A 60,948-nucleotide genomic window follows, 5' to 3' on the forward strand; every position below is an offset into this window, starting at 1 on the left:
ATTTAAATATATTTTTATTATTCAAATAAATTAGATAATAAAAATTCAAATTAATTTTCACACTTATTTACATTACAATTATATTAATAATAGTATATTTCAAATCCTAATATTATAGTCATTTCAAATCTATTGTGATTTGTATAATGATAATCTAAATAAATAGAAGACAAATTTGGTTTTCTTTTATCTATTTAACAATGAAAATAAATATGTTCTTAGTTAGAACAAACATTTTTTTTACTCAGACGTCAATTTATCACATATATGTACATTATCGACTCATCGTTCTTAGTTCAGAATATACATCAACAAATCTTAAGACTCAAAACATCACGCCACACAAAAAAAAATCATAAAAAACATATCTGTGCTTCTTCCACCAACCGAGACAAAAAGGAGCAGCATATCATCATCAACTTCAAGAAAGACCATCTTCTCCAAGTCCTGTCATTAATCCATTAATTATGGAGTTAACTTTGTAAGTACTCCTAACACTTGTTTGAAGTCTTCGAGTTGGCCGACAACTCCATGTTAATTGTGAAAATAACCTCTCAAAAGGTAATTTTAGGTATTGGCCGAAGAGATATTGAACTTCGATTTTCAACGACCACTTCCCATTCCATTATAATTATCACCAAATTCCGCGTGACGATGAGATTACACCCAAATTCCGTCATATTTACTTACAGGAGGCGTTTGGTGAATCATAATATGTACATGTTGTCACATTCCAGGAACATATTATTACGAGTATGTTTTGGAATTTATTTAATGAAATCTGAAATTATTTTACAACTATTATTTAATGTTACAATCATTATTGTATTTGTAGGGATTTCTGTTTAATATAAACTGTAAAAAAATTTGTATATCAGGAATAAATGTTATCCCAGATATTGTAAGACCTAGTGACGACACGTAGCAGAGTAACATAAACAAAAAATAACTCAAGAATAATTATGCACAATTATAAATACTTGCGTGATGTTTTATGAAAAAATAATCACTAGAAAAACAACTTTGAGTTGTAGAATTTGCAAGCTAGCAATAAATTGTGTGAACGATAGTTCTAAAGTCATAATGATGTAGTTTTGCCTTAGTTGCATTTGAGTTGGAGAATGAGACTTTTCTGACTAATGGAGATTAGCCTGATGGATGACTTCAGGATTAGCATGTAACGTGCTAATTAATAAAAGCTTTAAATTAATTAGTTAATTAAATTTTTTTTCCCAATAATTTTCTTTGAGAGTTATGAGGGTCGGGAGCGGGGCAGTCAAGGCAACTACGCAAGGTAAATGGAAAATTGGATAATTAACTTGTTTTTCAATTATTTCACAAGGAAAAACAAGGATAAATTTATGTATTTATTTATTTATTATTATTATTATAGACAAGAGTCTCATATAAAAAAGTGTTCAATTAATATATACAGACTTAGTTTTCTAATGGTGTGTCGTGTATTTCAAAATTTCAATATTTTGGGGTATGTCAGAATATAAATACAACTAGAATATTTTTAATGTGTTATGACAATAAAAATTAAAATCAATGGTCATGTCGAGAATTTTTAAACTATGATAAAATTATTTTTGGGATAACCTTGCTACATTTAATCACGGCAAATTCTCTTTTCTTGTTTAAATCACGACAAATACCGTTTTATTTACTTTAAAATAAGATGATTTGAGGGAACGAGTTCAATTTTGGTATCAATCTTTTCTGGTCATATAAAAACGATGAATCCAAATCCATGTATCCAAGAGGGACATACAAAACAAAGCTTTTAACAAGAATAACCAGTCTCCTGTTAAGAAAATGTTGTCTACCGTCGGTAGATCCTCTTTGCTTAACTAGCTTTTTTTTTTTTTACTTTTTGGTTTTTCAATTCGGGGATTTTGTTCCACTAAGTTTTCAAAGTTTGATTTTGGTACACTTCGTTAAATTTTTAGCTATTTAATTTCAATTGTTGACATGACATTAGACAAGTCATAAATTTCTGAAGCAACGTCAGCATCTTTCAATTTCATGTCAGCATTTTTTGATGTCACGTCAGTGTTCCGATTAAATAAGACTGAAAGCCAAAAATATTAAAGTTACTACATTAAAATAAAATTTTGAAAACTCAGGTGTATAAAAAAAATTGTTTTTCTGCCTAACTACGATAAATTGTCATCACCTCTTTATATATTTTGTAACTTATTGTTGGAAACTTATAGTTAACTTGATTGAAGAGTGATCAACAAATGATATGTGAACTATTATATGATTTAAAATATTTGAATTGTTTGATAAAACGTCAAATTATCGATTCTACAATTGATATCAGAGTCAATATCAAGGGTTCAGTTCACATGGATTACAAGATATACAATTACTATGATAAATATTGTTGGTACGCAATAATAACACTATTAAGAGAACGATAGCGATTGACATGTAATATTTAAGCTATACGATTTGAAAATTTTGAATTTCATACATAATTACCACAATCTAATCTATAATTTTCATTAAACTTCTCGCATTTCATCTTATAGGTTACACCTGTGATTTTTATTATTTTAATATTATTATTATTATTATATAGTCGCTTGATATCTTTAATACGTTATTTCTATTGATTTGTCAAACCTACGCTTTATTACACGTCAGGAAATTATTTCTTCCACCAAATCCATCTTTCTTTAACCACAATCAAATTTTTTTTATTGATGTTAATCTGTTTCTTATTATTTTATTGTCTAAACTATGCTTTACGACAAATTATACCGAACTTTAACAAATGCATACGTCGATTCAATTCAGTGACACTGCTGTATTTAGCAACGCAATATTCCTGCCTGTAACTAATATATACTTCAGAATTTAATATTAAAATAATCAAGTTCTATTTTGTATACAAGAAAACAGTACTGATCGGAAAATATATAAAAAAAAAACTTTATGAAATAGTTGTCGAGTTTGAGTACTTCGCATGAAAAATAATCATATATTATTTTTTTTAAAAAAAGTGAACCCGGTTAGTTGCTCAAAGTCAAAGACCAAATTGTTGAAATTATTAGCTGCCATCATTTTAAGGATCCGATAACATAATTTATTGCAATTTGTGTCCAAATCACAAATGAAAAAACAATGTAATGTCCATAATTTGTTCAATCCGACTAAAATAAATCTTCTACATAAGACACGTACCACAAAATACAGGTTAACAATCTTAACAGTATGTTATTCAAATAACTTGTACAGATTTCATTAACAAAGCATACAAAGTTTTCCAGGGACACACGGCCTGGCCGGTTCTCTAAATAATTTAGCAACCTCAATAATTGATTGAAATTGATAGAAAAATCTCGAAATTTGTTTTAATCGGGAGACAAGATTTCATGCCGATTATGATTCGCAACGTGAACAAATTTAATATTAGAATATTAATCATTGAACTAATCAGAAAAAAACCGGATGAGAGCTGGCAAAAACTTTTCTTATTTTTTTAAAAATTAATTTTTTTTTTTGGTTTCACTGCATTGATTTTTATTATTTATTTTTAAAGCAAATTTCACTCCGTTTTATTTATGTAAGTAAAGTTGAAGGTTTGTCTATTCAAATATAGATAAAATCATGGTCGCGCGTCAGAAGCCCAACTCGTAGTACTTGAATATAATGTCGTTCATATTATCTAGTTTCAATATTTTTTTAGAAATCGAATGGGTTTCGCAACAAAACTGTTTTTTGATCCGTTTTGAGGAATGTTGATGATATGATGACCTAATTTCTTTAATATGTGGAAAACTCGCAAATTTTAACGTTCCAACCCTAAAGATGTTAAATCTGGGTCGTCCAACTATCTTATAGATATTATTCAGATGGTAACATCGAACTAACCATTTTGAAAATTTGGATCCATAAAATATATGTGTTCTCGAATTGTCCTAATGGTTGATTTGACGACTCAAATTCTTTCAAATACGAAGAACTCACATGTTTTATTAATCAAACCTCAAATGATGTTAAATCTGGCCGTCCAAATACCGTATGGATTCTATCCCACATGGTAACATCAAACTAAGGCCATCTCCAACCCATAAATCTATTTTGGTGCAATTTCTGCACCAAATATAACATTCATCTCCAACACATTTACTTCAAATCTTACACTAAAAAGTATATTCCTAGAATATTCCATTTGTTTACTATTTATTTATAAATTTAACAATATAATTATAATTAATGTTAATATTAGTTATTAAATGTATAATTATTAAATTTAGTGATATAATTATAATTACATTTTATAATTATTGATGATTTAGTTTGTTTATCCTTTATTATAATTACATATTCTTGGATCCGATTTTTCAAATTATTGATGATTTAGTTTGTTTATCTTTTATTATATTTGCATTTAAATTATCTGAATTTGAATTTTTATTTTTATTTTAACTGTGTACTTGAATGTTTAAATATTATTCAATAAATTTGTGTGTTAGATGTTTAATTATAAAATTATTTTAAAATATATTTATAAATTTATATAATTAAATATTTTAATTTTTATTATTATATATCTAATTATTAAAATAATAAAAAAATATTATTTAAATATATCTAATTATTAAATTAATATAATAATAATATCATAATATTAGATAAATAATATTTATAATTCTTAAATATTTATAATTAAAAAAAATAGCGCAGAGGGAATGGGAGGTCCATTTTGACGCAGGGTTGAAGATGCCCTAGCGTATTGAAAAATTCAATCCAAAAAACACGTGAGTTCCCCAGATTGATGTCCCAAGGGTTGATCTTATAACCCAAATTCTTTCAAATGTGGAGAACCATCATGTTTAGTGGGAAAAATACAATTCGAATGTATAACATGACAATTTTTTTATTTTTAGTCAGGTAAGTTTTCAAGTTATAGTATTAGTCGTGTAAGTTCGTATTTATTATCACTTTCAATCTTTTTTTTTTAATCAGATTGTGAACATGATATAAGTACATCAACAATGTTTAATGTAACATCGATAATTTATGATGCCACCTTATCAATTTTTGTTATCACTTCATCAATTTCTGGCGCCACGTTAACACTTTAGTGAAAATTGACTACATGTGATAATAAGCACCAACCTACATGAATAAAACCGTAAATTGAAAACTTACACAACTAAAAATGAAAATTAATGAAGTTTTCAGTTTTCCTGTTTTAACACTCAGATCTTAAATGATGTTAAATCTGGGCCATCCAACTACCCTGTGAATATAACTCACAAGATAGCATCAAACTAACCATGTGATTTTGTCTCAAGGAAGCTCATTGCAAAAAAATAATAATAATAAATAAAATAAAATTTGAAGCAGATATGCTTCATAGAATTTAAAAGTTCTTTATACTCTTTTATACATTAGTGATCGACATATTGCATTATTATACTGTTTAAAAGATTTGAGCTGTATTGTTTTGTAAATCAGTAGTTTCATATCTGCCAAGATTTTACACCTATATATAATGCACAGGTACTGATGCCCAGGGATGAACCCATCAAGATCCGGCCCAAATTCCCGGCCCATCATTAAGGCCCACAGGTGAATGGCCCATGACAAACCCAGGTATTCTCCTATAAATACCAGGTTGGAGCGTATGATTATTGGATTCACTATATTATTTTCAGCAGCACCCTTAGCTGCTCCCCCTATATATCCTCAGTCACTGACTTGAGCGTCGGAGGGGCTACGCTAGGACACCCTCCTGGCCCCCTTTAACGGTCTTTTTCGTGATTTCAGGCTCAGGACAATTTCAAAACCCTGCGTCTGCACTAGTGACAATTGCTGGGAGCGGACCCTAAATTTCCCGTGAGTATCAGGTACAATTGCAAATAAAAATATATTTGTTAATTTGCACAGAAAATATGTTATAATTTAAACAAAATATTATTATTTATACATGGTTTTTTAATTCATGATATAATATGAGTTAAGCATCAAATAGATTTAGTGGGGACACCAGGCGATCCATAGATGTGGTTTTTTATGCAACCTTATTTTTGCTTCAATTTTATTTATTGTTGCTCGAGAATTTTTTTTAAAAGATCGGATTTCTCTTTGGAATAATATCAATCATTTACAATGTCATGAAAGAAAGATATATGTTAAGATTGAAATTTGGACCTAACTCAATCCCAAAAGCTAGCTCAAGGGGAGAGGATTGTCCAAGACCATATATACAACTCTCGGGTATTTTAACCAATCGATGTGGGACAACTAACACACACCCTCACGTCCAGGAATGAACATCTGCAGCGTGAAGTTTACAAATTACTCAATTATGGGCAGAACAGGTGACCCAACTATGGGCAATCGATCGGGTACCCGACCCGATCGAGTGTATTTTTCGGGTAACTTGGGTCTGATCGGATTCGGATACAAAATCCATTCCTTAAGTACCGGTCGGATATCCGAAAACCTGATTTTTAAATTTTTTAAAAGATGAGATATGGGTTTGGTCTTGGATGGAATGGTCCAAATTTATGGTATTATCTTGATTGTATTTTAATTGGTATTCTTGTTATTAGAAAGTTCGGAACTTTTTCAAATTTTGGATGCTAATAATAATAAATTGAGTTTGGGGTAGTGAAACTCACTGATTAGTTTTTTCTATTTTATGATTTTTAGGTATTCAATATTAAAAAAAAAATTAAGTTCAAAAAGATGTTGGGAATAGGAAGTAGAAGATTATTTGGTTAGCATTTCATTATATATATATATAGACATTAAAAAATATGAGACCTGAATCTAACCATACCCGAACTCAAACCAAACGGGTATCCGACAAGTCGGGTAGTCACTAGAGTTTGGTCGGATTCGAGGAGAAAAACACTAACCAAATCGGGTACCCGACCCGAACTACCCGAAATCTGAAAAATCCAACCAATATCCACCCGTAGTCTGTATTGTAGGATTTTTACACCTTATAAACGTGTCAAACTTTAAAGTTTATTTTAATATGAAAGAGTACGTAGTAAACGAAAACAAAGAAATTACATAAATATTTACTTCCCTAAAACATGTACTCGGCAATATATTATAAAGTATTTAGTCGATAAATACAACCTTACACATACATAGTTATAAAATTTATTTTCAACTAAATTGAAAACTCGATTATTTTCTTTTTTCTCCAATTTTTAGTTTATTTGAATTTTGGTGATCCATCCTGTGAGCAGACAGAAGGAAATGCCATGCTCCCCATAAAACGGATCCAAGCAAACGGGTGGTGACGTTAGTGATGACGAAGTCCTTGAGTCACGCAGCAATCACAAAGGTGATCCTTGCGTATTTGGTTTTGAGCCAAATATTTTCGGGATCTTTAAAAAAAATTCAGAATTTCCTTTATTTGTGAGTTCGACTTAGAATTTGAGTATGTCTTTTGTGAGACGGTCTCACGAATCTTTATCTGTGAGACTGGTCAATCCTACCGATATTCACAATAAAGAGTAATACTCTTAGCATAAAAAGTAATATTTTTTCAGGATAAACCAAATAATAGATATGTCTCACAAAATACGACCCGTGAGACCATCTCAAACAAGTTTTTGCTCTTAGAATTTGTACACTGATTTTTAAATTTGATATATTTCTTACAACTTCGTCGTATTCTCACATTTAAAATTATAATGTTTCTAAATCACAAATTTTTTTTTTAAAAAAATTAATATTCTCCATTTCAAGAATTATTTAAAAAAACAAAAACAAAAGATTGTAATATAAATTTTTGGGTCCGAAAGCTCACATTAAAAGGCAGTGCTTGAAATTCATTGTAGCTTTGTCTTTGGGTTACCCATGTGGAGTTGCTCCAATAATAACATCTAAAACCATGCTTGCAGTTCATCAGTGCCTTTCGGTGGGCCATATGTATATAATAACACATTCACACAAATTTTTTTATTTTTATTTTTTTGAAATTAAAGAAGAAAGTAATGGATACGTTTTATGCCTTAGCTTGAGGGTATATAAAGGTGGGTAAAGGGGACTTTTGAGTTCTACCAAAGTTTATAAATATATTTACATTTTTATTTATTTATTTGTGGTGGTGGAGATGGGAAGACAACCTTGTTGCGACAAAGCTGGGGTGAAGAAAGGGCCGTGGACGGCGGAGGAAGATAATAAACTTATTAATTTTATCCTGACAAAAGGCCAATGCTGCTGGCGGGCAGTCCCCAAACTGGCGGGCCTCCGCCGCTGTGGAAAGAGTTGCCGCCTCCGTTGGACGAATTATCTCCGCCCTGACTTGAAGAGAGGCCTTCTCACTCCGGCAGAGGAGCAGTTGGTCATTGATCTTCACGCACGGCTCGGCAACAGGTATGTATATTCAGAACATTGCTCTCTCTTTGATTTTTGGTGTGTCAAGCCTTGTACGTACATGTTTTTCCTAATACATTCAAAGTCCTTATGTAGGAAGGGACCAAATGCGGTCAACTTTAGTGTAACTTTGATATATATATATATATTTAATATTGATCAAAAATCAAAAAATTAATAAATATTGAATGTTTTTATCGATTTAATAAACTATGTATGATAGTAAATATTAGGATAATTATAAGTTAATTATCTATCATTATACGTACATCGAAAGCGAATTAAATTTTTTTTTTTTTGAAAAGAAGTATTTTATTCAAATAAACAATGATGTTGAATAAAGAAGTCATCATAAAAAAGAGTATATACGAATTTATTAAATTTAAAATTCATTAATCTTGTATTCAAACATCAAAATTATATCTATTTTTTCCTAAAATAAAATAAAAATAAGGCGTCTATAGATTTTATAATCAAAGTATCCCCGAAAGCGTTGCACATTGTAGGTGGCACCTCAATATCCATTCAAGGGGAGGAAACGTCACCCACACTCTATATATAAGTTGAATTTCTTTAGCTCTTAAAAATGCTAAGATAAAATAATGGTTTCCCGAACAATTTGTTTTTTGGTTTTTTGATATGGTCGTGTCTGATTTTGACAGATAGGTGTGTGGTATCAAACCCAAAAAATCTAATGCCCCCCTTGGGAATAAAGGTACCACGCCGATGCCAAGAGGCTTTAGACATTAAAATCATTCTTTACATTGTTGAGAATTTTTGGGAACATTCAAGTACAATTGTTAGTTGTCTCAGACCGGTTGGATAAAATACCTAGAAGTTGTATATATGGTCTTGGACAATTCTCCCCCCTTGAGCTAGCTTTTGGAGTTGAGTTAGGTCTAAATATCATCTTAACATGGTGTCAGAGCTCATGTTCCACCGTTATGTGTTGAACTGCCCATAGTTGGGTCACCCGTTCTGGCCATAATTGGGTCATTTGTAAACTTCACGCTCCAGATGTTCATTCCTGAGCGTGAGGGGTGTGTTAGTTTTCTCACATCGGTTGGATAAAATACATGAGAGTTGTATATACGGTCTTGGACAATCTTCCCCCCTTGAGCTAGCTTTTGGGGTTGAGTTAGGTTCAAGTTTCAATCTTAACAACAGTGAATGACATAATTAAAAATAAAGTCTTGCCACATATACAATGAGATTTATATAATAATTTGTACGCACAAAAAATTCAATTTATTAAAACTTCATGAAATAATAGTAAAATCTCAATGTTCGTTTTTTTTTTTTTTGGGTTCATGTCTTGTGCAATAGTTGTTTTTGCAGATCAAATATTAAACTTAAAATTTTTTTTATGTCAGTATAATTTGTTTAGACTATTTTCACCAGCCCGTATTGCTTTCTGGCACGTTACAATTATGAATATTGTCACGCACTAACGCTAACCTAAAATTTCTAAATCAGGTGGTCCAAAATTGCAGCAAGATTGCCAGGTAGGACTGATAATGAGATTAAAAACCATTGGAACACCCATATCAAGAAAAAGTTGCTGAAAATGGGAATTGATCCTGTCACACACGAACCCCTAGTCCAACAGCCAAACACCAACGAAACTACAAATTCACCGTCCAATGAATCAGAGAACTTCCCGAAACCAGCCAAAAATAAATCCCCAGAATGCACCGGAAGCTTAGAAGAAAACCCGTTTTCGCCACATGAAAATTGTTCGTCCGATGAATCGATTTTACACGAAAAATGTTTGTACGAAAACGACCCTCTGATCGCTTGCCTGTTTGAGGGTGAGAAATGCTCGTCCGATGAATCGATCTTACACGAAGACAGTTTGTACGAAAACGACCCTTTGATCGCTTGCCTGTTTGGAGATGAACCGCCTCAAGTCGAGGTTCCACCGGAGTTCCCGTGTTTGGACGAAGAGGTGAACAACTTTTGCTTGCAAACTTGGGACGACACATGCTCGTGGCTATTGGAATGTCAAGATTTCGGGGTTCATGATTTTGGATTCGACTGTTTCAGTGGTATGGAAACTGAAAAGGCCTTAGGTATGGGGGAAATAAGGGGAAATCAATGATATTATACAAAATAAAATATTAAATTTAGGCGTACATATATATGTTTTGGATTCGAGTGATGCATAGGTGTGAATTTTTTTTTATTATTTACAAAAACAATGTTGTACATAGATACTAATGCACCTCGCGTGTTGCATGCTACGCAATATATATTCCAGTTAAACTTATTTTTACAAGATTCAATTGTATATTTGTACGACTATATATGATGCCTGTAAAATTCCACGGTGGATTTGGTTTATCCTTCTTATAACAAATACTATGGTAGATAGCATATATAAACAAATGTTTCAACAATCTTTTTAATACAGACGATTATATCATATATAAAGAAATGTTTCAACCAATGTTTTTATGATCGGACAGATGATCTAATCGGCATAGGTCTGTATTAAAAAAATGGTTCAATCGATCAGATTGACAAATTGTTATATCAAATAAAATAATAATATAATATAGTACATAAATATTTTAAATTCTAAAATCTTAAATATATATAAAAATGATAATATAATTCTAATTTCGATTGGATTAATTGTGCCATCGTGGCTAGCAAACATTGTAAACTATGACCTTGGCTGTTTCTTTATTGGATTTACAATTAAAAAATAATAATGAAAAATATGTATATCAAATTTAAAATATAAACAACATATATATAATCAAATATAATTATATTTATATTTTTTAGATAAAAAGATAATCAAAATAAACTCTAATACTACTAAATAATTTTTTTTAGCAAAATTCAAAACTCAAATAATCATATATATTTAACTACAAATAAAAATATAAAATATAATAAATATTTTTTTGAAGGTATATAAAAAAATATTCAAATTCTAAACAAAAAAAGAAAAGAAAAGGGTGAACCGTTTTTTAACCGGTTCACGATCGGTCCGATCGATTCTGACCGATTTGATTATAAACACACTTATTAGAGTTGGTTAGGATCGGACTCGTGATCGGTTCTTGGTAAAACACTGGTTTCAACTAACCCACGTAGAAGCTTTTATCCGGTGTTCTAAATCTATATATGTTATTTTATGTCAATGTATGAATGTCCTTAAATTTTTTAAAACAACATTGAACAAATTATTTCGAATTCGGCTCACTTATAAAAAAAAGATATAATTTTAATGGGTATAATATATGTTTTATTTCAATCCCTTTATTTTTGCTTAAATAAAATATAATGTCTATGATATATGTTTTATTCTTGTTATATGAGTTATGTAGTAGAGTATTGCTTTTAAATAAGCATTATTAGATAAATTGAGTAGTTTCGAGCGAATATAGACTAAAACAAAAAAATCCAAGTTATTTGGTGAAAATTAAACATTGACGACTTTTAAAATAAAGTCCAAAATATATCAATTTATATGACTAATTTTTTTTTAAAAAAAATCAAATATAAGTTATTACGGAAACCTATTTAATCCATTGGTAGTGGTAGAGGCAATTTCTGATACAACACAATAGCAGGCACTCTCAAAATAACATTAGGCGTCGGCACAAGTCATTCAATGTTGTAAGATAAATCTTGATGACTCGTTTTATGTTTCCTGATATGGGTTGGGTGAATTTATGATATCGTATTCAAAAATCTAAAAATTTGTACTCTTCGTGGGAATGAAAGACAGGCGAATAGTAATTCCATTTAAAAAAAACAGAGCCAATAGCAGCATCAACTGCAGTACAGGCCGGTAGCGGGCCAAAGCTTGGATTCGGACTAAACAGGACGATTGAGCGAAGTGAGCTGCAAGAGCTGAGACGGGCTAATACCATTATCCAACAATAAAGACATAAACACAGGCCATTTCGTTTCTGCCCATACATTTTCGTTGCTAATCAGTAAGGTCAAACAAGTGGTGTGGCTAGAAGAATTCACCAAAGTGTGCACCGTCTGAATTTGAAATTAATGGATTTTTATTATAATTTCATGGTTATCAATGAAACTTATTTTACTTATTTATATAATAGTTACGAAAACTATAATGAGTTTCACATTACATGATTATTAGATGAATTTGAAATTCATCTTAATTAAAATGAATATGTAATTTAATATGTCAGATAAATTTGAAGTTCAAAGTCTGATTTATTTAAAACAACAAAAATATATTTAAACTTTATCGACCCAAATACAAGATTACATGGAGTGTAGCTTACGAAACAGTAAATTAACATACAAAATGCATCGAATTACATACATATCTAAATCATTGAACCTTGGAGAAGGAATAGCCAAGCAACGGCGTCCTCTTCCTCATAACAATCCCAAATTTTTCAGACAAATCAAGCTTTTCTCCCTCAGGCAACTTCCAATCAAACAAATGGAAAAGGGTGGCCAAAAAGTGTATCACCATCCTCTCAGCGAGGAGAATTCCAGGGCAAACCCTTCTCCCGGATCCAAAAGGGAGAAAATGGAAATTGTTCCCATTGAAATCGAATTTTCCAGGGTTGTTCAAAAATCTATCAGGCTTAAATTCAGATGGGTTCTCCCAAATAAGAGGATCCATGTGAATGGACCACGTATTCAAGAAAACTCTAGAACCCTTTGGGATTGTGTATCCTCCAATTATGCTGGATTGGCTGGGAAGCTTGGGGACTAGCAGAGGAAGCGGTGGATGGAGCCGAAAAGTTTCTTTTATAACGGCATCCAAATAGTGTGGTCTTGGCATGTGGGATTCTTCCACCGTATTGTTTAGACCTACTACTTCAGTTAGCTCGTCTTGCACTTTTTTCTTCACTTGTGGATCGTTCAAAACCTCAGCCATCACCCACTCAATGATAGTTGCCGTCGTATCCGTGCCACCGACGATAATATCCTATTGCAGAAATTTTTTCCAGACAAAGATTTTCCGTTCAATTTTACAAGTTTTCATGTTGAACATGTATACTAACATGCATCATATATTAAATGTATTCTAATCTCCCTCTTGTTTTTTATCGAAGCAAATATTATATTGACGCACCAATGGTCGACAACTGATGGCCATTAGAATCAGCTCAAGTTTCTCAAGTATAAGGAAATTAAGTTCATGTTGCAGCCAGCACATGGGCAAATCATTCCATAATATTGATCAAACAATTGAGCTGTAAACTGAGATAGAGAAGGGGCAACTAATATAGCCCTTATTTTTTCCTGAGGGGCTTTTTTTAAATTGATCTCTCAAAGTAAAATTAAAAGCGAAGAAACTCTAGGAAATTACCAGTAATATAGCCCTTATTTGAGGCAGATCGATTGATATATCTAGTTCATTTTTCTCCTTGAGATCCAAAAGAATTTGCAAAAAATCCTTTGTTCTTTCGTCCTTCCTTTTTCCACTCACCATCGTCTTCATACGTTCATTTATTACAGAATCAAGAATTTCTTCGACAGATGGCTTTACACTCTTTGCTTCTTTCTCTATTCCTTGAACATCAAACTTAGCCAAAACTGGGAAAAAATCAGAAATATTAGGCTTGCCGAGCAAATCGACAAGTTTCGATATTGCCTCCCGAAACTCACTTCCAATCCTGTCGAATATTTTCTTATCCATCGTATCACCCCAAATCATACTGAACACGACATTCAGTTCAGTACCGAATATCAATTCACTAAGTTCAACCGAACTACCGGCATTCGTATACAAGCTTTTAACAACCTTTCTAACCTCGTCTTTTCGATGAACGTAGGAAGCTTCAAGATTGTTGTTACGTACTTAGCATCTCTCGTACGAATAGTTTACGCATCTCCCGCCAGTACCGTCCATACGGAGACCAGACTATGTCTAACCCGCCAGTGAGAACTATGGCTGCAACAGGGGGATCCCGGTTGGCGAAAATCGTGTCTTGGTCTCTCACAACTTCTTTTATCAAGGACGGTGAGCTGATTACCACGCATAATTTGGTTCCAAGCCAGAGCTTGTAGACTGGGCCGTATTTTTTAGCCAATTCCGTGAATTGTTTGTGCAGGTTGAGCTGAAGGAACGGCAGGTATCCAATAATTGGGAGGCCCTGAGGACCTGGTGGAATCGGATGTGTTTCTTTTTTAGTTGTTTTGGAAATCCAAAAATAGCAGAAGATGGATACTGTGATGATGGAGGCAGTGATGAATTGGAAGGATGAAATCTTCCATTTTTGCAGCGGATAATTAGCTATAGCAATAATTGAAAAATCATCCCCTTATAAATAGGACGGAAATATTTATATATAAAAATGCATATTAAAAAAAAAAAATTCCGCCAATTAAGTTATACAAAAGAGATAATTCACCAAATAAACTCGAAGTTGACGATTTAAAATCTAAATTAATGTAATTTAGATATATTGTTTCAATAATTTCAGAGGTTTTAAATAATGTGTATATATTAATTTAGTTTCCAATTTCTGGAATGATGGTGGGAAGGAAGTTATACCAACCATATTTTTCATAATAATTAGTAGTCGAATTATATACGATGTATATGCAAAAATTAATGATAAATATGAGAAATAGAAATTTGATGTGGTGATTATTTTTATTTGATATGAAAATTTTAAAAGAGATGTAATATTTTAATTAAATAAAAAATTAAACAAGAAGAGGATTAAAGTTTTAATTAAATTTGTAATATATATTGTCTTAAGAAAGTATGAAAACTTTTTTGATTTTTAGAAAAGGCAGCACCAACACATCAAAACAAACTTAACGAGTTTAATTTTAATTATCAGTTAATTAATATTAATTATTTTAATATTTAAATGTATTCGGCGGTCGAATGCAAAATAATAATTATGTCGAAAACATGAAAACGGGTGGAAATGTGATGCCTCCAATATTCAACCGTGCTCGAGTCCTATTTCTTCCCGAGGACCTTAAACGTAACCCATCGAGCACGACTCGTCCGAATACGGTATCATTTCTAGACGAGCTCGCCGGTCCTTCTTGATCACCTCAGCCGAGCTTGGTGCTCGGCCGGACCCCTGATGGCCGAGCCCTGGGCAAGAGCTCGACCGAGCCCTGGTGCTCGGCCGAGTCACCGATGGCCAAGCCCGGGGCAGGGCTCGACAGAGCCCTGGTGGCCGAGCCCCCTAGACAGAACTCAGCCGAGCCACAGGTAGCCGAACCCAACCAGCGCCTGAAGCAGGGTTCTGTCAAGCACATGTGCTTGTGACATGAATCTCAGACTCAACTGCCCTGTTTCTATCCTAAGGGCTTTGTCAAATGTCAAAAGCGTAGATGATCTTTAAATATGCTGGAATCTCGCCGTATGATTAGATATGACAAGAAATCCGGCCTGAACTTGCAGTGATTGGAGAAGAGTTTAATTTCATAAGAAAATTTACCTAAAATAGATTTCGGCACAGTAAAGTAAGAAGTCTTCTCAACCACTATAAATACCCATGTATATTTCATGATGAAGGGCATTGAGACGTGAACTTTCTTCAGCATTACTCCACATATTTCATCTTCCCGTTTCTTTACTCCAAAATACAAAATCCGATCAAAACCTCAGAGTGGTCACGCCGGAAAAATTCTCGGCACCTTCCAATATATATTAGTTTGTATAGACCGATAGTGTTCCATCTGCTCCAGCTCAAACATTGTGGATCTGAAGCTCAAGCTCACCAGACCGAACCCAAGGAAAATTTGGTATCATCAATTGGCGCCGTCTGTGGGAAATATTTGAAAGAGAGATAAGATGGCGAGTACTAGGAGTCGATTGGGAGAGGACAATCAACCAACGTCCAACATGGCAGAGCTCGTCCGGCTGATCACTACGATTGTAGAACAAGTCTTAGCACATAGACCAGACAACAATCTTCCTCCGGGAGAGGATCGTGAAGCTCAGAGGCGAGAGATACAAAGTTTAAGGGAGGAGATGGAACGTCTTAGAGAAGAGAGGAATACACCCCCTCCTCCACCCCTTCTGGCTTGGGGAATCCCTTTCTCGGCCGAGATATTGGCTGCCGAACTGCCTCAAAATTTCAGATTCCTTAACGTTGGAGAATACGACGGCTCGGGGGATCCAGAAGAGCATCTATCCCGGTTTGAGAACGCGACATTACTGCACCAATACTCAGACCCGATCAAGTGCAGGGTCTTCTTAACCACTTTGGTCAGGTCATCCCAGCAGTGGTTCAATTTTCTTAGGCCGGGGACCACCAAAACTTTTCAAGACTTCGGAAGAGCTTTTCTCCACCAATTTGCAAGCAGCAAGAAACATCCATTGACAGCTCTGAGTTTATTCAATGTTAAACAACAAGAACAGGAGAGGCTACAAGATTTTGTTAAGAGGTTCAACAAAATGGTCATCGATGTTCCCTCGGCTACTCCGGATATACTGATAAGTGTCTTTACTCAAGGGCTAAGAGGTGGTGATTTTTTCAAGTCGTTGGTAATAAAGCCCCCAGCTACTTTTGAAGAACTGTTGGCTAGGGCAGAGAAGTATATGAACGTGGAAGCAGTAGAGATGGCTAGGAAAGGTGAACCGAAGGCTTCGGCCAAGGCTACACGAGACGTTCGACCCACTAACATTGTGTCAAGGGTTGAGCGTTTCGAACCACCTACGTTGCTTGGAAAATTTGCCGCTTACACACCTTTGAAAGTCAACAAAGCCCGAGTCCTGGAGCTATGTGATGAGCGACAACTCATTCGGAGACCTCGGAGTAGTGATAGAGGACCTCGTAATCCCAGGTCAGAAAGGTATTGTGGATTTCACAAGGATTATGGTCATACTACAGATGAATGTCATCATTTAAATCAAGAAATAGAACAGATTATCCAGACTGACCCAGAAATGAAAGCAATTCTAGCCAGTCCAGGTGGTGGACACCGACCCCCTAAGAGAACTCGGGAGGAAAGGGATCCTGAAAGGAGAAGGGCTCCAAATCAAAGGGAAAATTCTCAAAATGCTAACACGAATATGCGGAGGGCGGAACCTCGGAACAACCACCCCCTCGAGGGGTAATTAATATGATATCGGGTGGGCCTACAGACGGAGACTCCAATCGGGCTAGGGAAAGCTAGCAGCAGAAGATTGGAGAACATGGAGATTAGTAACACTAGAACATGCTCAGGACCAATGATTTCTTTTGGACCCGAGGACGTGAAGGGAGTGGCCGACCCGCATAATGATGCTTTGTTTATCCGAGCTATGATCGCCAATTATGAGGTCGCTCGTATCTTTGTGGACTCCGGAAGTTCTGTCAATGTTCTGTTTAAAGAGGCAATGGATCAGATGGACTTGGGCGAATACACGGTAGAGCCTATCTCCACGGCTTTGTTTGGATTCACAGGGCATGAGATACTAGAAAGACCCGGATTATCAACTTTGTGATAGTTGATGCCCCCTCATCGTATAATGCTATTATGGGGAGACCAGCCATGGCCGCTTTCATGGTAATTGCCTCGGCTCTGCACCAGAAGATCAAGTTTCCTGTCGGAGAAGCTGTAGGAGAGGTTAAAGGAGATCAGAAGATTTCTCGAAAATTTTATGTGGAAGAAGTAAGGGTTGAGTAGAAGTCGGCTAAAATTGAATATCCAAATCGACCTGAATCCAGGGGATTCAATCAACTACATCTAATCGAAGAAGCAGGGGAGGTTACTTCAGAAGACGTATGTGAGGAGCTTATCCTAAATCCCCTATCCGGAGTCGTGAGGATAGCCCGAACTTTGGAAGAACCCTTGAAGGAACATTTGGTCCAGTGTTTGGAGAAAAATAAGGATGTATTCGCTTGGTGTCCGTCCGAACTCCAAGGGGTTAGGAGGGAGGTGATGGAGCATAAGTTGAATGTCTTGGATGAATGCCGACCTGTGATTCAGAAGAAGAGGCACTTCGGCCCCGAAAAAGACGCTATCATCAAGGAGCAGGTGCAAGATTTGTTAAGAGCAAGACACATTCAAGAAATCTATTTCTCGACATGGTTATCTGATGTGGTCTTGGTTCCGAAGTCAGCGGGGAAATGGCGGATGTGTGTGGACTTCCGCGACTTAAACCGGGCCTGCCCCAAAGACTGTTATCCTCTCCCGAGGATAGATCAATTGGTCGATTCCACGGCCGGACACGAGCTCTTTTGTTTTCTCGATGCCTATCAAGGATATCACCAAATTCCCTTGGCGGAAAAGGACAGAAGCAAAGTCAGTTTCATCACATCCGAGGGGACATTCTGTTATGTAGTAATGCCTTTTGGATTAAAGAATGCTGGCGCTACCTATCAAATGCTTATGGATAAGGTCTTCAAAAAGCAGATTGGGAAGAACGTTGAGGTTTATGTGGATGATATATTGATCAAGTCCAATGCAGTCGATCAGTTTGTGACGGATCTGGAGGAAACCTTTCAGACTTTGCGGGAGTACAGGTTGAAGCTGAACCCTAGCAAGTGTGTGTTCGGGGTTCAGACATGGAAGTTTTTGGTGTACATGGTGACTCGCAGAGGAATTGAGGCTAATCCAGAAAAGGTGCAAGCATTATCATCTATGGGTTCTCCTCGAAACATCCAAAAAGTGCAGCGATTGACAAGGAGGATCACCGCTCTAGCCCGATTCATATCTCGATCCGCAGATCGTAGTTTCCCATTCTTTAAGGTACTTCGAAAAGCTAAAAATTTCGAGTGGAATGATCATAGTGAGAAAGCACTGCAGGAGCTGAAAACTTATCTTAGGGAACTCCCTATCTTGAACAAACCCGTCCTTGGAGAGGAGCTCTTTGTATACTTAGCAGTCACTCCTCATGCTGCAAGTTCGGTTCTAGTCAGAAGAGATGATGCAGTTCATCAGCCGGTCTATTTTGTGAGTCACGCTTTAAAGGGAGCAGAGCTCAATTATACTACTCAGGAAAAGTTGGCATTGGCCCTCGTCATCATGGCCAGAAAATTGAGGCCTTATTTCTTATCACATCCTATCACTGTCCTTACTAACAGCATCCTGGGGAAGACTGTCTCACATCCGGATACCTCAGGAAGATTGATTAAGTGGGTGACCGAGCTCAGTGAATACGATATCAAGTTCGAACCCAGAACCGCTATTAAAGCCCAAGCTTTAGCCGACTTTCTGGCGGAGACTGTTCAAGTATCGGAGGAAGAACAATGGAAGATCTTTGTATATGGTTCGTCTTGTCGAACAGGAAGTGGGGTTGGAATCGTGATGATATCTCCTTGGGGGGAAGAGACCAAAGTGGCGGTGAGGCTAAACTTCCGGGCCTCCAATAACGAGGCCGAATACGAAGTACTTTTGGTCGGGCTAAGAGCTGCCCGAAGCATGGGTGTTACGCGGGCCGTCCTCTATTCTGATTCTCAACTAGTAATACAGCAAAGTAATGGTAAGTTTGAAGTGAAAAATGAGAAAATGGTCAGATACGCCCAAGCTATTGAAAAAGCTAAGGAGGACTTCTCAGAGTTAATCATGAAACAAATATCTCGAACTGAGAACGAAACGGCAGATAGGTTGGCCAAGATGGCCAGTTCTCTTGATCAGCCCACGGAACCAGAGCTAGTCTGACAAGAGCTTGTCTCGCAAATTGATCATCTTCAAGCCGGGAAAGTAGATATGTTGGAAGAAGATTGGAGATATGAGGTTCAGCAGTACTTATGTCATGGGAAAGTCCCGGCTGAACCAAAAAGAGCTCGAGAAGTCAAGAGAAGAGCACTCCGCTTCTCCTTCTTGGATAGGGTACTGTATAAGAGGTCTTTTTCTAGACCTCTCTTTAAATGCTTGGGTCCAGAAGAAGATGACTATGTCCTTCGAGAAATCCATGAAGGATGTTGTGGTAATCACCTAGGGATTATAGCTTTGACTCGGAAGGCTTTGGTGGCAGGCTTCTTCTGGCCAACCATGAAAAAAGATGCATTAATAATGGTGAGGTCCTGTTATAGTTGTCAAAAGCACGCTAATTTGCAGAGGCAACCAGCCGAACTTATGAAGTCAGTTGTTTTCCCTTGCCCTTTCGATCAATGGGGCATAGATATTGTGGGACCATTTCCCAGGTCAAAGGAAATTCTTATTAGTAGCAGTAGATTATTTCTCTAAATGAACGGAAGCCGAACCGTTGGCCAAAATCACTGAAGGAGAGATCTTAAAATTTTTATGGAAGAACCTGGTATGTCGGATTGGGATACCAAGGAGGCTTATATATGACAACGGGAGAAAGTTTTGTGGCTCTAAAATTCGGGAATGGTGTAAAGAGATGAAGATAGAGCAGATATTTACTTCGATGGCTTATCCCAAAAGCAATGGACAGGTCGAGGTCACTAATAGATCCATTGTGCACGCTCTTAAAACACGTCTAGACTCTGCCAAAGGGAAATGGGTAGAGGAATTACCTAGTGTATTATGGGCCTACCGAACAACGGCTCGGATCGGAACTGGAGAAACACCGTATAACTTAGTGTATGGTACTAAAGCTGTCCTGCCAGCAGAAATCGGACAAGAAAGTGCTCGGGTGATAGGATATGGACCAAATAATGATGAATAGAGGGCCATGGATCTGGACCTAGTCGAGGAAAAAAGAAATCGATCAGCTGTTCAGATGGCTATTTACCAGAAGAGGATGGCTAGAGCGTATAACAAAAGGGTGCGGCCTCGGTCGTTCGAAACAGGGGATCTGGTCATGAAGAAAATCCAGTTTCAAGGAGAGAGAGGGAAATTAAACCCGAAATACGAGGGACCCTACAAAGTTATTGGGAAAGCAGGAATTGCAGCTTACTATTTAGAAGATGCCGAGGGAAAGAAAACCAAGCGCCCGTGGAACGTCCAACACTTGAAGAAATATTATGCTTGGTCATAGTCTCAACCCATCATGTTAGTTTTGTCATTAATTTATGAAATTATGTCTTTATTTTCAAAACTATGAATATGATTGGGCGTTGATATATCATCTTTCTTAATCGAAATAAACCTAGCAAAGTCCGACCTCGCGCTGGGCACGATTAAAAGTCCGACCTCGGGCTCGGCACGATTAAAAGTCCGACCTCGCGTTCGGCACGATTAAAAGTCCGACCTCGCGCTCGGCAATAAAAAAAAGTCCGACCTCGCGCTCGGCAATAAAAAGAAAGTCCGACCTCGCGCTCGGCAATAAAAAAAAGTCCCACCTCGCGTTCGGCACGATTAAAAGTCCGACCTCACATCTTGGCAATAAAAAAAAGTCCGACCTGGCTGTTCGGCACGATTAAAAATCCGACCTCGTGCTCGGTAATAAACGCAAAGTCTGACCTCGCACTCGAGGCGATTTAAAGCCCGGAGAAAAATTCGATATCGCATTCAGATATAAAGGAAACCAAAACACTCACTTAGTCACTTAAAATTAAAAGAAATAGTTTCAAATGTTGGGAAAACGGGAGAAAAGGACATAGAATAGAAACACGATAAATACAAATAGAACTTGAAAAATAAAAGGCGTTGTTCGGCTAGCCCCTCACTTTCTCCCAGATGTATGGGCCTTCATTCTCTGTCGCCCATCTCTTCATCCTCTGGCATGTCTTTTAAAGCCTTAAACACATCGAGGAAGGAAAAAGGGTGTTCGGATTCGGAATACCCGTTGGCCCGAACTTGAGCAATAAATCCATTAAATCCATGCTCAAAGTATGAAATGGCTTTGTCCGAGCACAACGAATCAAATTCCGAAGAGTGGATGAACTCTTCTTCTTCTGAAGCCACATGGCCTCAGCTTCATGGTCCTTTTTCCGCAGTTGTTACTCGAGCTGAAATGCCTTCTGCTCAGCCCAAGCGGCCTTGTCCTCAAAGACATGTGCGTGAGCTCGGGCAGTTTCGAGCTCGGCTAGGAAAGACACCATCTCTGCCTCATTTTTCGCATGGATATCCTCCATCTGCTTCATGAGTTCCCCATGTCGACTGAGGACGTCACTCATTGATTTTTGGGAGGAACTAGCCATCTCCCGAGCCCCACATATCCGATCAGTGACTTCACCTCCTCAAACCAGAGCCTGCGAAGCGAATGCATATGTTCGTCAAAATATATATATGATAAAATAGTGATACAAAAGAAACAAAACTAGTTACCTGCATAAAGTTAAGGGACATAGCATCTATGGCTTGAAGGTCGGTGGCAGTCTTCACGATAGCAAGATCTTCAAAAGATATCAAATTTTAGGGCTTCCGGTCCGGAAGGACGGGCTAGGAATGAGGTCCCATGGTCGAGGGGCGCCTCTAGCCCAAACTCTTCGAAATGGCAGTTGTTAGGGATGGTGGAAGAACTGTGAATCCCCTTCCCAGAGCCCTGGGGGAGTCGGGGACGAAGCAGCGGTCTTGAGAGTCTTCTTCATAGATTGTCCATCAGACTCCATGGACACTTTCTTTTGCTTCCCTTTGGCTTCGGACAGTGGAGGATTTTGAAGAGGCTCCGATCTCAGCTTTCCTCCTCTTCATGTTCTGGAACATTTCCGACTTCATTATTTTTTCGTCTAAAAAAAAAATGGGGAAAGGGAGACAGAAGAAGTAAAAGAAACATTCAGTCAGCATAATATTAATTTTCAGTAGCGAACTGGAAAGTCTTGGGAAAAGTATACCTATGTCCCCCTTCACTTCGATTCTTTTTTTGCAGAACCTAAATGTACAAAGGAGATCATCTTGTATCAAGCTCTTGATGTCGAAACACTTTTCCGAGATACTAGCAAAAAAGCGGGTCAGATCTATGGCACGCCTAGGCGCGGGTGGATTTCTATGAGTTAACTGGTCGGCCCAAGTCATATCGCAATGCCAAGGAAGCGGCTCGGACTCCACATAAAAATAACGGTTCATCCAACCTTTGTGAGAGGAAGGATTCCCACCCAGAAAGTCACACTCAGGCCGAGGTGATAAATAAAATCGACCTATTTCCTTTCTTTTGATTTGCACAAAGCGATCTAAGAAGGCTACTGAGAGGGGTATCTCGAAATACTTAAGTAAGACCCCTAAGGCCAAAAACGTGCTAAAGGAGTTATGAGCTAATTGACTGGGACATATAAGATAATGCTCACAAAGACACTGAACTATTTTGGGGATAGGAAACCGAAGACCCATTTCAAGTTGGTCCAAGTAAAAGGTGCAATATCCGTTAGGTGGGAGATGAGCCCTATCTGTAATCTCAGGGATCTGAATATCGATCTCCGAAGACAATACCGATAACTCTCTAATCCTAGAGACATCATCATACCCTAGGACCGAAGCCTTAATTTCGTACCAGGGAAGCTCCGCCGAAGTCTTCGAAGGGGAGGGGGAAGAAGTACCTATAGCTTCATCCATTCCTTAACCGAAGTATTGCAATTAACGCAGGAAGAAGAACTTACCAAAGTGATCAAGAAGAACAGAGTTGGGAGCGAGAGGTTACCGAACTCAGGATAGTTGGCCGAACCGAGAACGTCAGAAGGGTGGGAGATGCTTTGTAACTTGGGAGAGAAATGGAGAGAATTGTGAGATTTGAGAATGAAGGGAATGCCATATTTAAAAGAAGGTCAGGCGAAGGAGAGTCGTCCGATTAAATCAAGAATAGACGACTAGGATCGCGCATGTTCAAAGGCCTCGGGATCCGTACCATCGTTTGATCCTAGCCGACCAAAATATTACAAACAACTTGAACGGCCTAGATCTTCTCACAACCAATGTTGAACTCGAAGGTTTAAGGCTCAATTATAGCGATTCTCTAGTCTAAAATTCAATACTTCTTTTAGGCCACAGAGGGGGGTTACTACATTGATGCCCCCAATATTCAACCGTGCTCCAGTCCTATTTCTTCCCGAGGACCTTAAACGTAACACATCGAGCACGACTCGTCCAAATACGGTATCATTTCTAGACGAGCTCGCCAGTTCTTCTTGATCGCCTCAGCCGAGCTTGCTGCTCGGCCAGACCCCTGATGGCCGAGCTCTGGGCAAGAGCTCGGCCGAGCCCTGGTGCTCGGCCGAGTCACCAATGGCCAAGCTCGGGGCAGGGCTCGACAGAGCCCTGGTGGCCGAGCCTTGGTGCTCGGCCAAGCCCTAGACAGAACTTAGCCGAGCCACAAGTAGCTGAACCCAACCAGCGCCCGGAGCAGGGTTCTGTCAAGCACAGGTGCTTGTGACATGAATCTCCGACTCAAGTGCCCTGTTTCTATCCTAAGGGCTTTGTCAAATGTCAAAAGTGTGGATGATCTTTAAATATGCTAGAATCTCGCTGTATGATTAGATATGACAAGAAATCCGATCCGAACTTGCGGTGATTGGAGAATAGTTTAATTTCATAGGAAAATTTACCTAAAATAGATTTCGGCACAGTAAAGTAAGAAGTCCTCTCAACCACTATAAATACCCATGTATATTTCATGATGAAGGGCATTGAGACGTGAACTTTCTCCAGCATTACTCCACATATTTCATCTTCCCGTTTCTTTACTCCAAAATACAAAATCCGATCAAAATCTCAGAGTGGTCACGCCGGAAAACTTCTCGGCACCTTCCAATATCTTTTAGTTTGTATAGACCGATAGTGTTCCATCTGCTCCGGTTCAATCATTGTGAATCTGAAGCTCAAGCTCACCTAGACCGAACCCAGGGAAAATTTGGTATCATCAAAATGATTTTCAGATTTTCTTTAAAAAAATAAATAATAATATTTGATTTGTTTGGGGGAAAGAAAATTAGACATTGTGAAAATATATATACGCTTACTTACCACGAACATGCAGGTAATTTTTAATTTTTTTTATATAGTGGAATAGGTTAAATGTATTGCTATGATTCTTCAACAACATGAAATGCAAACCAGATCTAGATAAAGTGGCGTCCTCGACTCAATGAAATGAAAAACTAGTTAAGTTGTTCCGATATTTTGAAACAAGTCTTGTTGTGAAAATTCACTCCTAAACTAATATAATTTAAAACAAATAATCACGGATAAACAATTGAATTTCAAGTGAACTTTCAAATAACTCGTCTTTGACAATCCGCGTGAAAACAATCGACAAACGCCACAAAAATTGAATATTCGATAAGTTTGAATTTTTTTTAAGAACAAAAGCAAAAGTTTTTTTTTTGTTTGAGATAAAAACTCACAAAAATTTGAATAAACTTCAATAATTTGTACAATAATGTCAAAAATTAGTCCATATATGTTTACAAAACCAAAAGATAACAATCTTGATGTTTCCTAAATAATTTGAACTTTAATATAAGAAATAAATCTTTTTCTACTCGTCAATGTGTGCGAGTGCACGCCGGATTCGCTCGGGTGTGCGCAGGCTACTATAATTCTTCATGTTGTACAGTAGGGAGACGCGCGGGTGATGCTCAGTAGGTGCTACTTTTGTACGTTGTGTGCGCGATTATTACTGTATTCTTGATAATTTAACATTTTATTGATGTTACAATAATCTCCAACTTGGTTGTCATGCTCCCCAAGCCCTTCCAAGCTTGACGCCACGTTTGTAGGTCCTTCTTGATAGCTCAACATGAGCCCTTGAAGTGCTTTCTTAAACTATTAGTAAATCACATGCTTTCTTTAGAGCTTGATTATCCATAATCGCATAATCTTAGCACATAAACTAATAAATTGGTAGTTGGTTCATTACTATTGGAAAAGGATTAACAGGAATGTAGTTGCTTAAACTGAAATTTCCTGAATTAGTACATAGATTATTGATAATTAAGAATAGCACGAGTCATTGAATTAATTGACTAAATCGATAAATTATTTAATAAGTGTGATGATGAATGAGCTGATGATAAATTGAAAGATAACGATAAAAAATTTATATATTAATTTCAATTATTATAAAACTTTATCCAACGATGAGATGATATTTATAAATTTTAAATCGATAACTATCGTTTACCTTCAATGAGAATAGGAACATTAGCTTCTATCAATTAAAATTTGTCGGTTTTTTTTTACCAAATCTTTGTGTTTTAAGTTTTATATAAATTCATTCATACTTAATATCACTTGATCACCGCTTAATCTTGCTTTATAAATTTAAATACTTGGTGAGGAAGTCCGATGTAACTAAAAGTAACATTAATTACATACGTAATTTTTTGAAATATATAAATGACACTTTCTAAAATTATTTAAATAACCTTACACAGTGCTAACCACTCCCTTGACTCAATTCTGGGATGTTCACGCACACAGGTTTAATTTATTCTCCTCGGAGACTATACAAGTTGTTTAATTTTATATATTTATTTAATTTGCCCCAATTTATATCTACCATGCAGAGTACATTGCATTTTATACTATAATTTATAGAACGTAAAATTATTTTATAAAACTTAAGAATTATTGACGCCTCCTTTGTTATGTTTTCCAACGTTTTGGTGAAAGAGTTTTCACAAATTGAAATTTTGGTAGCTGTGTGAAAAATATAATTGATATAAATATCAGATGACGTCATGTTTTTTTAAAATTATAAAATTTATAATATTATATTTTTTAGTTAAAAATACGATATAGTTAAAATAGATAAGTAATGTGCTGCACTAAGTCGAAATTTTTTGGCACCAAGTCATTATTTTCTGCTGTCAAATTATCATTTTTCGACGTCATATCAATACTTTGTTGAAAAAAATCTAAAACAAATAATGGATTAAGACTTTGAATTAATTGATAGTAGGACAAAAAATAGAAAACGTGCAATTACAAAACAACAAATATAATTTTCCCATATATTTATAAGCTGAAAACTCTTTAGAAGTTTATGTGTAATATTTTTAGCTAACCCTAAAAATAAATAAACAATATGTGGGTTTCTATAAATTGAAAGCCAAATATTGTACAATGAAAACGAGGTGAGGTAGACAAAATCTTTTTTATTCAAAAGTCAAAACACGAAATACTTATCTGCCAAGTTTATGTACATGACATAATTTTCGGTGCATCTTCCCAAAAGCATATAGATGACTTTTGTAATGACCATAAAGTATGTAAGGACCGTGTATCGTATTATCGTAAATCCTGTATGATTATCGATAATTTATGAAATTGTCATGTGATTATGTATTTGATGTATATCATGACAATGAAAATGAGAAAATAAGTATTGGATATGAATTGACGTTGTAAGAGCTCGAGTGGAGAAGCCGGACGTCAATAAGTACAAAACCAATATTTTGGACAGAACATGTGGCGCCCGAGCGGTAGAAGATTACAGCCCGAGCGCCAGTGTAGGATATGTGAGTACTCGGACAGAACATGCCGCGCCCGAGCGGTAATTTGTGACCGCCCGAACGCGGTACAAAAATAACCCGGGGGCAGAACATCTCGCGCTCGGGCGCGAGAAGTCTACCGCCTGAGCGCCGAAGCGGTGGGGATAAGAATCCCTTCTTTCTTTCTTTTCTTTCGTCAGTTCATTTCAGCAACTTCGAGGGAAAGTTAGAGAATTCGATTTCTTCCGTCCGAATCGACATCGAAACGCTGTCTAAACGCGAAACAAATTATATATTTGGGATCTTCGCGTCGAGAGATTCTGACTGAGGTAATTTTCTTCTGGTTCCAGCAGCTCTAAATATCAAAGTGCTGGAATAGCATGTATTTGAAGTTGAAATTCCTATATGTAGTAGAATAACCGACAACAAACTCATATTCGAAGTCGGAATTGAATTATGATATGATTTGGATTTGATATGAATTTTTGAAGTTTCAAATGATATTTGAAACTCATATTAATGATTTTGGATTATGTTATTGATTGGAATGAGTATGTTATTGATGTAGATAAAGTATTATACCGATATCTTCGGGCTACATCAACTGGAAACGAAGAATTGAGGTATGTTGCGACCGGGTAACATACGACAGGTATCTGTATTATATGATATATGTTGGATTGGTTTGATTGATTGGAATGAGAATACATGTCTATATGACTTATTTGTTGAGTTTATGTGGCATACATGACATTGAGATTTGAATATCGATGTATAAAATAAATGTTTTGTTAACACACATCGTTTGATGCATACATCGATACATGACATGCACGTTGAGCTATGATCATTGGATATCCTGATATGATTTGATTGGATTCTGGGGTTTGTGAACACAATGCTATGTTTGGTATTACATGACCCTTAAAGCATAGACATTTGTGGCCTAGACGATTGATATGAGATTTGGGATTTGATGGCGCTTCGTCGACGCTATCATACGAGTATCCCTTATTGAGGCCGGTGTGCCTGCTCGAGCATTGATTTGATAACGAGTCGTTTGATTCTGACATGTGCTCAGTGGATGTGCATTTGACCTGATACCTCCACGACATACATGCATTGCATACCATATATCATTGTTTAGATACTTGTGGTATATATGATGGTTGTTCCATACGGAGCTTTGCTCACCCCCAAGGGTGGCTGTTGTTGTCTTTGTGTGTGGACAATGGCAGGTACTCCAGGATATCAGGAGACGGGAGAGGGTACTTCTGGAGGGAGTCACAGTTTGAGTTGAGATTTATATTTTGTTCCCAGTATATATGTATATATATTTATATACCGGGGCATGTCCCGAGGATATGAGTTGTTTGTATACGATTGGTTTTGATTACGTGTGAGCATGTTTATGATGTGAGATTAAATACTATTTTAGTATTTAAATTATAGAAGAAATATTTTGGGCTCATTGTAAAGAAATTTTAAACTCGTTTTCTGCTGTAATTAGTTAACCCTAATCAAAGTGCATTGTAATAACGATTAGGAGCTAAGGGCCCCACACGGAGTTGTATCAGAGCATAGCTGGGAATGTTCGATTGAGTTTTGTGTACACTTGAATAGGCACAAATGAATTGTGCGCTTATGTTTGATCTATTTGTATTACTTGCTCTTACTTGATTTGATTCGAGTAAGTATCTGATGAGATTGATGATATGAGATGATGATGATGTAAAATTGATATTGATTTGTGATATTCATCCTTTGATTTGTAGATGGATCACACAAATGAAACTGCGAGTAGCAGTACTGAGAGAATAGTTGGACAATTTGAAGGATTGTCCATGGATGTAATTATGGCTCGATTCCAGGATCTGAAACCACCGAGGTTCTTTGGCACTGAGAGTGCAGAAAGAGCAGAGGCTTGGTTAAAGGATATCGAGCATTTGTTTAATATTGTTGAATATTCCAAGGCTCGGAGACTGAAACTTGCCCTCTATCAATTGAAAGACCGAGCAAAATCTTGGTGGGAAGCCGCTGAGATTGGATTGAAAGAGGCCGGGATTGAAGTCACATGGGATGTCTTCAAGGCCAAGTTTTTGGAGCAGTATTCCCCTCCATCCTATTATACTGCTCAGGAGAATGAATTTAATAATCTGCAGCAGGGAACGATGACTGTTGCAGAATATGCTTCGAAATTTTCTACTCTGTTGAAGTGTATGCACCTCACGTAGCTGGGAATGCGAAGGCAAAATATAATAGGTTTGTGAATGGATTGCATTCTGCTATATATACTTATGTTGTTTTTGGATTGCCTACCAGCTACGCAGAGGCAGTTGAACAAGCCAAGGCAGCCGAGGCTGGACTTAGGCGAGGAGGTCCACAGTATACTCCTCCACTTCCAGTGTCAGCTCAGCAGCCTACTTTGCGGCCGAAAGGTAAGGCCGAAAGGTAAGAAGTTCAAGAAGACTCGTACTGTTTCTTCTTCTTCTTCGAGTTCGAGTGGATCACAGAGAGGGAGTCCTGTGATTGCTCCTTACTGTAGCCATTGTGGGGGTAAACATACTATCGAGCAGTGTCGAGGTATGTTTGGTACTTGTTATCAGTGTGGGCAGGAAGGCCATTTCTCTCGAGTATGTCCGAACAGGGGTACGACTTCTTCCCAACCCCAGCCAGGATTTAGAGCTGGCCCCAGTATGATGAGACATGTTGTTCATGTTCCATCCTTTCAGCAGTCGAGCGTCCCACGATATCGAGGACCGGGTGGTCAGAGTGCCCAAGTTCCTCCTCAAGTGAGAGTGTACGCCATGACCGAGGATCAGGCGAGAGAAGCTCCTGGTGGCGTGATTGCAGGTATTTGTACGCTTTGCGATTATCCTGAACGTGTTTTATTTGATACATGAGCATCTCATTCATTCATATCTCATGCATTTGTTGCATCTCACGATACTGAGTGTACCCCGTTGTATGATACTTTGTCGATAGCCACGCCAGCAGAGAAGATTATTTTGTCTGAGAAAGTTGTGCATAATTGTGTATTGATATACGAGGATAATGTGGTATTTCTGAATTTGATTGTCCTCCCGATGCACGACTTTGATTGTATTGTTGGCATGGATATCTTGATGACAAATCGAGCTACTGTTGATTGTTGTCATAGAGTGGTTCGATTTCGACCGATTGATGGACCCAAGTGGAATTTTTATGGCAAGGGTTCCCAAGCCAAATTTCTATTGGTATCTTCCTTGGAAATGTCTCGACTTTTGACTAGCGGAGATTAGGGTCATCTTATCTACGCTATTGATATCTCTAAGAAGGATCCTTCCTTATCTGAGATTCCTGTTGCGAAAGAATTCCCGGATGTATTTCCCGATGAGATTCCTGATTTTCCTCTTCATCGAGAAGTTGAGTTTAGTATTGATATTGTGCCGGGGACTGCGCCTATTTCTAAATCTCCTTATCGCATGGCACCTTTGGAATTGAAAGAATTGGAAGAACAATTACATGATCTTCTCGATAAGGGATATATTCGACCGAGTGTATCACCTTGGGGAGCTCCGGTCTTATTTGTTCGGAAGAAAGATGGTACTATGCGAATGTGTATCGATTATAGGCAACTGAATCGGGCTACTGTGAAAAACAAGTACCCACTTCCTCGTATTGATGACTTATTTGATCAGCTTCAGGGTACTTCTGTTTACTCGAAGATTGATCTTCGTTCTGGGTATCATCAAGTATGAGTTTGAGACGAAGATGTGCCCAAAACTGCTTTTCGTACGAGGTATGGCCATTATGAATTCTTGGTTATGCCTTTCGGTCTCACGAATGCTCCTGCTATATTTATGGATTTAATGAATCGTGTCTTCCGAGATTATCTTGACCGATTCGTTATCGTGTTTATTGATGATATTCTTGTATATTCGAAATCGAAAAAGGAGCATACTGAACATTTGAGACTGGTACTTCAAACTCTTCGTACTAGTCATTTATATGCTAAATTGTCCAAATGTGAATTCTGGATGGACAAAGTGATATTTTTAGGCCACGTCATTTCGAGACATGGCATATCTGTTGATCCTACGAAGGTCGAAGCTGTATTGAATTGGCCAAGACCTAGGAATGTTCCTGAGATTCGTAGCTTCATGGGTTTTGCTGGATATTATCGTCGCTTTATTGAAGGATTTTCGAAAATAGCTAAACCTATTACTCAACTGACACAGAAGAATCAGCGATTCATTTGGTCAGATGAATGTGAAGCTAGTTTTTTTGAATTGAAGACGAGATTGACCACAGCACCTGTGCTTACTATTCCCTCAGGTACCGGAGGATTTGTGGTGTGTACAGATGCGTCTGGTAAAGGTTTGGGCTGTGTTCTGATGCAACATGGCAAAGTGGTTGCTTATGCGTCTCGTCAATTGAAATCTCATGAAACACTTTATCCTGTTCATGATCTTGAATTGGCCGCCATTATGTTTGCTTTGAAGATTTGGCGCCATTATTTGTACGGAGAAAAGTTTGTTATCTATTCAGATAATAAGAGTCTGAAATATCGCTTTCCTCAATCTGATTTGAATATGAGGCAACGCAGGTGGATGGATCTCCTGAAGGATTTTGATTGTGAGATTCAATATCACCCTCGATCGGTGAATGTTACTGCGGATGCCCTTAGTCGGAAAGTTCATGATTTTGTGTTAGCTTCTGTCAATGTCGCCAAAGTACACGAGGATATATGTACTTCTGGTTGGACTTTTCACTCGAATTGGAATTCTGTCACTGTCTCAGCATTGCAAATTGAGCCAAACTTGATATCGAAAATACGAAAGGCCCAACGAAGCGATGCTCAGGTCCAAAAGTCGAAAGAACTTGTATCTGCAGGACATCAGTCTTTGATTCAAGATTTCTTCTGATGGTTCTTTACGACTTAATGATCGGCTGGTAGTTCCTGATGAATCTGATTTGAAATATGCCCTTCTTCGAGAAGCACATTGTAGCAAATATAGTATTCACCCTGGAGGTCGAAAGATGTATTTGACATTGAGACCTCAATTCTGGTGGAAACGTATGAAGAAGGACATTGCTGAGTTTATTTCGAAATGTCTTGTCTGCCAGCAAGTGAAAGCCGAGAGAATGAAACCTGGAGGATTGCTCCACAGTCTCGAAATCGCGAAATGAAATTGGGAACATATTGCTATGGATTTTGTGACTCATTTACCTCGTTCGCCCAAGGGCTGTGATGCTATTTGGGTCATTATTGATCGGCTTTCAAAATATGCACATTTTATTCCGTATGAACGGATTTATCCTTATAAGAGAATGACCCGTTTATACATTGAGAATGTTGTGAGACTGCATGGTGTGCCAGTCTCAATTGTATCTGATCGTTATCCCATATTTGCTTCTAAATTCTGTGGTAGTTTTCAAGAAGCGATGGGTCCGCGTTTGGCTATGAGTACTGCTTATCATCCTCAAACTGATGGCCAGACCGAGCGTACGATTCAAACGTTAGAGGATATGTTGCGTGCTGTTGTGATGGACTTCAGAATGGGATGGCAAGATGTCTTATCATTGGTTGAATTTTCTTATAATAATAGCTTTTAGACGAGTATCGGTATGGCACCGTTTGAAGCTCTATATGGGATACGATTTAGATCACCGTTATTCTGGGATGAAATTGGTGAGAGACAATTGACTGGACCTGAAATGATACAAGAAATGAACGATAAAGTTAAGTTAATTCGGCAGCGGATGAAAGCTGCTCAGGATCGTCAAACGAGTTATGCGAATAAACGAAGACGACCCTTGGAATTCCAGAAAGGTGACAAAGTGTTTTTTGAAAATATCTTCCTTTAGAGGCACTGTTCGATTCGGCATGCGAGGGAAATTATCACCTCGATATGCTGGCCCATACGAGATTCTGGATCGAGTTGGCGATCTTGCGTATCGATTGACATTGCCACCAGCTCTATCTGCTATTCACGATGTGTTTCATGTTTCTATGCTGAGAAAGTATGAACCAGATCCATCACATGTACTTGCACCTGATGAGGTTGAACTTGATCCTTCTCTTTCCTATGTTGAACAACCTGTTCGCATTATGGATCGAAAGGAAAAGATATTGCGAAATAAATCGATTCCGTTGGTTCGAGTACAATAGACACGACATGGTGTGGAAGAGTCGACGTGGGAATTGGAAAGTAAGATGCGAGATTCATATCCGCATTTGTTTGATTCTATTCCACCTGTTCCATTGTATTCAATGTATACTGATCCATTTACTGATTTTAGCTTTGATATGTACTATAACTGGTGACATATATATGTTTGCCAATGTTATGTATATAGAGATGTTTGAGATCTCGAGGACGAAATCTTTTAAGAGGGGGAGAAATGTAAGGACCGTGTATCGTATTATCGTAAATCCTGTATGATTATCGATAATTTATGAAATTATCATGTGATTATGTATTTGATGTATATCATGACAATGAAAATGAGAAATAAGTATTGGATATGAATTGACGTTGTAAGAGCTCGAGTTGAGAAGCCGGACGCCAATAAGTACAAAACCAATATTTTGGACAGAACATGTGGCGCCCGAGCGGTAGAAGATTACCGCCTGAGCGCCAGTGTAGGATATGTGAGTACTCGGACAGAACATGCTGCGCCCGAGCGGTAATTTGTGAACGCCCAAGCACGGTACAAAAATAACCCGGGGGCAAAACATCTCGCGCTCGGGCGCGAGAAGTCTACCGCCCGAGCGTCGAAGCGGTGGGGATAAGAATCCCTTCTTTCTTTCTTTTCCTTCCTCAGTTCATTTCAGCAACTTCGAGGGAAAGTTAGAGAATTCGATTTTTTCCGTCCGAATCGACTTCGAAACGCTGTCTAAACGCGAAAAAAATTATATATTTGGGATCTTCGCATTGAGGGCTTCTGACTGAGGTAATTTTCTTCTGGTTCCAGCAGCTCTAAATATCAAAGTGCTGGAATAACATGTATTTGAAGTTGAAATTCCTATATGTAGTAGAATAACCGACAATAAACTCATATTCGAAGTCGGAATTGAATTATGATATGATTTGGATTTTATATGAATTTTTGAAGTTTCAAATGGTATTTGAAACTCATATTAATGATTTTGGATTATGTTATTGATTGGAATGAGTATGTTATTGATGTAGATAAAGTATTATACAGATATCTTCAGGCTACATCAACTGGAAACGAAGAATTGAGGTATGTTGCGACCGGGTAACATACGACAGGTATCTGTATTATATGATATATGTTGGATTGGTTTGATTGATTGAATGAGAATACATGTCTATATGCCTTATTTGTTGAGTTTATGTGGCATACATGACATTGAGATTTGAATATCGATGTATAAAATAAATGTTTTGTTAACACTCATCGTTTGGTGCATACATCGATACATGACATGTACGTTGAGCTATGATAATTGGATACCCTGATATGATTTGATTGGATTCTGGGGTTTGTGAACACAATGTTTTGTTTGGTATTACATTACCCTTAAAGCATAGACATTTGTAGCCCCGACGATTGATATGAGATTTGGGATTTGATGGCGCTTCGTCGACGCTATCATACGAGTATCCCTTATTGAGGCCGGTGTGCCAGCTCGAGCATTGATTTGATAGCGAGTCGTTTGATTCTGACATGTGCTCAGTGGATGGGTATTTGACCTGATACCTCCATGACATACATGCATTGCATACCATATATCATTGTTTAGATACTTGTGGTATATATGATGGTTGTTCCATACGGAGCTTTGCTCACCCCCAAGGGGGGGTTGTTGTTGTCTTTATGTGTGGACAATGGCAGGTACTTCAGGATATCAGGAGACCGAAGAGGGTACTTCTGGAGGGAGTCACAGTTTGAGTTGAGATTTATATTTTATTCCCAGTATATATGTATATATATTTATATACCGGGGCATGTCCCGAGGATATGAGTTGTTTGTATACGATTGGTTTTGATTACGTGTGGGTATGTTTATGATGTGAAATTAAATATTATTTTAGTATTTAAATTATAGAAGAAATATTTTGGGCTCATTGTAAAGAAATTTTAAACTCGTTTTCCGCTGTAATTAGTTAACCCTAATCAAAGTGCATTGTAATAACGATTAGGAGCTAAGGACCCCACAAAGTATCCCGATCTTGAGCTCCCTTTTAGGGCCTTTTCTCTCATGGACTTTCCACATGGGCCATTACTCATAGTATTATCCCACACCTGACAGTTGTTTCTTTCGCCTCCCCAAGTCTCGTACCTAAGACATCCAGGATAAGTACTTAGATTAATAAGACTTGGTGCCAATTATGCTAAAATTATCATGACATGATATTATTGTTTAAAAGTGTTTATTTCTAATAAAACTTGTGTTTTCTATATTGCGTATGATTCTTTTTGGGATAAACTCTAGAAAGAAAATAGTTTATATAAAAAAAGGAACGTAGTGGCTGAAAAAATACTTTTATGTGACGAGAGATACCATCAGAGAGCACTTAGAGTGTTTTTGTCTGAAGATCGTCGTTGCTATAACGTGTTGTTGTGATTGCTGAGAACATCTGAAGACAACACTTGTGACAATGTTGATTAAAGATTGTCTTTTTGTTGTTTCAATTTTCGGCACATTGTTTGCATTCCTTGAATAAGTTTTTAATCTACTTATTTGTTTTATAATGCAATTTGAATCCTTAACATGTTACGAAATATAGTTTTCATAGAATCAATATTGTTGGTTATTGTAAATTTAAAGTTGTTTTTCTAGTAATTATTTACCTCTGAGACATCACGTAAATATTTTTACTTATGCACAATTATCTACGAGTTATTTTTGTTAAAGTTATTTATTTGTGTGTGATATTATTCCGCTATGTGTTGTCACTAGGTGTTAAAATATATGAGACAACATTTAAATCTGATACACACATCTGTTTACAGTCTATGTTAAACATAAATCTCGATAATAATAATGTGTAAGAACTATATAAAATTAAACCGATGTAGTTTAGATATATTCTACCGACAATTTAAGTTTTGATCAGGATTTTAGATTTAAAATAAGTTGGATTGATTTTGTATTTCTCCCTTTTGGCACCAATGTGGAAAGGAAGTTATACTAATAGTACTTTCATTATTAATATTTGAAAATTGAGAACGAGGATCATGATCTTGTGGAGGAAAGAAGATCATGCTAGTAAAATACATGTCAAACGTCCAAATGTCAGTTTCGGTCCAAGAAAGTATGTAGCTATAGGGTTCACAAAATGTGAAATTATTGCTTGGATGCGTACAAAAATATTGAATTCAAAATATCAAAATAAGTTTTCTCATCGAAGCAGACTTACTTTTTTTTTGTTCCATAAAAAAAGTAGACCTTTCTAAAGTGCTAGCGGATAAGAGAGAAATGTTCGTATTGATAATTTTCATAAATAAACAAATAGAGCGTGAAGTTTTTAAAACGATAAATTTGAAATCTGATTCCAAATAGATCTGAACTTGAGTCTAAGTTCACCCCAAAAACTAAAAAACTATTTTTTTTCTAACAACTTACACCTGTCAAAGCCATGTCCTTGTCTAACAAGGGTCCATCTCTCATCTCTGTAATCTATATAGGTGGCCGAAGGCAAAAATAGCCAGTAAAAGAAAGAAATAAAAAAAGAAAAGAAAACGTCGAAATGAAAATAATAACAATAACAGCAGCAGCAATAATAATAATAATATGAAGAGGAAAGAAAATGCATTTCTGACATTAAATTTTTTCAAAACTTTAATATTTGTCTCTATCCCCATATCAAACCCGAACATACCCGATTATCTATTTATTTAGTCCAGTAGAAAAACTCCTTCTTACCCTCTTCATTCGAGTCTAACATCAGATTTTCCGTCGAATTCTGAGAAAAACGTCCTCTCTAATTCTGACATGGAAATCTTAACGCTGGGCTTGGACATCACAAATAAAATTATTTCATCTGTGATTATCTAAATCTGGACTATCTTATTTATAATGGGCCAACACTCGATGGTCCAACTCCACTATTCTATCTTTTGTTTTTGTTAAAGTCTAGTACCCGATCCGTGGGGTAATTGGGTAGAATTTATCTGCTCGAAATCTGGTATGATTTTTATTTCAAACCCAACTAAATACCCAAATTATCCGATCAATGCTACCCGATCGGGTTCGGATCGGAGGCCAAAGATATGCCTGTTAAGTATTAAATATTTCAAATATGGGCTGGCTATGGTGAGTTAACTGCGAACCAAATTGGAATTAAATTTTTCTTTCCTTTTTTTTGGATTTTGCTTCGAAAATGGGAACCAACATCGTTCATTCGTACTTTATTTATAGTTCGATTTTGATTCCTCGTGATAAGCAATTGTGTACACTAGACACTTGTGTGCTCTAAGTTGAGCCAAATCTCATTTTCTTTTTTACTTCTTCTACTGTTGTGACATAAAACGAGAATTATTCATGGAAGTCTTACCCCGAACAAAAATACTCTTTAATCCAGTGTTTCGGCAAGACTCGATTTAAATATTTTTTTTTCTGAAATCGTTTTTCTTCCAACTCATCGATCGAAATTTTCAACAATCTAAAGTGTATTGGTGTTGGAATTCTTGTTGACACGACTCGATTTCATTCGAATTCATTACTTACGTGGTACGTCTCATGTCAAGTTAAACCCCTTCTCATCTACTATTATAAATAGAGGAACGGGGTATGAATACGTATCTCCTTTATAATACTTTGTGCATGGTTAATTTTCATAGATTAAAATGTTTGAAACATAAGATATTATACGCGTATTGCTTGGTGTGTTTTTGAACATATGCATAATTTTTGTGAAATTAAGGAGGATTGGACTCTAGCTATATCAAAATACGAGCACTTTATGAAAATATTAATATTTTAATAATGAGTTCAATTGATTATATGATAAACATTGATCGGGTTTGGAAATTTTAAATGTGTGCACGTATATTCCATGCATGCATGTGGGAGGTACATTTTGTTGATTACTATTACAAATTTATCCTCTTTTAAAATCCTTTTTATTCCTTGGTAATAATGTTCGCATTAATTTATTGGTGAGTAAAGAAGCGATTGGCATTTATGCATTAAATATGAAAATTTATATGGAACTTTACTACATCTTTTGGTTACGTACGTACGTGAGCTCCATATGCACACACGATGAATGTGTCAACAATGTGAGTGTAGAGGTTTGATTGTCTCTTATGATAACTTAGACATGTTCTCCACAGCACTCATGAAAACAAGAAAAAGCGTTAAACCGCTAGAACAACTTCATATAGAGAAATGATGTGTGCGCGCGCGCCTATCCACCTGCCAATGGGAAACAAGGAGAATCGCCTAGCATCTGACGCCTAAGCTCCGAGGATGAAAAGTGTTAGCGCCTAAACGCCTGCATTGGGGCTTCAACGCTCATTTCGTGCAGATGTGGAAGCAGAATTGAATTGAGAAGAGTTTGATGAATATGTACCGAGATCATCATTGTTCCACGGATCCATTTTCGTATTTGACACGAAGAAATCTTGATTTTCTCGAATGAAAGTTAAAGAAATTGTGATTTTTAAGGTATAATGAAGTTAATTTATGGTTGTTGGTGGGTTTTCAGAATTTGTAGGAAAATTAGTTTTTTTTAAAAAAAATTTATTAAAAAATTTATTTATGTTTAATTTTCAAAGGCTGAGATTGATCTGCCTAGATCATCACAATCTTTATGATATTTTATTTTTTATTTTTTTGGATTTAATAAAAACAAATTGATATATGGTCATTGATTTTAACAATAAAAAATATAAGAGAAAAAGAGTGGACACTTCACCACGCAAGCCCATCCACGACATCCTATTATGATGTTTCCGTATGCGACATCCTCGGCCATTGAAGGCAGATGACTACATAGGACGATGAAGCACACTTCAGCCCGCTGTTCATGCTCTAAGATCACAAGTTGTTTTGGATATTTGTTTTAAGAAACGTATGCGTCGATAAATAACTCAATAAAATGTGGTGTTAAATTTAAAAATGTATTGTCATATCCATATAAAACTTTTATGATTGCTACTGTCAAATTATATTTTGAATAAAAATTTGAAGTAAGATGCACAAAAATTTTAAATATATACCAAAGTTAAATGTAATATAATAGTAATAAGATTTCTCTTGAGAAGAATTGGATTCAAGTTTTTTTGCATGGAAAGATGGACGTTCTGAGAGATTCCTCATTACAATAGATTTGACCGACCTTAATTTTGAATTAATTTAGGCTGAATGTGGTTCGGGTTCACCGGAAACTCCAGACAAAAGGTCAAGCTGAGAATTGTAATAAACATAAAAAAACAAAAGTTTTACCTCATTATCATTTCCTTTCCAGGTGGGAATTAAACATGTATTTATTTTATGACATATAGTAAAATACTGATCAATCTAATTTATTTCTGAATTCTGTACATAAACTTGTACACAAGATTCAAGTTCTGTCTAGAATTCTTGCCAGTTTGTATATCTGTACTACATATCGAGAAAAACCAAATGGAAGTTGTTAAGCTGAAGCATCAGCTTTGCAGATTGGAAGATCATTCTCAACAGTTGGAGGAATCTTGAGAATGGGATTGCTCTCGAAAAAATTCACCGGCTTCAGATCGAAACTTGACGATACAGTCGGCATTATTGGGAAGTCTTCTTGACATGGAATGTGATGAAACCCCAATGTGTACCACAATACAATATCTCGGTTCTCAATGGCTCGGTTTCTGCAAGAAGAACATTTAAGCAGTTAGAAACTAAAAAGCGGAACAGGAGTAAGAACTATGGACCTTCAGCACAAGTTGATCATTCAAGACCGAGCAAAGAATTTCTAACAATATGTTTACCTGTTAGACCATACTTCAAGCGTGTCTTCCCCGTGACTCTGGTACACAAATGTCCCACCAGCCCATTGTTCGGTCTCATTATAAGGAGTAACCCATATTTGGTTATTGGTGAATGCTCCTCTCTTTTGAGGCGGATCGTTTAAGTCAAGCAAATTAGCAGCGGTGCCACCAGGGACCAACTTGTAGCCGACAGGGTTCCCCACCCTTGTTTTCTTGGTAGGATTAATAACATGGAATTCCGAAGGACTGTAAAGTTTGAGCTTAATTTGTGCATCCTTCTCGGTCTTAGCCACTTCCCTTACCGTTGTCAAATAGCTCAATCGGGGTGATTCTCCAGGCGAGGTGTATTCCTTTTGGAGACTGACATTCACAAAAGAATTATCCGAGCCATCAATGTCCATGTCTAGGTAGAAAGTGATAAAGTGGTCGTGGATTACACCAATGACATTTTCAGACAAAAGAGTTCCATATAAGTTTTCTTGCGGGTTAATTTGGTTCGTATTTGAGTAAGGAGTGCCTTTCACCATCAGTATTCCACTGAGGCCAACCTACGAAAATAGCAGAAAGCAAGAATTATTTACATCGTCAAATAGAAACAAAAAATAAAAGAGATATCCTTTTAAAAAGGAATCTCTTTAATTGGACATCATTTTCCAGGACAAAGTGTTTATGTAGTTAATGGAGGTTTGATAGATTATCTATCAGCATGACATTTCACAAAAGCAGTCATGGAAGACTGAGTAATACAACATTATCACGGAAGCCGGTAAGACTCTTCAGTCCATTTTTAGCTTTGAAATTGTTAGGTGTTTTGCATGATGTGATTTTAAAACGTGCCGACTTAGAAATCACATTTCTGTGATGAGTGACAGCTTTTAAAAAAATCAATCAATCACCTTTGTCCTTCGTATACGACCTAAACTCAGGAGAGCAAACCATATGACCACTCGGCTAAAATTCTATACCCCAATGGGCTAGTCATATATAATTTTATTCAATACCCATCCACGATGCATTTTCAACTTCTATAAATTAAGATTAATAACGAAGCCAACTTTAGAAAAGGAGTGACATATGTATACAATAACTTGCCTTGATTCTTATTAGCCCATCAGTTTGGAACTCCCAATCAACAATGTAATCATAGTTGGCCACAGATGCAGCCATCCTGACCACCAGCGTCACTTTTGGCCTCGCCTCTCGAATCTGCAATACGTTCAGTCAAGTAATAAAAAAAAATTAAAGATGATGATCAAGCAAGTTTTGGTGTTTCTCATTTTGTTTCTTGGTTTAAAAACAAGGTAGGTAACGAAACCATGAGGATCTCACTTCCATTTTGATTTATTCTAACAAATAACAACAAACAAGAAAATTATAAAATAGAAACACACACAGACTCATAGTCTTCATACCTCCATTCCAGTAATTGGACTTTCAGAATGCCTCCACCCAATTTCACCTGCATAGCTCTCAAACACGCAGACCATATCAGACCGTACATATGGTGTTCCATCGGCTGCTGCAAACACCCCATCCATATAATATGCATTCCGGGGACAATCATTAAGCGGGTCGAGCGGCATTGCCTGCAACCCAAACCCGTATTCCCCAGCATCCATATATGTCTTGAAATACCATGCATCCGTAGGATCCATATACGGAACAAACAGCTCTGATGTGAAACCTTTGTACATCACTTGCCTCATGACTCCAATAGTCGGGTCTAGAACCATGGCCCGGGAAACAATCACCCCAGCTCGAGGATCAGGTTTGAGGTGAAATTCCCAGTTCGCCCACTTAACCAAATGATCGTCTACAGTAAAACTCGGACCTTTAGGTTGCTCAATGGAGATTGGGTTCACTAGCCTTTGATACGACTTCTGGGCAGAAAAACGATAATCGGTATTTGCTGCATTCGGTATCGGTATGTTTTTCCCGTTATCAACGAGATGCACGACTTCTTTCGTATCCAGATCAACAAGAACAGTTAGGCCTTCAATTGGCCTCATGTAAAAGTTAGCAGTGTCTTTCATGGAGTAGCATTGTACTTTAATCAATCTTCTGTTCTCCTCACTTTTACCTATAGAGCATCCACAAAACAGAACCGAGAAGTTCTCAAGCATACAATTTCAGAATGATGAAACATCAAATCATATGTAAGATGAACCTTCCAAATTCTAATTTCTTTATATCAATTACGATATAATATTTTAATGTCCAAGTTCCAACATTCTGGCACAAACATGAACTCAACAGCAGCATCTTTCTCTTTATGGGGAAATCTAAATTTTCCAAACGAATGCATTATATTGATTTGTATGTAGCCTAAGAAAAGAAAGAAAAATTAATAATACACAGTAAAGAATATACTAAAATGGGGCCAGAGTTTCGTACCAAACCATCCAGTTGAGATAGGCAAGCAAGCCAGGTCAGCTCGATCCACCCCGCGCTCTAACACCGTCCGATTAAATTCAGCACTCGCCAGTGGGGCCCAAGTCACCGAGCTCATATCTTCCACGGTCATGGTCGGGTACCCATACACCCTGCCCATCTCTTGGCGGGTCACCACACCGGAAACTAGCTCCACCGTCAGAGCGTGGGTCTTTCCACCAGCACGTGCAACGACCGAAGCTACCCTCGGTGGTAGAGGATCACCCTTACCCCAGGCGATCACCTCTTCCTTCTTCGGCTCTTTAAGAACTACAGAGTGTAGAGCATAAACCGAGTTCTTGAAAAGATCAAGACTTTGAATGATTTTTTTAACTCTATTCAGCTCCGAAACTGTGAGAGGGTCCAGGGGGTGGCGAGGCACGTCGGTGGAGTGGCTGCTCGTGGGGTTAATGTGCTTCTGTAAGTAGTCGGGTCTATTGGATTGGAAACGGTTTTTAGAGGCGCACCAGGGAGCGTTGGTGGCGCAGTCGAGCAGCTCCGTCCTGTTGGAGGGCGGAAATGGGAAGTTGGATAGAAGGAAGAGTAAGAATAACACCGTACCGAAGAGAAAGAGTATGTAGCGGAGGATCTTTCCAAGTTCCATATCTTTCCAAGTTCCAACTTCACTTCTCTTCCCAATATTATGATTAATATCAGTGTGTGCGTTTCGACAGGATTGAGGAAGCTCTTATAGACGTGACTCACGCAAATTTTTGTCAAAATTATAGCTAAAGTTTAGAATTCCGTGTAAAGTTCACAACTGTGATCTCATGGATCCCACTACCCTTGGTTAATCTCAAGCCAAAATGAAGGATATGTCAAAGGTTGAGGTATTCGCCTATAAATATCAGGTTCGGATGTATAACTCAGGCATTCAATATATTGTTTTCAGTAGCATCTTTACCTGCTCCTCGTTATATCCTCAGACTGTGACTTGAGCGTCGGAAGGGCTACGCCAGGACACCCTCCCGGCCCCCTTCTAACGGTCTTTTTCGTGATTTCAGGCTCAGGAAAAATTCGAAGCCTGCATTTGTACTAGTAACACTTACTGAAATCGGACCCTAAATCTCTCGTGAGTATCTTTTTCTAAGAAATGTGATTAATGTAGATATATTATTTTTACTACAAAGATAATATTCAATAAAATATTCTTTAATTTATATTCAACTGACCATACAAAACTACCATTCCTAAAGTTTAATTGTAAATTGATCATGCTAAAAAAAACTCTATAAATTGATGATTTTATATTAAGTATTTAACAATTAAAACTACTCAACTCAAAAAAAAAACAAAAAATTGTGTGAGACGGTCTCAAAGGTCGTATTTTGTGAGACGGATATCTTATTTAGGTTATCCATGAAAAATATTACTTTTTATGCTAAACGTATTACTTTTTATTGTGAATAACGGTAGGGTTGACCCTTCTCACAGATAAAGATTCGTGAGACCGTCTCACAAGAGATCTACTCAAAAAAAAAAAATAGTTAGATAACTTTGTTGCAAATATTGAGGAGCAGGTCTCTTGTGAGACGGTCTCACGGATCTTTATCCGTGAGACATGTCAGCCCTACTGATATTCACAACAAAAAATAACACTCTTAGTATAAAAAGGAATACTTTTTCATGGATGACCCAAATAAGATATATGTCTCACAAATACAACCCGTCAGACCGTCTCACACAAGTTTTTGTCAATATTGAGATGACGGGTGGAAGGATACCTAATAATTAAAATTCTGAAAATTCTTGTGTTGAAATACATAAATAGAATAATATAGAGTGAAATTATAATTTGATTTCTACTGTAAAATTTATTTAACATTCAAAAAAATATAGAAACATCCGTAGTCATAAATATATATACTAGCCTGCGGTACATGTATATATATATATATATATATAAATATTATTTGTAAAATAATATCTTGTTTTTATATTTATTTTTTTTATGTAGAAGTGATATAATAATTAAAATATTATAAGTAGAGATAAAGAAATATTCTAACGAGTTTAAAATCTTCAGAAAGTTGATAAAAAAAAATGCTAGATATAAGTGAGTTACAAATATTTGTTCTCAATTAAAAGTTTTAAATTATGTAATTTGAGATGGATAATTTTTTGTGCTGTAAAAATTAGGCGTATTTCTGGTCTTTGAACCTTAGAGTAGGTATCTTGTGAGACGATCTCACGAATCTTTACATGTGAGACGGGTTAACCCTACCGATATTCAAAATAAAAAAATAATATTTTTAGCATAAAAAGTAATAATTTTTCATGGATGACCCAAATAAGATATCAGTATCCTAAAATACGACCCATGAGAGTGTCTCACACAAATTTTTGCATGAACCTCAGTAACATAGTATAGGACGTAAAGTATATACCCTGAGATCCAGGACTCAATAAACCATGTAATAATTTTCCCACTTTGGAAGATAAATAAGGTTACACCGCGAAACATGAGTAGGTCTCTTGTGAAACGATCTCACGAATTTTTATATATGAGACGGGTCAACACTACCGATATTCACAATAAAAAGTAATATTTTTTCATGAATGACCCAAATAAGATATCTGTCTCACAAAATACGATCCGTGAGACCGTCTCACACAAGTTTTTGCCGTGAAACATTGTCCAATTGTTAAAGTACGGCACACTCCGTAGTTCAACTGAATTTACTTTTGGTCTCATTATTATTATGGCAAAATATTAATAATTAATTTTTATATTTTTTACTTTTTAAAATGGTGTACATTAAAACGAATTAATTCAAAGAACATTTCGGCAAGTTGTATTTTTTAATTTTAAAATCGAAATAACATGGGACCTCTACAATCTACATCTACCTCACGTGGGTTGATCTTATTATTATACGATTCCTGAAAAATGGATTTCACCAGTACCTTTCTTGCTTTGGTGGACACTTTTATCATGTCAACAGTATATATTTTAGAAAAATTTACAGACTGATAAATGTTTACTAAAAAATTATGAAACTATTTTGGCATTTCTCTCGATCTCTCTTTTTTAAATATCTAAATTTGTCGTCCTTTTAAGCTCGGCGTGTTACATGACCACGTCGGTTGCCTCAGCTAATGCAAAGGTTTGGAAGCATATCATTTTTATTTGTTTTTAAAGGTTTACCCATGATGGGTGTGAGTTAGACCTTTTCATGTAGTCGGATTATCGATAGAAGGATGTGTACGATTCGAGGGAGAGGACTACAAACATCGACACACAGATCACATCTCTATAATGTAGAATCGATATTGGATTTATGCGGTGATACATCTTTCATGCATATAATTTGGAATCATTCCTAAATTTATTTGTCACGTGCGTATGAAAGGAAATGTATGTGCAATTTGTTGGAAATTTGAATCAAGTTTAGAATTTGAATAAAAATTATATCTCATGAATGTGAGAGTGTCTTTTGACTCTCCTCATTCTTGAGTTAGTTGGCGCTCATTATTGTGGAAGTGTCTTTTGACTATCCACATTCTTGAGTTAATTGAAGAGTTTTGGCTCTTCATATTCTTGAGTTAATGAGAAAATTAATTGAATTAATTAATCTTGCACGACTCTTGATGTGCATTTTGAGGCTTATTATAGTGTGTTCATTTCTTCATTTCAAACATATGAAAATCTTATCAAGTATTTTCTTGCATTTCATATTGTTAGCTTTTCATTTAGTCACCGTTAAATTTCTGTGATAAAGTAAAAGTACGTTTTTCAGTTTGTCGTAGTAGTGTCTCGTGCTAAGTAACTGCTGATTGTTTCGTTGTATCCTGTCCAAATACATCCTCGATGCACATACCGGAGGAACCATTTTACAATTTCACTGATACGAAGTAAATAATTTGAAAGAAACCCAAACCAGAATCTTATAAATCCTTTAACAAAGAATACCAAATCCGTTCATAGCTAGACGGGCTCCCATAATGTTCTTCCCACTGTACAGTGAGCGAATTGGACCGTCAAGTCCAAACCCAAGCCCCAAATGAAAGAAGATGTTTTCAAGCGGAAGCAGCGGCCTTGCAAACTGGTAGGTCTTTCTCGACATAAGGGGCAATTTTCAGAACAGGATTTCTCTCGAAGAAATTAACTGGCTTCAAGTCGAACCCTGACGACACTGTGGGCATAATTGGAAAATCCTCTTGGCATGGAACATGATGAAATCCCAACGTATACCACATAACTATGTCCGTGTTTTCTATCGATCGATCCCTGTATCAACCAAATTACGCTAGTAAGCATACTCCATGTTCATCACACGAAAGATTTGTAAAAAAAAGTGCATGCTCAAACCCAAGATTAGTATATTAAGTTGTGGAATCTTTTATTACTTATCAAGAAAAGTGATTATACCTGTCAGACCATACTTGAAGAGTGTCGTCACCGTGACTCTGGTATGCAAACAACCCTCCTGACCATTGCTCCGACTTGTTATACCGAGTAACCCAAATTTGGTTGTTAGTGAAAGAACTTCTCTTTTGTGGGGTATCCTCGGGATCGAGCAAACTAGCAGCGGTGCCACCAGAAGGGACGAGCTTGTATCCAACCGAATTCCCCACCTTCGTTTGCTTATTCGGGTTGACCACATGGAATTCTGATGGATCATACATCTTCAACTTTATCTGAGCATCCTTCTCCGTCTTTGCAACGGTTTTGTTAATTTTCATGTAACTCCTTCGGGGAAGGTTGTTTTTCGTGTATTCCCTCTGGAGATGAACATTTACGAAGGAGTTATCCGTGCCATCGATGTCCATATCCAGATAGAAGTTGATGAAATGATCATGCACAACTCCGATTATGTTATCTGATAAGAGGGTTCCGTACATGTCTTCTGAGTCGTTCACTTGGTTCGTGTTGGCATACGAGGTTCCTTTAACGATCACCATGCCAGTAAGTGAAACCTGCAGAATAACAATGAACACACTTGTGTAAACAGTAATATGATATCAAATACAGAAAAAAATTTGTTATATCAAATCCATCATCTTAAACGGTCCTTATTTTATCGCATTTACTCGAGGACTGTGAATGGCGGCCTAAGGGGGTGTTCCACAAACATTGAGACAACTCTCTTGAAATTACGAGGCAGGAGAGCACCAATTGTGGATTGAAAATATTTTTCAAGTGAAAATTATGAAAACAAAGCCAGAAAATAAGCGAAGTCCGTATACAATTTATGATCCAAACCATAGAAAAGTATGAGTGATACAGACCTTAGCATGAATCAGTCCATCAGCATGGAACTCCCAGTCCACAATATAATCATAGTTCGCAAGGGTTGCAACAAATCGCGCAACTAGTGAAACCTTTGGCCTCGCCTCTCGAAGCTATCCGGCAAAAAAAAATTACATAACACGTAACAAGTTAATGAACATTTGCACAAGATATATAATGAATGCAGTTATGAAATTTCCTAATTTAAAAATATTCGGTACCTCTTGGCCTATAACAGCTGCGCTCTCAGAGTGTCTCCAAGCAGCATCCCCTGCATACCTCTCAAATATACATATCATATTAGGCCTAACATAAGGTTTACCATCTGCTGCAGCAAATACAGCATCCATATATTTGGCGTTTCGTGGGCAATCATTAAGCGGGTCGAGAGCCAACGACTGGAGCCCGAATCCATATTCACCAGCATCCATGTAAGTCTTGAAGTACCATGCCTCCTCAGGGTCCATATACGGCACAAACAACTCTGATATAAACCCTTTGTACATCACATTCCGAACCACGCCGCTATCCGGATCCCGGATCTTGGCCCCGGAAATCATGACCCCGGATCTCGGGTCGGCCTTCAAGTGAAATTCCCAATTTGCCCACTTGACCAGATGATTGCCTTCGATGACAAAGTTTGGACCATTGGGTTGCTCCATTGAAATGGGGTTTGGGAGTTTGATGGTCGCGGAATTATCGGCCGAAAAACGGTAATCTGAGCCAGTACCTTTGGGGATGGGGATATGCTTCCCTTTGTCCACGATTTCAACTATTTCTTTTGTGTCCAAATCAGTAATCACAACGACTCCTTCAATAGGTCTCATGTAGAAGTTTATTGTGTCCTTAATGGTGAAACATTCTAATTTCACTAATCTTCTTCCATCCTCGGCCTTGCCTTAAAATTATACACACACGATGTGAGAATTGACAGTTTCGCGGGAAATAGATTGATAAATTTCAACCACATTTGTCAAACCAATCGAAACTTTACAAGAATCTATCTCCCTTTGATTTCAGGGATAGCACAAGGTGACTCCTTGGTCAGTGACTCTTCATACATTGAAAATTCATGTACGTGTTACACAATTTTTACATAACTTCATATTTCGTATATTTATATACATGTTTTTATAAATCTCAATATCAGATCCATATTAAAATATTAGTCTGCGCGAGAACTAAATTTAGACAGTTGAAAAAAACAATAAATATAATAAATTGACAATGTCAAATTGACTTTTCTTTAATTTCACACTTCACGGCATTCACATCCTTATCATGCCTACATATACTGGCCACTTTTTGAATACAATAATCTCTACGTCGTACGAATTGCGAAGTTCCATCGTCAAGAAAGCACCGTATCATTTAAAATTATAAAGAATTTCATTTATTTGAAAGTGTAAATATATTATAAATAAAATATTATTATTATTATTATTATTATTATTATTTTCTATGATATTTTCGATTGTTTCCTTGTTAATCGGTGTTGCATGATAACGTTGAATTTATTTCAACAAGAAATGGAATCTAGCAAGCTCCCAAAGTAAACCTAGCTCATTATCACTAAAAATTAGATATCGATCGGGTTAATTAAACTTAAATCAATAATAAAAAAAAAGAATAAGGAGGAGGAATATATGCTATTTATAGAAAAACATACCAAACCATCCGGGGGAAAAAGGCAAGCAAGCAACATCGTTGGGATTCACTCCTCGTTCTACTATCGTGCGATTGAAATGGGCACTGGCAAGCGGAGCCCGGATTGTGGCCTCCATATCCTCCAGCGTCACAAGAGGGTAGCCTGAGATGCGGCTAGTGTCCTGCTCCACTACCTCCCCGCTCTCAATATCCACCGTCAAGATGTAACTCTTCCCGGCGGCGCGTGCAATGACGGACGCTTTCCTCGGAGGCAGCTCTTCGCCCTTCCGCCACTTCAGAACCACCTCCTTGTCGGGCTCTTCCAGAACCAGGGAATGAACCGCATACGCTGAATTTTCAAAGAATGCTTGGATAACTTTCTGCACATTGTTCATCTCCTGGATGGTGATCGGGTCAAGGGGGTGCTGAGGCACGTCAGCCGTGTGGTCATGGCGGAGGACGGCATCGGTCGGGTGGCGGAGAATACGGTTCTTGGAGGTGCACCAGGCGGAGTTGGCCGCGCACTGGAGTAACTCAGCCCTATCTGAGAGTTTGTTCGGGAAATTGAAAACAACAAAGACCGTGACAACCACTACGCCGAAGATGGATACGAGGCAGCGATGGAAATTCTTGCCTTCCATCTTCGTTAGATTATTCTGTGCCGTGTGCAGTTTTTTCTATCTTTTCGTCTTGATATATAGAAATATAGAGAGCAATTTACTAGATCTAATGGGTACCAAGTAGGTACAACATGTTGTCAGTTTTAAATATATATTCATTTACCAAGTCCTCTTCATTTACCAATTCCTCTTCAGTCAATGGTACTCAGAGAAGGGTAGGTGTGAGCTTTCAGTATATGATTTTTAAATAATTTCAACACACATTAAATGAATTGTCTATATTGCCCTTTACTCCTCCGAGATTATGGTAATTTTATAGGGTAAGCTCATTTCAAACCTAATTAATCCATACCTTAATCTGTCAAAACATGAATACGGTCACAATTAAAAGGATCCATGCATTCAATAATTGCAGCGAGTGAAGGAATAGTGGCATTGAGGTAGGAAGGTGAGATTTTTCATAAATATAAAAAATTATTAAACAAATCTACCCCTCGTGAAACTAAGATCATCTCGCGTCAACAATGATATAATAGTATATAAATTAACACCACTAATTTGAAAGTGCTGATATTTGGATTGACACTTCTCCTAATTTTAGATTTTATGGTATATTATAATCATTAATTGATTTCACTCGTTGTTTACGAAAACTATAATATAGAGTAACATGATGCATGAAAATGTTATAACGACAGTAGCGTTAATTTATACAACAATCTTTACATGTGACTTCCTCGAGGATTATAACATCCCAGGCTGTCAATTGGAATCGGAGTGGCAAATTATGAATTTTGATAGTTTGGCCTCCTTTTCACCTGTTCGTCCCGATGAAGGTTGATATTCACCTAACCACGAACTTTCCATTTGTTATCTAAGAAAATTTTTCTGGCTTTTTTCAGGATTTATGAAGTTACATATTTTATTTGGGATGAAACATGATTTTTATATAATAATAATAATAATAAATAAAAATAAAAAACAAAAAAGACACGCACCGTCCGGCTACAAATTTTAGTAAATTTTCTGGATACAGCTTTCTGTCGAACATTTTTCCATTCACGTCGTACGTAGGTGGTATGCTAAATTAAAACCCAAATAAGTTTTAATGTGTGAATATGACAATCGCAATAAATATTTGAAAGAATGAAAATAATTAAGGTAAGACAAACTATTAATTGGTTCAACTACCAAGAGTCCAAGAGCACGTGCCTTTCTTTCTCTATGTTGTTGTTGCATGAAGCTTCGGACGGGTTCCCATTACTTTATAGCTTTTCACCAAACCCAGAAATTCGTTTATTCAATACCAACGGCTGGAAAACCGGCAACACACCAAGCTCACTCGAATGTTCCTTTCAAATCTTTTATTTTATATTATATCATATATACTATGCATCAATGTTCAAATATTTTAATCGGCCATAAAAATCTTAGTTGTCAACTGCTCCGATTTCCAAAATATTTTGTAATTTACTTCATACTTTCACTCGATAACTTGGTAAACGACATGATTTCATCGGATATATGATGATACCAAAAATTTAATGTATCTAAGGTTTGATAAGCAAAAATAACTATTGATTATTGGTTTATACAGGACGATCCGAGAAGAACTTCTCAGTCGGTACTCGGGAATGGGCCGAGCTAAATCATGCACGGACGAAGAAACATTAGAGGGCATCGGAAGTTTTTTCGACGTAGCCTCTCCGATAATTAATTCAGTTCAGAGAGCAAATTAATTATAATAGTAGTGTTTGTGTAAGAAATGAGTTAATGTCTAATGTTGTAGACACTAGTATTTATAAAGTCGATACTATGTGATGTTGCTGAAATCCGCGACGGTAGCTGGGAGGTCGGATATTCGCCTTGGGAGCTCAGATCGGACACCTCGAAATCAAGAAACACAAACAAGAGTGTTAGAAAGGGGCCGGAAGGTTGTCCCGGCGTAACCCCTCCGACGCTCAAGTCAGAGAATAGAAAACTGAGAGAGTAATGTGTGTGCTAAGAGAATGTGAATATATGAAATAATAAACAATGAACGGAACCTGGTATTTATAGGAGAACGGTAGAGTCCTAATTTGGTAGGTTTAGATCTTCAGAATCCTAAAAGATTTGAGTATATCTTTTGCCAGATTTGGTTAGAAATTATGCCAGATTTGATTAGATCCTCAATGGTCCTTGCCTTACTGGGCCTTGATTTCTGTGGGCTACGCGATAATGCTTGAGTGGGAGCTCTCGCGGGTACGAACCGGTGCCATGTCTGGACCCTCGGGGAGCTCGGCTCGGGAGCTCGGCCGAGGTGTCTCCAATCACATCAATACCATAACCTATGAGTTCGGCTCGACTTCACATTGGGAGGTCGGCCTGGGAGCTCGGCCTTGGGAGGTCGGCTGAAGCTCTTGATCGACGGGAATGCTGATACGTGAGGTCGGCTGGGATGACCTCCCGTGCTGCTCTGAGTGCCGAGTCTTATACTAGGTGTGCTACCGAGAGCGGGCCGAGCCCATCCTCCATCCGAGGGTATCACTATGTACATTGTTTTACAAGAACTCTGACAAGACAAGTCTATCATATGGAAAAGACTCTTACAGCGTAAGCTTTCTATTTGCAATGATCTTACTTTATCTTTGGTAATTTATAAATTAAAATGAAATATTATAAATTAGAATGACATATTCCAATTTCTTTGGGATTTTCCTGATAATTTAGCTCTGGAGTTTTATATGGAAAGAATTTTACCCACCGTCACACTGGCTTGAATGAACGACCACAAAGATTTGGTGGAACTAGCTTGAACTTTGAGGAAAATTCAATCTAGTTTGCTTTGATAATGGACAGATAGAACAATGTGACAGTGAAACAGTTTTAAACAAGAAAGGTAGTAAATGCATTATAGCTACCGATATATGACCTACACGGTTATGCCAAATATTAATACTGACACGAGAACAAGAACCAACAACTCTCTGACTTAGTGTTAACAAACGCTATTTTATTCTACCAAACACCATTATCCTCCCACTCATAAGGTCTTAGGACAAGCAGAAATGTGGGTAAAAAGTAACAAAGCAATTGTGATAGTAAACTTGGGTATGGATAAAAGATTGAATTGAAAATTAGGAATGTATAACATATCGTTCAGGCTAACTGAATTGGATAAAGCTATTGTGCCTGACTTGCTAATATATGGCTTGGTGCCATTTGGCAACCTTACTGAATTAGTTTAAGGGGTCAGAATCTTGCATCAACGAAAAATTTCCAATCATATGCTCATCAGCACTTGTATCTATGATCCAATCAGTTGAAGTGCATTCAAATGAGTTACCTGCCATGTTTATTATTGGAGGAGTTGGGGATTGAACTCCATCGTTGCCCAAAAGTTTGAGAATCGTATTTGTTGTTTCACGGGTTGCCAACACGCATAACAACATTCGTGCTAAATTGTTTTTATTTAGGGGGAGAAAAATTCTCGAATTCAGGAGGAGATGACTTGAGCTAATATGGATAAATGAGCTTGATCTCATTTTGTCCGGAAAGGCGAAAATGGAGATATTGAAAGGAAATATAATTTCGTAATTTAATTTATTTCCCTAATATTATATTTTTTTTTGTTGATTTGATTGGGTATAATATTGAATGAGATTTTGTATTTCTAGATAATGAGATAATTATGCAAATATTATCATGATATGGTATCAATGATCAAAAGGAGTTTGTTCCTAATTAAACTTTTACTTTCCTTGTATAATAGGTTTCCTTATGGAGATAAACTCTAGGTGAGATGAAGTCTATAAATAAGAGAAACAAGGACATTGCATGAGAGGCTCTTGGATTGATCATTCATGCACTTTGCACAACACAAACCTTTCAAAGAAAATTAATTCACAATGTCGCTACGGATCAAAGAAGTGCTGATTCCGCGTGTTGCCTTGAGCGTTGGAGACATCTACAGACAACATTCGTGATGAAGTTGGCTGAAGATCGTTTTTGTTGCTCCAATTTTTGACATCACGCTTTTGCTTTTTGTTATTTGTTTTAGAAAGTTTTTATTTTCTCAGCACGATTTTAGTAGTAATCACTATTGTTATTGTTTTCGTGTAAACTCATTGGTTTATAGTGATTAATTTTTGCCCTGAGACACTGAAAATTAATCTTTACCATCGTATTTATTTAAAGTCGATTAGTGTTATAAACTTTAATATTCCGCTGCATGTTGTCTGAAATGTTGTAACATTTCGCACAATACTTAATTCTGATAAAACATGAATTTACAATCTTATACTACTACTATTATATACACTCACATCCGTCAAGCATTAATCCTTACAGTGTTGAGAAGGGGCAAATAGTTGAGCACCATTACTTGTCTATGGCTGAAGTGCGTCAGTGTTATTTCTTTCTGCCAAAATCACCTGCAAATTTCTTTCTCTTCATATACTGATTGTTTGTCTTTCTATTAGATCATTTCCCTTATGCCTTATTGTTTATATACTGATTGGCTCGAGCTTGGCTCGTTTGAAAATCATTAAGCTCGGGAATAGCTCGAACTCGGTTCGTTAATAGCTCGTGTATTATGTTTAACAAGCAGGGCTCGACCTCGACTAGTTTACAAGGCTCGTTTTCGAGCTCATTTTAGAGCCCGTCGAGCATTTTTAGCCAAAAATCCAATTAAAATATGAGAATTTAAGACATGTGTTTATCATTTTGTAGCATTTCAATATCTTGAATTTCATTAAAATAGCAATGTCAGACAAATATTCATATTCCAAAAAACTAATCGAGCTCGGGCTCGAGCTCACGAACAGACTCACGTGCTTATGATCCAAATATCCGTAAGCTCGAGCTCGGCTCAATAAGCATAATGAACAATCTCGAACGAGTTTTTTTTACCAAGCCAAGTTCTCGGTAGCTCGCGAACGGCTTGATTCGTTCACATCCCTAACAATCAACATAGCTCTAATCCGTATACTATAATTATTTACTCCAGTTGATCGTTAATCAAATTCATACTTGGAATATCAGATTGATGTGTGAATAACGAATCACTGAAATTCCCTGGATTAGCGGAATAAAATTTCTTCGGCTCATCGAATGAATCTGTAAGGACCGTGTATCGTATTATCGTAAATCCTATATGATTATCGATAATTCAGGAATTTGATATGTGATTATACATTTGATGTATATTATGACAATGAAATTGAGAAAATGAATATTAAATATGAATTCACGTTGTAAGAGCTCGATTGGAGAGGCCGGACGCCAATTTAGTACAAACTTAAAAAAAATTTGTACAGAACATGTGGCGCCCGGGCGGTAGAAAATGACCGCCCGAGCGCCAAGGTAAAAATTTTGTATCTTTGGGCAGAACATGCCGCGCCCGAGCGGTAATGTTTGACCGCCCGAGCGCGGTGTATTTGAAACTCGGGGCAGAACTTCTCGCGCTCGGGCGCGAGAATTCTACCGCCCGAGCGCGATGGCGGTAAGGATAAGAATCAGAATTTTTTTCTTTCTCCTTTCATTTCACCGATATCAACTTTCGAAAAAGTTGAAAGAATTCAAAATTCTTTCTTCCAAATCGACTTCGAAACGCTGTCTAAACGCGAAACAAATTATATATTTGCGATCGTCGCGTTGAGGGCTTCTGATTGAGGTAAATTGCTTCTAGTTTCAGCAGCTCTAAATATGAAAGTGCTGAAATAGCATGTATTTGAAGTCGAGATTCCTATATGTGGTAGAATAACCGACAAGAAACTAAGTTTTGAAGTCGGAATTGAATTATGATATGATTTTGATTTGATATGAATTTTTGAAGTTTCAAATGATATTTGAAACCCATATTAATGATTTTGGAGTATGTTATTGGTTGGAATGAGTATATTATTGATATAGATAAAGTGTAATATCAATATCTTCAAGCTACATCGACTGGAACGAAGAATTGAGGTATGTTGCGACCGGGTAACATACGACAGGTATCTGTATTATATGATATATGTTGGATTGATTGGATTGGAATACGTGTCTATGTGCCTATTTGATGATTTGATGTGGCATACATGACATTGAGATTGGAGTATCGATGTATAAAATAAATGTTTTGTTAACACACATCGTTTGATGCATACATCGATACATGACATACACGTTGAGCTATGATCCTTGGATACCCTGATATGATTGATTGGATTCCGGGGTTTGTGAACACAATTGCTATGTTGGTATTATATGACCCGTAAAACATAGACATTTGTGGCCCCATATGATTGGATATGAGATGTGGGATTTGATGGCGCTTTGCCGACGCTATCATACGTGTATTCCCATATCGGCCGGTGTGCCAGCTCGAGCATTGATTTGATTTGATAGCGATTCGATTGATTCTGACATGTGCTCAGTGGATGGGCATTTGACCTGATACCTCCACGACATACATGCATTGCATATACCATATATCATTGGTTAGATATCTGTGGTATATATGATTGGTTGTTCCATACGGAGCTTTGCTCACCCCCAAGGGGGGCTGTTGTTGTCTTTGTGCGTGGATAATGGCAGGTACTCCAGGATATCAGGAGACCGGAGAGGGTACTTCTGGAGGGAGCCACAGTTTGGGCTGAGGTTTTATGGTTTTGTCTTGTTCCCAGTATATATGTATATGTATCTATATACCGGGGCATGTCCCGAGAATATGAGTTGTTTGTATATGAGTGGTTATGACTTGGTGTGGGCATGTTTATGATATGAGATTAAATACTATTTTTAGTATTTAAAATATAGAAGAAATATTTCGGGCTCATTGTAAAGAAATTTTAAACTCGTTTTTCGCTGTAATTAGTTAACCCTAATCAGATTGCATTGTAATAACGATTAGGAGCTAAGGGCCCCACAGAATCACAGACCAATTTGGTTCATGATCTGCTTTAATAAACAACGCGAAACCTTCATATAAAATTCCTAGGATTGAAAGTGCTAAATAAAATAAAAATGTGTGAGCCAAAATAAAAGAAACGTTAAAGCATAAATATGTTCAAATTAGTACGTAGCACAACCAACAGAGCCTTCAATCGATTCAGTGCTGGGTGGGACGACATTGACAGGTGGTGGAGCAACTTTTGGCGGCTTTACTTGTTTTTTTTATTATTAAAAAAAATACGAAAACATGAATTTTTCAGAACTGTCGAAAATTTTATTACATTTGAGACTCGACAGTCGTGATGCATTATATTGTATTAAATATAACAAATTTTATAAATTATATATAAACAAATCATAGTGTTAAAAAGTGTAATACTCACACAAGTTTTTGCCAAAATTATATATAAACAAATCATAGGTTCTACTCACGAATCTTTATCTTTGAGATTGGTCAAATCTACCGATATTTACAGTAAAAAGTAATACTCTTAGCATAAAAAGTAATATTTTTTCATGAATGACCCAAATAAGATATTCGTCTCACAAAATACGACCTGTGAGACTCACACAAGTTTTTGCCAAAATGTAAATAACACTTCATTTCAAAATTTTATTTTATCATTGACAAATTATCCTTGTAAGAATATATTATTCGACAGTTATGAGTAAATAAATAAACAATAAAAAAATAGTAAATTTGTGTTTTATCAGAATTAGGTGTTGTGCCAGATGTTACAACATCTCGGACAACATGCAGCGGAATATTATATTTTGCAACACAAATTCACTTAACTTAAACAGATGTACGAGATTAAATTTGCACAAGTATAAATACTTACTTGTGCGGTGCCTTATGGCAAAAATTAATCACTAGAAAAATCAATCGTTTACAAAAACCTAACACTAGTGATTATGACAAAAATCAATTTCCTCAACAAGTTGAGAAAACAAATGCTTTCTACAGACAAATAACCAGAATAAAACTAAAAACAAGAAAGCAAAACGTGTTGCTAAAAAGGAGATCCACGAGAAACAGTCTTCGGCCAACTTCGTCACAGATGTTGTCCGCATATGTTCTCAACATTCACAGCAACACTTTATCACACACTTCTGCACACAGAACGTTTCTTGAATAAGGTTTTCTCTGAAATTCTGAACGTGCACACGTGAGTGAATATTGACCGAGAGGAAGAAGAAGCTCAATGATGTCCTTGGTCTCTTATGTATAGATGTAGAGTTTCATTCCATAAGAAAACATATTTCACAAGGAAAGATAAGAGTTTTATTAGGAATAAACTCTTTTTAAACACCAATATCATATCTCATCAATAGATAACATATCTTTTAAATATATTTGAATGATTATCTCATTATCTAAGAAAGGCAAAATCATATTAAATAATAAACTCAATTAGATCAACAAGGAAACATAATATTAGGGAAAGCACAAACATTTTGTTATTTCCATCAGGAACTCAGTAACACATTAAAAAGGACCTAAACACACAGATAAAAAATTAGATAAAAATAACAACACACTTCAAGAACTAGAAACAAAACTAAACACATTCAATCATCATCATCCTCTTCTTCATCATCACTGTCATCCTCTTCACTGTCATAATCCTTGGTTCCAGATGGACCAGCAGTTGTTTGATCATCTCCCCCTTTTTGTCCGGCAAAGTTACCTACCTTCAAGATGAGCCTGAGGTCAGCAGCCAGATTCTCATAATATGCCAAGTCTGCCTTAGCCTGGGAGATCTTTTTAAGAGCATGATCAAGCTGAGCTTGAACTCCAGTAACAGGAATCTTGACATAACCATCTGTTGGTCGATGAGAGGGTGAACTTGGAGAAGGCTCAGAGGTTGGAGGTGCTGTGGTAGAGTTGATCCAGGGAAGGTCAATCTTTCTATTTCCCTTGAAGAGAGCAGGGGAAATCTTCAGTAACTCACCGCCATGTGTGGAGTGTTCGGTGATGTCTTTAATGAACCCTTGTGACTCCAAAATCCCATAAATGAGAGATGGAAATGAGAGCTTGGATGACTTCAAGCCGCCATGTGCATATTGCATGATGGTATAAAATACCAGACACCCAAAGTTCAGGCTGGAGATGCCAATGGCAAAAAGAGTAAGTGCCTGAGACTTAGTGACCACCGTGGTATTGGTGGTTGGTGTCCAGTTGTGAATGGCGATCTTGTGAAGGACGGAGTAGAGAGACGTAAGATTGGCAGCCGAGACCTTGTCGGGATGAACAGGGAACTGGCGAATCAGTCCACCAGTCAGGGTGGAAATCACATCATTAAGGTCCGGTGGAGGTCCTTCAGCAATAAAAGGTGTGCCATAATAATCATTGATGATCTGTGGCTCAAAGTTGTACACCCTGTTCCGTACAAAAACTTGTCTAAATTTAGGCGATCGTGCATCTCTGACACTGGATGAAAGGTTCGCGTAGAATTCAAGAACCACCTTACGGCAATAGGGAAGCGCAGAGGAGACAGTAGATAACAGTCCACGGGATTGGAGGAACTCGATTAGATTGTTGCGAGAGAAGGCTTCCATATCAGCAATTCGTTCCTCAATAAGAGCCCGGTTTGCGTAAAGAGGCCAGTTTAACAACGCCTCCTCGGTATAAAACATGTTGTTGAAACTGCTGGACAAATTGTAATCATTGAGGTCAATGTTGTCCGAGGAGGTCTCGTCATCTGAAGCAACACCCATAGGAGCAGGAGCATCAACCGGTACGGTATTAGCAGAGGCACTGGAGTCTTCAGAAACATTTGGGCCAGATGGTCGAGCAGCTTGTTGGCTTTTGAGGTTGGCCATAAATTGGGCCAACGTAATTTTCTCATCACGAGGTGGTGAGGACATTGGTGGAGGAGGAGGCGGTGCGTCCATAGCAGAAGTAGTGGAGTCACCGGAGGAATCACTGCTGGCTGAGGACGAAGAAATTCTCTTCGTACGGGCCACAAATTCATAGTCTCCATCAGCAGAGTCATCGCCTGAGGTGTGCTCAGGGTCAGCAAGTAAAGGTCGGCTCGTCCCCTTACCCTTTCGACGGAATCGCTTTGAGGTGGTCAAATCAGGGTTATACCCTGCCTGTCTTTTGGAGCGACGAACTTGCTGGCGCGGAGGATCGAACACCTGGATGATTGGTGGATTATCAACATCAAAAGCATTCCCAGGTTCAACGGGAGCAATAACTTCCAGTGGCTCGGGCATTAGAGCAGCATAAATGATCTGCAAGTTCTGTACAGAAGGTGTTGCAGCAGATGTTGCGGGACGTGAGGAAACATCCTCTGTATGGCCGATTTCGCTTCAGATATCGTGGGGATCAAAGCCTTTTCCTACCATTTTCACGAGATAAGTTTCAAGCAAAGAGAAGAATCGATAATTTTGGGGGAAAAGTTTTGCAGAGATGTTACGGAAATTTGAGAGATAATTAAGCAGAGAATGATAAATTAGGCGGTGTAAATATATGAGATAATTATGAATCATCAGTGCAACGGTAACAAAATCAAACAATCAAATGAACCCAAACGGTAAAAATGATTCATTTCACAAAATTTCTCCAATGGTAAGAAAATAACGGCATTGTTTAGGAGCTTAGCACCTTTTAAAGTATTTA

General features: G+C 37.1%; 3 protein-coding genes and 1 pseudogene across 3 annotated transcripts; 1 reads left to right on the plus strand and 3 right to left on the minus strand.

Moving 5' to 3' along the window:
• Positions 1–7,980: 7,980 nt before the first annotated feature.
• Positions 7,981–10,629, plus strand: LOC142542821 (MYB-like transcription factor ODO1). The gene is made up of 2 exons (XM_075649653.1): positions 7,981–8,364; positions 9,841–10,629. Exons 1-2 carry the CDS (start codon positions 8,102–8,104, stop codon positions 10,463–10,465), a joined length of 888 nt encoding a protein of 295 aa, XP_075505768.1. The 5' UTR covers positions 7,981–8,101; the 3' UTR covers positions 10,466–10,629.
• Positions 10,630–12,584: 1,955 nt separating this feature from the next.
• LOC142541277 (labd-13Z-ene-9,15,16-triol synthase, chloroplastic-like) lies at positions 12,585–15,895 on the minus strand (annotated as a pseudogene).
• A 24,010-nt stretch (positions 15,896–39,905) lies between these two features.
• Positions 39,906–43,603, minus strand: LOC142542822 (amine oxidase [copper-containing] gamma 2-like). The gene is made up of 5 exons (XM_075649655.1): positions 42,870–43,603; positions 41,888–42,555; positions 41,568–41,681; positions 40,476–41,023; positions 39,906–40,355 (listed from the first exon to the last, which is right to left on the minus strand). Exons 1-5 carry the CDS (start codon positions 43,507–43,509, stop codon positions 40,145–40,147), a joined length of 2,181 nt encoding a protein of 726 aa, XP_075505770.1. The 5' UTR covers positions 43,510–43,603; the 3' UTR covers positions 39,906–40,144.
• A 3,129-nt stretch (positions 43,604–46,732) lies between these two features.
• LOC142542823 (amine oxidase [copper-containing] gamma 2-like) lies at positions 46,733–50,517 on the minus strand. The gene is made up of 5 exons (XM_075649656.1): positions 49,808–50,517; positions 48,360–49,036; positions 48,138–48,251; positions 47,278–47,825; positions 46,733–47,136 (listed from the first exon to the last, which is right to left on the minus strand). Exons 1-5 carry the CDS (start codon positions 50,424–50,426, stop codon positions 46,926–46,928), a joined length of 2,169 nt encoding a protein of 722 aa, XP_075505771.1. The 5' UTR covers positions 50,427–50,517; the 3' UTR covers positions 46,733–46,925.
• Positions 50,518–60,948: the final 10,431 nt, after the last annotated feature.

This window comes from Primulina tabacum, chromosome 4, assembly GCF_025594145.1.
Source record: "Primulina tabacum isolate GXHZ01 chromosome 4, ASM2559414v2, whole genome shotgun sequence".
Lineage (NCBI taxonomy): Eukaryota > Viridiplantae > Streptophyta > Magnoliopsida > Lamiales > Gesneriaceae > Primulina > Primulina tabacum.

What these genes read in the sequence shown, in the direction of transcription:
- LOC142542822 (XM_075649655.1), bottom strand. Translation starts at nt 43,509, where the DNA reads ATGGAACTTGGAAAGATCCTCCGCTACATACTCTTTCTCTTCGGTACG. An exon ending in ATGGGCTAATAAGAATCAAG is followed by an intron (nt 41,024 to 41,567) that starts GCAAGTTATTGT and finishes CTATTTTCGTAG; the next exon opens with GTTGGCCTCAGTGGAATACT. An exon ending in CTTGAAGTATGGTCTAACAG is followed by an intron (nt 40,356 to 40,475) that starts GTAAACATATTG and finishes TTCTTCTTGCAG; the next exon opens with AAACCGAGCCATTGAGAACC.
- LOC142542823 (XM_075649656.1), bottom strand. Translation starts at nt 50,426, where the DNA reads ATGGAAGGCAAGAATTTCCATCGCTGCCTCGTATCCATCTTCGGCGTA. An exon ending in TTTTTCCCCCGGATGGTTTG is followed by an intron (nt 49,037 to 49,807) that starts GTATGTTTTTCT and finishes TATAATTTTAAG; the next exon opens with GCAAGGCCGAGGATGGAAGA. An exon ending in CAGCTGTTATAGGCCAAGAG is followed by an intron (nt 48,252 to 48,359) that starts GTACCGAATATT and finishes TTTGCCGGATAG; the next exon opens with CTTCGAGAGGCGAGGCCAAA.
- LOC142542821 (XM_075649653.1), top strand. Translation starts at nt 8,102, where the DNA reads ATGGGAAGACAACCTTGTTGCGACAAAGCTGGGGTGAAGAAAGGGCCG. An exon ending in CACGCACGGCTCGGCAACAG is followed by an intron (nt 8,365 to 9,840) that starts GTATGTATATTC and finishes TTTCTAAATCAG; the next exon opens with GTGGTCCAAAATTGCAGCAA.